The 66,045-nt window shown below is 42.7% G+C and overlaps 1 protein-coding gene across 11 annotated transcripts; it reads left to right on the top strand.

Moving 5' to 3' along the window:
- Window positions 1-23,077: 23,077 nt before the first annotated feature.
- Window positions 23,078-59,393, top strand: Slc35f5 (solute carrier family 35 member F5). 11 transcript variants are annotated; one of them, XM_052736771.1, is made up of 17 exons: window positions 23,078-23,431; window positions 24,456-24,546; window positions 24,675-24,816; window positions 29,828-29,971; window positions 32,940-33,002; window positions 35,625-35,706; window positions 36,976-37,166; window positions 39,086-39,167; window positions 40,387-40,474; window positions 44,011-44,075; window positions 46,878-46,982; window positions 47,508-47,667; window positions 49,724-49,750; window positions 49,849-49,939; window positions 54,016-54,170; window positions 55,214-55,307; window positions 58,257-59,393. In XM_052736771.1, exons 1-16 carry the CDS (start codon window positions 23,392-23,394, stop codon window positions 55,287-55,289), a joined length of 1,602 nt encoding a protein of 533 aa, XP_052592731.1. In that variant the 5' UTR covers window positions 23,078-23,391; the 3' UTR covers window positions 55,290-55,307; window positions 58,257-59,393. The 11 variants fall into 11 exon arrangements, 9 of the variants coding, with proteins under 9 accessions (XP_052592731.1, XP_052592732.1, XP_052592734.1 ...); XM_052736774.1 differs by lacking the exon at window positions 23,078-23,431 and adding an exon at window positions 23,459-23,649; XM_052736769.1 differs by lacking the exon at window positions 23,078-23,431 and adding an exon at window positions 23,698-23,878.
- The last annotated feature ends 6,652 nt before the right edge of the window (window positions 59,394-66,045 follow it).

Below are 66,045 nucleotides of genomic sequence, written 5' to 3' on the forward strand. Positions count from 1 at the left end.
ATGCTTGTATGGTTTGTTTGGAATCACATTTCACGTTTCATAATATTGAGAGATGTTGCTAGCTTGTCATTGACAGCCTTCCTACATAAATTCAATCTCCTCTAGTTGTTCAGCCTCTTGCTATTCCCTGAAAGCCTCTAATTCCACACATTGTTCTTTGGTTCATTACCTAGACTGAGCTGGAACACACCACTCCAATAACAATCTGTTACCACGTTCAAGGCCAAGTTGACTCTGATATTGCTTGGCATGACCCCATGATTTCACAATGCTCCTTCGCTGAGTGTGTGTGTGTGTGTGTGTGTGTGTGTGTGTGTGTGTGTGTGTGTGTTTGTATGGTTGTGTGTGGTTGTGTAGTTGTGTGTGTATATGTATTTGTGTGTGTGTGTGTGTGTGTGTGCGCGCGCGCGCGCGCGCGCGCGCGCGTGCTGTATAGGCATATGAGTGCATATACATGTAGAGGCCAGAAGATACCTTCAGCTGATGTTCAGAACTGCCATCCACATTCTTCTTTAAGATGAGGTCTTTCGCTAACCCTGAAGCTGGTTGATTAGGCTAGAGAGCCCCTAGGGATCCTCCTGACTGGCTCCCTACTGCTGGAATTACAGGCATACTACCACTGCCGGCTTGTTTTCTGAGTTCTGGTGACTGAGTGCAGGTCCTTATGCTAACATGGCAAATATCCTACCTACCGAGACCTCTTCTGAGCCCCTTTATTAGTTTTAATTTCCCTTTTCTCTCAAGCAATATTTGTTGCTCTTATACTAGAGGACAGACACATTTACAAACCTCAGAAAGACACCATGGACAGGGCGGTCTCTGTTCTCAGTGAGCCTTTGTTTGAGTGTGGGGATAATAACAGCCAGCAAACCAACAAATACTTAGTATGTCAGGTTGTTATAAATGACAATATAAGAAAGTGAAACAAAGAGACGGGGGCTGAGCATGATGTAATGGGGAAGGGGAAGGATGCTCTTGGTGTAACTAGACAGAGAAAGCCATCTAAAGTGACAGGAGGAAAGGTATCCAGAGGAAATGTGGGATCATGTAGGAATTTTGAGATAAGGTATTACAGCCGAGGGCACATTAAGGCCTGTGATATTGTTTTAGATGAATTATCCTAAAATTTAGTGTTCAAAATGATGATTATACATGCTTATTATTGCACATTTTTTTGTGGGCTAGTCATTTGAAAGTGACTTGACAGGATGGCACTAGCTCGGGGACTCTCAAGGGCTAACAGCATTTTTGGCTCTGAAAGCTGGAAGTGGTTCACTCACCTGATGATGATCACTGGGAGGAGAGCTGTTTCCCTTCTCTGGGGTTTCTCCATGCAGTGGGTAAGTCTGCTTATGGTGTTGAGATGGTATCTTTATAGCACAGCTGGCTGGCTTCCCAGAAACAAGAAGAAAAGCACAGATGTGACTTCATGACACTTTCAGGACACCCTTACTTCTGCAATTTCCAACTATTACACAAATCAACCCTATTAGTGTGGGTATGAACCATGAGGCAGTGATCACATCTTAGAGACTGGCCACCGTGAGAAGGAAGACTGGTGACAAGTTCAAGAGCTACAAAGGAGGGAATGGAAAAATGGTTTAGTGATTAGGAGTGCATACTGCTCTTCCAGAGGACCTGAGTCTGATTCTCAGCCCCATCATTCAGAGGACCTGAGTCTGATTCTCAGCCCCATCATCCAGAGGACCTGAGTCTGATTCTCAGCCCCAGAGGTCCCATGTGAGTTTCCAGAGCTGACATTGGGTGACTCACAACCACCTGTAACTCCAGGTCTAAGAGATCTGATACCCTTTTTTGGATGCTTGGGGCACCAACACTCATATGCGTACATGCCCACACAAATAGACACACACACACACACACACACACACACACACACACACACACACACACACACACACACACAATTTAGATTAAAATAATTTAAAAAAAGAATTATGAAGGAACCTGATTCTTCACAGGGGAGTTAGTTAGGAGATGCCGAAGAAGACATAGGCTCTTGGGGCTGGCAGGTAGCTCACAGGTAGGGTGGCTGCTCTTCCAGAAGACCTGGGTTTGATTCCTAGTACTAACATGGGGGCTCACAACCGCCTGTAACTCTAGTTTCAGGGGATCTGATGCTCTCTTCTGACCTCCAAGAGCATTGCATGTTTATGGTGCACAGATATATGTGCAGGCGAAACACCTATACACAGAAACAAAACAAAAGAACTCTAATTAGGCCAGAGTAGGAAGTATATGCTGAGTGAGAACAGTCGTTCCCCTAAGGTGGCAGGATTAACTCACTGAATGACTCATTTAATGTGTTCATAGAACATTTTCCTTTCTTTCCTTATCCTCAGGTGACTTTGCTGGTTTCTGCCTCAGAGTGTTGTGACAAGGGCAAAGACAGAAGCCGCATGAGATCAAAGGATCCCCTGGTACAGTGGTACCCATGGAACACATTGTCTTGGGTCATGCATTAAATTCAGGGCTGTCTAATGTGTGGCCTAGGAATTGTAAGTGCACATGGGCATTTATTCTGCAGGACACTTTGACAATGAATTGTCATCTCCACCAGTCCACACTGGAGAAGCACTTAATTGAGCTGTGGAGAAATCCTCACAAACGCACACACAAAACCTCTTGTGTTAAGTTTATGATTTTATGTTGGGCCGTATCCACAGCCATCAGCTGACACAAGCGGCCAGCAGGCCTTGGCTTGGAAAGTCTTGCTTTAGGTTCAGGGAGGATTTAACTATGTATGTTTGTTTGTTTGTAGACAGGGTTTCTCAGTGTAGCCTTGGCTGTCCTGGAACTCATTCTGTAGACCAGGCTGGCCTCAAACTTACAGAGATCCTCTGCCTCCTAAGTGCTAGGATTAAAGGCATGAGCCACCATGCCCCGAAGGACTTAACTATTTTAAAGGGCTTATTTATTTATTTTTTTCATCATAGTGGATGTTGTTACCTGCAACAAGGTCAATCTATCTCCCCCTCACAACTAGCTCCGTTTATTTTTCTGAGAATCCAGCTATCATTTTTTCTAGGTTTGGGGGTTTATTGAAGGTTGACACCTGCCTCATCCAAGATCACAGTCCTGAAGGCAGCTTTCATTTGAACGTGAGAGGTAGGAGACAGAGAAGAATGGAAGCCCAGCAACTTGGGAAAACCCAACAGGCCCAAGCTTCTCCAGAGGCCAGCTGAGCCCTCGGACGCTGCTGTGTTTTGCCGTTCATCCATTCATACACTCCTTCCTGCGTGTGTCTCCTCTCTAGACACTAGGAATTTATGTTATGGTATGTAAGGACTTCACGTTTTTAATTTCTTTTTAATCTTTCAAATTGAAAAGTTATATTAAGCTCATCTATTCTTAAACAGTTTTGGTGTATGTATGCTGATAATCCAAGAACTGGGAAGGTGGAGCCAGGTGGATCCCTGGGGCTCAGTGGCCAGCCAGCCAAATCTTCGAGCCCCAAGTCCTAGTGCACATGTGCCCTCATACACTAAATAAACTTTCAAAAGTGATAGCATATGACAGTTGGGAATGAAGACATAGTTCAGTTGGTAGAGCTTGCCTAGCATGTACAAAGGTCTGGGTTTTATCCCCACTACCATATAAACCCAGTGCAGTGGTAGCTGCTTGTAATCCCAGCACCAGGGAGGTGGAAGCAGGCAGATTGGAAGTTCAAGGTCATCCTTGGCTCTACAGTGAATTTGAGGTCAACTGGGGTTACATAAGGCTGTGTCACAAAGAACAACAACTGAAAAAAAAGTCATAGCATCTGATTATCTAGATAGAGACGGTGGAAAATACTAGAAACTGGTGGCTGGTCTTCCTCCCTCCCTCCTACCCCATATAACCGTGCTAATAATACCTTATCTTGGACCTAGACTGTCTTCAATGCTATCCCAGGGAACACAATGGAATATAATGGGGTATAATCGATGGTCCTAAGAGCCCTGTGTCACAGGCAGGACAGAAGTTACCATCTTTGTTCTGTGGAGGATGAAGCTGAGACACAGAAGAGCATCTTCCTCCAGGTCGCATGGCTGCTAGTTCTCATACATATCTCTTTCCACTTTACTTTCATGTAGGAGCACTGTAGGATGGAGAGTGCTCCCTACAGGGCCTCAGTCATCCTGGGGTGAGTGGGAAGTTGATGTAAACACTACCTGACGACAAAACCAACAGCCTTCTCATCAAGCAGCTCTTCTCTGAACCACTGTGTGTTTGTCAACAAGGGCTGGAATCATCCCACCTATTTGGGATGCTGCCACTGCAGTGTAGCAACAAGTACTAGCATCAGATGCTGTTGCACAGGTTACTGTGTAGATTTAGGATCCTCCAGAAGGCACAGATCCAGCTTGGGGGTTATACACATCCACTCATACAGCTACTGAAGGAGATGTTATCGGCCCGGCCCGGCCTTCATGATTATTTATGAAGAAGGTCACAAGGGTCAGGCTATTTGCAATTGCAGATTATTCAATAATAGACCATGAACATGAAAATAAGTGGCTGGACAGAATATGATAACTAGTGTTAACTGTCAACTTGGACAGAGTCTGGCATTGCCTAGGAGACAGGCCTCTGGATACACTGTGAAGGATTATGTAGAATTAAGATTAGCCTCTGAGAATGTCTGTCAGGGATTATCTTGATCACACTAATTAATGTTGGAAATTCCATCATAATTATGGGTAGGATCATTCCCTGGACTGGGATCCCTGCATAGAAAGCAGAAAGTGGGCTGAACACCAATGTGCATTCACTGCCATCTTCTGATGCAATGTGGCCAGCTGCTTCAAGCTCTTGCCGCCTTGACTTCCCTGCTGTGATGGACTGGACCTAGCAAGTTCTAGCCAAAAGAAACCCTTCCTGTTGTCGGGGTATTTTACCCCAGCAACAGAAAAGAAGTGAGACCACATCGGGCAGTTGTACTAACTGAGAGAAGCTGAGACGCAGCATTCAGTTGGGGTAGCTGAAACACCGTGGATTTTCCATTCAGGTGTCATGCAATTCTTTTTTTCTGTTCACTTACTCATTTTTATTGTGTCTGGACTAGAGACATAAGCGGTGAGTTCATCAGAAAGGAAAACAATAAGTATGGGGTTTTGCCTTCAGGGAAAGCCTTGCTTTTATGGCAAGTTAACGTTTACCTGAATAGTTGATTGCTTCACAGAAAGGACTGGCATATAACAGCATTTAAAACTTTCTAAGTCATGCCTGTCCATATGGGCTATAATCCAGCTAGGCCATAGGTTGAAGCAGGAGGATCACTAGTCCAAGGTCAGCCTGGGCTGCACAATGAGTCCAAGGCTAACCTGGGCTGCACATTGAGTCCAAGGCAAGCCTGGGCTGTACAGTGAGTTCAAGGCCAGCTTTATTGAGGTCTGTGCTGGTTGTTTTTTTGTCAACTTTACACAGACCTAGACATATCTGAGAAGAGGAGATCCTAATTGAGAAAATGCCTCCATCAGATTGACACATAAGCAAGTCTATAGGGCACTTTCTTCATTACTGATTGATGTGGGAAGGCTCAGCTCACTGTGGGTGGTGTGACCCGGGACAACTGGTCCTGGATGGTATAAGAAAGCAGGTGAGCAAGCCATGAGGAACAAGCCAGCAGGCAGCACTCATTCATGGCTTCTGCTTCAGTTCCTGCTCTGGTTTCCTTCGATGTTGCACTGGGAGGGGGAAGTGGACGATGAAATAAACTCTTTCCTCCCCAACTTGCTTTGGTTATGGTGTTTTATCACAGCTATAGAAATCCTAAGACAGGGGTTTGGGGATTTAGCTCAGTGGTAGAGCACTTGCCTAGCAAGCGCAAGGCCCTGGCCTGGGTTCAGTCCTCAGCTGGGGGGGGGGGGTGCTAGAAAGAAAGAAAAAAAGAAATCTTAAGACAGATTCTGTCTCAAAACTTTAAAGATGCCCCCTGCCCCCAAAAGGCTTTGGATATAGTAGTAGAGTATTTGTCTAGCATGAGGGAAGCCCTAAGTTCAGTTCCCACACTAAACAAAACAAAACAACACAAGACTGATTGATTTATTTAAGGTAATTCCTAGTTAAGACTCTCTTCCTAGATGATTCTTGTTTATGTTGACAGTTGAATCTGACCAGCACAGAAACTTAAGCTTTAGTATGTATGTATGTATGTATGTATGTATGTATGTATGTATGTATGTGTGTGTGTATGTATGTATGTATTGGTGGCTTTCTCTTTAAGGAAAATGTCAAAAATATATGAAAGTAGACTGATGTAATGATATCCCAGGTAGCTGTCATCTGGTCCCAGGTATGAGAAATTCTTGGCTGGTCTTGTGTTCTATTTATATCTATTTGTCCCGGTCTCTTTCTTCCACTAAATAGTTTGAAGTCCACACATTGTGTTTTTTGCATTTGTTAAATACTTTAGTTAGTACACACTTCATGCAGATGTCTCTAGCCTTTTGGTGCTTTGATCTGACATTGCTGTCCTCAGAGTTTATGGTTGTGAAAAGTGCAATTGAAAGAAAATAAACAGCTGAGGAGATAGCCCAGTAGGTAAGGTCCTTGCTGCTCAATCATGAGGACCCTAGTTCAAATCTCCAGAACCCACTTACAACCAGACACAGTAGCACATAACTGTAATTTTAGTTTTATATGGTGAAATGGGAGTAAAGGCAGGAAAATTCCCAGAAGTTCATGGACTAGCTAGTCAGGCACACACATTTGCAAATAAGAGAGGACCCTCATGGAAGAGTTGTCCCCCACTTGGGAGAAATGGCCCCACCCCTTCCTTCACCCTGGTGTTGGAGAACTGGCTCTGATGCCATGGATGTAGATCCACCCCTCACCTGAGGTTGGCAGCCCCAGTGGCCCAGACTGACCAGCTTAGCTGCCATTCAGGCCCACATCCAGGGCCTTGGATTGGCCCACCCTAGCATCTACTCCATCTAGGACCTGCTGGGGTGTGTGAAGGAAATGGTCCTGTGAAACAAACCACAGAATCTCCATGACTAGGGCAGCCATGGGATATCTAGAGGAGTTTTGATGAGGGTCCAGTGATGATGATATACCAGAAACCAGAGGCCTTGAACCAGACTAATGACTCATTGCAATGAACATTTGCAAGTAAGGCTAATTGGACTCAAGGGTATACTGTGTAACACACTGCAGTTCCCAAATGCCAGTAATGCAAATCAAGAGGTGTTGGAGAGGAGTGAAGAGAATTTTTTGTTTGTTTTGGTCTTAATATTTTTAATTTTCTTTTAAGGGTGCTGCGAGGGTGAGGGGCAGCTATGGGGGGACTGAGAGATGAATGGAATTGGGGTGTGTGATGGCTATTCTTGGTTGTCAACTTGACTGTGTCTAGATTGAACTCTAATCCAGAAATGGAGGGCACACTTGTGATCTGGATCTTGAGGCAAGAAGACAACGTGCCTTTGATCTGGATCTTTAGGTTGGATGATACATGCCTTTAATCCAGACCTGAGGCAGGAAGGCACACCTTTAATCTAGGCCACACCTTCTGCTGGAAGCCTATATAAGGACAAGGGAAGAAGGAAGGGTTCATTCTTTGCCTGCTTGCCCACGCTTTGTCAGCACATCCAGAAGACCAGCTAGGACACCCAGTCTTGTGGGACTGAGCAGCTACTAGATTCTTGGACTTCCCATTCACAACTAGCCATTGTTGGGCTACAGCCTATAAGTGATTTCAAAAAACTCCCATATCAAACAAGATGGAAGGTGAAAACCAATACCAGGGTCTCTCCTCTAGCCTCCATACTCTTGCACCCCAGTGTTCAGCTGGAACTTCCAGTTCTCCCCTGCATGATCCAGAAAGCCCCATTCCTGTCTCTCCAAGCCCCTTCCACTCAGAGAATCTCCAAACAAAGGGAAGGCACCAAAAAGCCCAGTTCCACCCACCTTCTTGGTAGTTACAGCAGCTTCCTCCCCTGAAGATGCCAGCTGCCCAAGTAAGTGCCCTCCTAAAGCATTCAGCTTTTGACCATACTTGGATCCAAACTCAGCTTGCGACAGGCACGTCATCACCCCTTGCCGACAACGTATATAATCTCCCTATGTTAGTTTGGGCATGCAGCTTCTCTGACCTCGATCTCTAGGACTGGAGAATCTGCCCAGGAGCTGCTTTGCTCAAATAAACCTGTTGTTATACTTTTTCAATTTGGCTTGATCTGGCTTACTATGTATCAGTGGAGAAGTGGGTGGAACTGGGCTTTTTGGTGCCTTCCCTTTGTTTGGAGATTCTCTGAGTGGAAGGGGCTTGGAGAGACAGGAATGGGGCTATTACCCAGAATATACACACATATAATATGCCACAAATATACACATACACACAAAACAAATACAAAAAGTCATTGCCACAGTGGTAGATTAGAGATGGCCCCTTGTTTTTCCCTTCCATCACTGAGGGCTGGAGTCTAATGCTCCTCACTCTGGACCTCAGATGTAAAGACTTGTTTGCGGGGTGGAACATGGCACAAATCTCATTCTGGTCCTTCCAGAATTATGTCTTACAAGGCTTGAAGCTTCCATGTGGGTTTTCAGGCTATGGTCAGAATGTCCCTGCCAGGCCTCTACAGGGAGGCTGCCAGTGAGCTGTAACCTCTGCAGGGAAATCATTGAGGAATCCACACCTTCTCAGGACAGTCACATTGCATTGCTGTGTCAAGTGTGAATGCCTCCATTCATGGGTCCCTCCCTCCCTCTTGTCCCTTCCTTCCTTCCTTCCTTCCTTCCTTCCTTCCTTCCTTCCTTCCTTCCTTCCTTCCCTTCTTGTCTTTTCTAATATTTTTGTTTGTGTGTTTATGCAGGTGGATATCACAGGACAACTTGCAGGAGTCAGTTCTCTCCTTCCATCATGTGGGGGTTCCTGCTATCAAACTCAGGTTGCTAGGCTTGGTAGCAAGTGCCATTCCAACACCCTAGTCTTAATTTTTTAATCACCCCAAATACTTAATTTATATTAATTAGGTAGATATTTATCCTTTAAAAAATAGCCAGCTGATACTTAGAACTTTAAAAAGATAATGCATGAATAAGTTCCATATGATTTGTAACAATGTATGACTTCAGACATATTTAACATTTTAATCTGTTTTCTTTGCTCTTATTTCAGCTATCCCACGTCTTGCTAGGAATCATGTGAAGATGCCCCTAAATCTTTCTGTCATGACAACAGTTATCTTTGATCACTCCCTTTTTCTGGTATAACAGGTTGCCCCGGAGCTGAGTTCAAACATTCAGTATTTACTTAATTTTATAATTAAGAAAGAGCCTAATAGTCAATTTAATTTTTAATGCATCTGAAGAGATATTACTTTTAAACATTGAGAGATTCAATTATTTAGTTACCAGAAAAAAAAATACATATAAAATATGCTTTAGGAGTTGGGGATTTAGCTCAGTGGTAGAGCGCTTGCCTAGCAAGTGCAAGGCCCTGGGTTCGGTCCTCAGCTCTGAAAGAAAAAAGAAAAAAAAAACCATGCTTTAAAAGTATAGATTATAGGATGGCCAAACACCCTAATTGTCGTGCTAGAAACCTCATCCAATGACTGAGGGAACCAGATGCAGAGATCCATGGCCAGGCCCCAGGTGGAGCTCCAGGAGTCCAATTGGCAAGAAAGGGGGGGGGGGGGTTGTATGAGCGAGAATTGTTGAGACCAAAGGTTGGAAAAAGCACAGGGACAAATAGCCAAACGAATGGAAACACATGAACTATGAACCAATAGCTGAGGAGCCCCCAACTGGATCAGACCCTCTGGATAAGTGAGACAGTTGATAAGCTTGATCTGTTTGGGAGGCATCCAGGCAGTGGGACCGGGACCTGTCCTCAGTGCATGTGCTGGCTGTTTGGAACCTGGGGCTTATACAGGGACACTTGGCTCAGCCTGGGAGGAGGGGACTGGACCTGCTTGGACTGAATCTACCAAGTTGAACTCAATCCTCAGGGGAGTCTTTGCCATGGAGGAGATGGGAATGGGGGGTGGGCTGGGGGGAAGGCGGGGGTGGAGGGGTGGGGGTGGGGTGAGGGGGGGTGGGAGGGGGGAGAACAAGGGAATCTGTGGCTGATATATAAAATTAAATTAAATTATAAAATAAAATTTAAAAAAAATTTAATTAATTAAAAAAGACACTAGTGTATGTGAATGTCTAATACAGTGGATACTCGATAAAAATGGTTGTTGTTATTATTACTATTAAAAAAAAGTATAGATTATTAGGGCTTGGGAGATGGCTCCAGTTGATATAGTGCGTATTTTGAAAGCGTGAACACCTGAGTGTGGATCTCTAGCATGCACACAAAGCTGGACATGGTAGCATGTACCTATAAACCCAGTGCTGGAGGCACAGAGACAGACAGATCCTCAGAGCTTGCTGGACAGTCTAGGAAAATTGGTAAGTTTTTGGTTCAGTAAGAGACCATATATCTAAATTAATTAATTAATTATGAGAGTGATTAAAGAGACCTCTGGACTCTTCAGACATACACACCCATATGCATATGCGTGCATGACCTGGTACACAAACACATATACCACATACACATTATAAAATAGAATAATAAAAGTAGATCTATATAAGGGTTATTCTTGATCTAAACTCCAAGAAATGTGTGCTGATTTCGAAGGCACAATAAAGAACACAGGAACAGTTAAAGGGAACAAAAATGCCCTGGGACTTGGTGGGAAGGCCAGCCACCCTGGAATGGGAGGTTCTGGCTGGGAACCCAGGGCTGGCTGAAATCAGCTTCTTGGCAAGCCCCCTCTGAGGCTGTAGAGATTAGATTTCAGAACAGCATCTGCGTCCTTCACCTCGGCTGCCAAAGTCTCGGCTGCTAACCAGCAGCTGGTGTATTTATTTCTGGAAAAAGTCCAGGAGTGTGATTAATGCTGGAAAAGAACTATAAGAGTTTGGCTAAAGGCAAGATTCTGGGAGCAAGAATTTAAATTGACGGCCAGGGTAAGAAAGTAGTAAATGAAGAGACAGGGTTCTATTTACTCACTGAACAAGTATTTATTGAATACCTCTATGTGCCAATGTGAGGTAGGTACTGACTACAGAGAACAATGCTCTTCCTCAAGAACTTGTTAGCAGAGCCAAGGGTGGTGGCACATGTCTGTGATCTCAGCGTTTAAAAGTGGAGTCAGGAGACACAGAAGGTCAAGGTCATCCTTGGCTTCCAACTTTCTATATAACTGGGAATGTAGCTCAGTTGATAGAGTGCCTGCAGAGCATGCACAAAGCCCTGGGTTCAATCCCCAGCACCTCATAAGTGAGATGTGGCAGCACATGCTTGTAATCTCAACACTCGGGAAGTGGAATCGGGGAGATCAGTGGTTCAAGGGTATCCTCAGCTACATAGGGAGTTCAAGGCCATTCACTGTATGAATTCAACTATTTTAGATGTCACACAGAAGTAAAATCATGCAGCGCTTATCAGTCTATATCTAAGTTACCTAGTATTTTCAGCTTCATTTATGTCATGGAGGACAAAATTCTCTGTTAAAGGAATGCTGCTGTTTTTAAAGGCTACTATCCCACTCTGTACATAGATACCCAGTGTCTTTATATATTTGTTGATGGAGAAGTAAGTTGATAACACGTCTTAGCTGTTGTGAATAAAACTTGAATGAGGGCTGGAGAAATGGCTCAGAGGTTAAGAGCACTGACTACTCTTCCAGAGGTCCTGAGTTCAATTCCCGGCAACCACATGGTGGCTCACAACCATCTGTAATAAGGTCTGGTGCCCTCTTCTGGTCATACATGCTGTATACATAATAAACAAGTAAATCTTTAAAAAAAAAAAAAAACTTGAATGAACACAAGAGTGCAAACAAAATGCTTCAATTACCTTTGGAGGTTTCATCAGTAATGAGACTTCTGGATCATACCATAATTATAATTTAAAAATTTTGAGGACCCTAAATTCTATCTTCCAGAATGCTTCACCTATTCACGCTCTCAACAAGGACATACACAAATCTCCTTCTCTCTGTACAGTTCCAAAGTTACCTTCTGTCTTTTTTAAAAGATTCATTTCTAATGACTTATTTTTAAATATTTGTTTACATATTATGTATATGATGAGTGTTTTTCCTGCATGTATGTAAGGGCACCACATGCATACAGTGCCCATGAAGACCAGGAGGTTATCAGATGCCCTAGAACTGGAGCCACAGATGGTTGTGGGCTGTCATGTGGATGCTGGGAGCCAAACCTGGGCCCTCTGGAAGAGCATTAGAGTTCTTCCCTGCTGAGCCATCTCTCCAGTCCCCATTTTGTCTTTTTATACTAGCTGTTTGATTTATACTAGCACTTCATAGTGCTTTCGTACTGTGCTCTTGTTTATTTATTTTTCCAGGGTGGGAAGATACATGCTGTAGTGTATGTGTAGACATCAGAAGACAGCCTCTGGGAGTCAGTAGTTCCCACTTCCCACATTATTCTTGAGACAGGCCTCTTGTTTCTGCCACGGTAAGTACTCCAGGCTAGCTGGCCTGCAAGCTTCCTGGTGATTCTTGTCTCTGTTTCCCATCTTGCAGTTGGAGTGCTGGGATTACAGACACTAGCCATGCTACCTGGCTTTTTACAGGGTTTCTTGTGATTAGACTCAGGTTGTCCGGCTTGTGTGGCAGGTGCTTTCCCTGCTGAGCCGTCGTTCTGACCCTCACCCGCTTTTAATTGCATTTCCCTAATGATTAGTGGTTTTGAGAATTTTTCATATATCTGTTGGGCATTTTATGTGCCTGAAAAAATGTCTATTTATTGTCTTCTAGCTCAGCAAATACCAACCCTGACTTGACAGTAAGTTTTGTTTATATAATTTCCATTGAGGCCAGGCCCAAGGGTACTCCCACGAGATCACCATGCTGCTCAACTGCAGTGGACACTTGATTATGTCTGCTTAACTATTTCTCACCAGCTGGGCACGGAGCTTCCCTGGTAGAACGCTTGCCCACAAGTGCACATCTCTTACTCCCAAGCCTGTAGATTCTCATCACCCACAGATTTAATCTCTAAACCCTGTTGCCTTGTTTCTAGAGCACACTTTGGCCTCCCCAGGGATCACCTGACCAACCTGATTTTCCTTTGCTTCACGGCATACTCACTCTGCTCTGCCGAACCAGTTTGCTGACTCTCTCTGGACACACCTTTCCCTCTTCCTCATACATTTTTTACTGACTTTAAAAAAAAAAAAAAACCTTTCACCTTTCCTAACAGTGTGTCTCCATCGTTAAACTTAAGCCCCAGGCTCATGAGGTTGCTCAGCGGTTGTTGTGGAAAGCCTTTTTCTGGGAAGACACAACATACACACACATGTCTATTCATGCCAGATAGGGAACCAAAAATAGGTCAAATTAATGATTCTATAAAAGTCCAACTTGGTGAAACATGAGTTTGTATTAGGGTTATTTATAGGATACAAGGGAGGTGTTACTTACAGGAACAGAGAACACTCACATGCATTACTAGGAAGCCCATCTCCCCATGCTGACCACTCACAGAAGCTGCAACCCTGGAGCTCTCTGTAGGACTTGCAGGCAGCTCAACAGGTCCCAAGCTCTCCTCTCAGCAGCTCAGCTGGTCAGTCTCCTCCCCAACAATTGTTTACTGCTTCTCTAACCTCGAGGAGGGGCATTTCTGAATCCTCTAAGTTTCATCTTTCCCAGACAGGAGAGGTGTGTTTACTTCCCGAGTCTCATGAACCTCTCTCACACTTCCTGCAGGGAATATTTCAACTGAGAGGAAATTACTATAGAACAATGGTGTAGAACACTTGGCCAGCATGCTTAAGGCTCTGGGTTCAATCACCAGAAACACACACACACACACACACACACACACACACACACACACACAAGTTCATATAGGGGAACATATTTTGCACTACTTAGAGATATCTACTTTATGTACATATGCACTGTGTATGTGTGTATGTGTACATATACACTATACACACATACACACACAAGTTCATATACAGGAACACATCTTGCACTGCTTAAGAGATAACCTACCCTATGGACATATGCACTGTGTATGTACATGTACACTATACACACATATACACATATATACTTACAGCGGCATTTTATTCAGCCATAAAGAATGAAATCACGTCATTTTTAGGGAAGCAGATGAGCCTGGGGATCTTCATTTTAAGTGAAGCGAGTCAGACTCATAAGGACAAGTATCATGCTTTCTCTTATTGTGGAAGTTAGAATAAAATATTGATATGCAAGATGTGCACGTAAGAGGAAGATTGTGTGGGGCAGGAAGAAGACCAGTGGGGAGGGTGGGACAAAAAAGGGTAAAGACTGGTGAATATGAGCAAAGTACAATGATACAGATCTATTTTTAAAACCCCACAGGCTTGTTCCTCCAACTTGTCCAGAAACTTCACAGAATTCAGGGTTATATTGCATACAATTACACTTCAGACTTTAGGTGTCTAAGAACCTCCCAAGTTTATGACATTTGTCTCACTGTATTTACCCATAAAATGCAATATACTTCATGTTTTAAAAGAAATATTGTATAAACAATGCTGGGGGGTGCAGAAATATGAAGTAGAAATTCAGCTGACTATGACAAAGTTATACCTGGAAGAAGCCAAGGGCATTTCCAGAGGATAAAGCCAAGACTCAAGGAAGTCTTGGTGATATTGGCTTTTGAATATTAGTGTCTCCTGTAATGAATTTCTTATGTGCTATTGTAGTTCTTCCATTCACTTCTTTTTCTAAGAACAGTGTGTTTGATCATTCATTGAGTACAATTTCCCCTATACAATTAAAGTATTTGGATAACATCTTCCAACTGTGCTAACAGCAGTCACACAGCCAGACCCCTAATTTCAGACCTAATTTCAGGCCTGTCTGTAATTATCATCATTAACAACATCCGGCCAGGACCTTCTCCCGATGAAAGTATCTTATCTGAGATACTTCCCAGACTGTCTGAAAACAGACTTAAGCATCTAGACTATCTGTTTGAGAAGGCCTGGAGGATATGCTAATTAGCCTAACCTTTCTTCCAAATGCTATCTCTGCTCTAGATCAATTAACTCAGAAGTAAAGGGTTTTTACTTATCAGGTATGTCAAGCAGTGACTCAGGTTGCCTAGCTACCTGCCAAAAAATGGCACAGCCAAGATTAGGCTGAGACAGATACAGCTCCTAAGGAAAATAAGGCAGTTTTATTTTCACCAGTGACTTAGCAAATTATAGGCTCTTAGCATTTTACCTAACCACTTCTAAGAACATAGTTTGAGCACATATATGCCCCTTTCAGATCTATTAACCCAATTTAGCATTTAGTTGATTTCTTTCCCCGTTAGCCACTTCCCTTTTAGGTTGCTATGACAGCTGACAATTACTGCACTTTGTGTGGATCTTATCGTCCCTCCTTTTGACCTGGAGGGAATTCAAGCCTGGTGACCTTGCCTTAGCCAGAGCACTGCCTTTGCATACGTATGTAACTGTAAACCTCAGAGACTAGGAAAGGACTCGATTGGAGAACTAGAAGAACAAGATGGACGATGAGGAAGAACCAGATGGGGCAGAACTAGATGAAGGAACTAAGATAGCACTTAAAGGGAACAGCAGAAAAATGTAGAGAGAATCAGTCAAGAAAGGAGCTAGGCATGAGAGCAGGAAAGAAGCTGTGTAGACAGAGAATTGACTCAGAAAAATAAAGTGAATGGACTAAAGATTTTCGTGTATGTAGATTCATTTCATATTGTCCAAGATTAGATTATCAGCTGGTTGTAGATTTTTCACAGACCCTGGGAAAAGGCTATGGAGGAGCTGGACCCCAATAGTCTTTGTTAAAACAATACATGTGTTTTTTAAAGATCAAGAATCCTAACCCATTTCATCATTTCTCAGAAGCAAATCAAATAAACTGGTACTTCTCTAGCCAGCCATATGCCCAGCATGGTGGTAGGTACTGCAGAAAGTATGATGTCATACAGTCGACACATGAGAGAGTCTGAATGTGCCACAAACCCTAACTGGGGCCCATAGAGACACAAGACTCTGACCTACCTCCTGTGTGAGAAGGCCAGGCAAATACCATGGCAGGCTCCTAATAACTCAGGTAAGTATTGAGTCTCAGTTCCTTCTCTTTGAAACTGGACAGGCAGTGTCTGAGGAAGCCACAAACCAAGGACAATCAGTCTTCAATGCTCCTGATGGCAGGGATAAGGGTGATAGCACATATCAAGCCTGGGCCACTGAGCCAGTCCCCACAGTCAGTGGTTCAAGGTAATAAACAAATAAGGACAAAGCCTGGGACATGTCCAGGCCTGCTCCTAAATTGAAAAACTGTAGTTTCTGGTAGCCCTAACCAATTAGAACACACTAATATGTGTGTTCTATGATTGCCACTTGCATAATCCAGTCATATCTGAGATGACCTAACTGTCCCTAAAACTCCCCTTAGCTGTGCTTAAAAGGAGCCTACAAGCTTCTCTCGGGGGTTGCCATTTTGTCTTTGTGTAGGATGTGTGGCCCCAGCATGCTGGTACCTTTACTCTTGAGATAATAAACGTTGTTGTTGATTGCATATGCGGATGGTGGTCTTTTGTGGGACTTCTCCAGGACCCTAACACTGCCCCAACCAGAACATAAAGTAACAATATCTGTAACAAATCAATGCCAGATGGCCAGGACCCAAAAAATGAACTGCCAGCTTCCTAGACTAGAGAAAGTCAATAACACAGCCCTAGTCAAACTTTTTGTATGCTTACTTTGTTGTTGTTGTTGTTTTGAGCTGTCCTGGAACTCACTCTGTAGACCAGGCTGGCCTCAAATTCACAGAGATCTGCCTGCCTCTGCCTCCCAAGTGCTAGTACTAAAGACGTGCACCACCACCACCCGGCTGTATGCTTACTTTTAATTAACTGGAGTCTAACTTATATTTACTAAGAGTTTCCCAGGTTTAGAGAGAATACCTGTATCTTTTTCCACTCCCACCAAAGCTTTCCTTGCTTTGAGTCACTGCCAAATACAACTGCTGCTGGCTGTCTGACTAGCTGGAGGCAAGCCTAAATACAAGTGGACCCTTTTGCATTCCTGGGAGTCTGGTTCCATTCATACACCAAACTCTGAGGATACTCAAGTCCCACACATATGTATTATTTGCATAAAGTTCACATATATTCCCTTTATCTTCTTTAAATAATTTCTCTATTAATTACAGTACCTAATACAAAGTAAATGCTGTGTAGTTTTTCTGTGTTCATGTGTGCAGGTCATGAATGTACAAGCACTTGTGTTCATGTGTGTGTGTGTGTGTGTGTGTGTGTGTGTGTGTGTGTGTGTGTGTACATGAAGGTTGAATGACAACTTTGGGTATCATTCCCCAGGTGCAATCCTCTTTTATTTTATTTTATACGTATCAGTGTTTTGCCTGTATGAATGTATATGCACCAAGTATGCCCGGTATCTGTAAAAGCCAGAAAATGGTGTTTGAGCCCCTGAAACTGGAGCTATAGACAGTTTTGAATTGCCATGTAGGTACTGGGAATTGAACTATAGGTGCTGGGAACTGAACCCAGGTCCTCTGTGAAAGTAATAGTTTCCACTGAGCCATCTTTCCAGCTCCCCATTTAGTTTTTGAAACAGTCTTTTACTGACTTGGAACATGCCAAATGGGTTATTCTGGTTGACCAGAGAACAACAGAAATCTGCCTATCTCTGCCTCCCCAGCACTAGGATTATAAGTGTGCTACCACCTTTAGCCTTTTCTTTTTTAAATTTGGGTTCTGAGGGATTGAACTTGGGTTCTTGTGCTTGCATGCCAAGTATTTTTGCCCACTAACTTATCTTTCTAGAAATATAAACAGTTTTTATATCACATTGTTTAGGGGAAAATGATGAGGAAAGTCTTCACATGTTCAATACAGTGCAATTTTCCTCACCATTTTCTATCTGTGGCTAGTTAAATCCATGGCATATGACCTATAGATACAAGAATGGTCATTATCTCTGCTTCTTTTCATTTAGGTGTTCACTTATTTCCATACTTGTGACTCATGAATTTAAAAGGAGGGTTCAACTAACAACTTTGAGATCCAATATCTAAGAGCAGAATAATCTGTAATTTCCTAGGCCTTGAACTTAAACTGTAGCCTATGAGGCTGATGTATTAGAGAATCAGGGAGGGACTATGCTGGACACACACGAATTTAACTTTTTATGGCATAAACACTTTGGGGGATTGCATTCACTACACTGCATTTCTGTGGATATTTTGAAAGGTGTCACACTCAATACTTGATGGATCTTAACCAACTATAATAGATTTCACAGGGCCTTTTAGAGGGATTAACTTTGAAGAGTAAAAGGGAAATTAATAAAAAGAGAGAGCCTGTGAAACTAGAAAAAGAGCTACAAGCAGATAGGAATGGAGACAAGAAAGGAATTCTTTATACTGAAATGATCAAGAGGCAGTAAGATGCCCAAGTTCATTTAAGAAACATTGACTACCAGCTTGTTGATTGGTGCTGTTTTGTACACAGTGGAGAACAGAACACAAATCCTTGCTGTTGTGGAAATAATATTTGAAAGCATACCACTGAGATCTGGGGAAGGGAAAGGCAACGACACATGTTCCTTATCTCTCATATAATTAAGAGATGGGGCTGGCCAGGAATGGTGGTATACGCATGGTGGTGCCAGTTACTCTATAGAAGGAAGGTCACTTGAGCCCAGAAGTTTGAGAACAGCCATAAGCACACATCAGAAACGGTAGTGACCTTGCCTAGCATATTCAAGCTGTAAGTTTGATCTCTAACTCTTGGAGAGAAAACAAAAAGACAAACAAACAAACAAACAATCAACAAGGACTTGAAGCTACCAGACCAGACAACTGACAGTTATTTTCCAGAAAGATTTAACCTGAATAAAGAATATAGGTATACACATGGGACAAGAATGAAAGGAATGCCTGAGTTGGTCAGTGTCTTAGTTAGGATTACTATTGCTGTGATAAAACGCCATGATGCTTATCATAGCTCATCATCAAAGGAACCACATTACAGTTCATCATTAAAAGAAGTCAGAACACAAACTCAAGAAGGGTAGGAATCTGGAGGCAGGAGCTGATGCAGAGGTCATGGAGGAGTGCTGTTTAATGGCTTGATCCTCATGGCTTCCTAAAACTGCTTTCTAATAGCACTCAAGACCACCAGTTCAAGGATGCACCACCTACCGTAGGCTGGGCCATCCCACATGAATCGCTAATAAAAACTGCCCTGCAGTCTTGTCTACAGCCCAATCTCATGGAGACATTTTCTCTATTAAGGTTCCCATCTCTAAAGTGACTCGAGCTTGTGTCAAGTTGACATAAAATGAACCACCACAGTCAGGATGGTGCTGCAGCACAAAAGCCATACATAGCAGGGTCTGTGTCCTAGTTAGGGTTCTACTGCTGTTATAGACCACGACCAAAAACGACTTGGGAGGAAAGGGTTTATTTAGTTTACATTCCCAGTTCACAGTCCGTCTCTTAGGGAGGCCAAGACAGGAACTCAAGCAGGGCAAGAACCTGAAGGCAGGAATTGAAGCAGAGGCCATGGGGGAATGCTGCTTATTGGCTTATTCCCCCTTGCTTCCTTAATCTGCTTTCTTATACAACCAAGAACCACATGCTCCAGGGATGGCACCACTTGCAGTGGGCTGTGCCCTCCCACATCAGTCATTAATGAAGAAAATACCCTATGGACCAATCTGATGGAGGCATTTTCCCAATTTCCACTTCCTAGGTGATCCTGGCTTGTGTCAAGTTGACCAAAAAAAAAAAAACATTCTAACCAGGACATGCTGGTTTTATAGAGCAGTCTTGGGGAATTTCTTTCAGACAGCTAAGGGAAAAATATTACTGGAAGAGTTAAATTAGTTTTGAGACTACATGAAAGTAATCTACCTAGAATGATTTTATTCCACCACATAAACACTGCACCACTGCCATTTAGTAGATGCTCTGGGAATACATGGTGTAGTGGTTTGAAAGAAAGTGGCCCACATAGGCTGATAGGGAGTGGCATAATGAGAAATTGTGGCCTTGTTGGAGTAGGTGTGGCCTTGTTGGAAGTGTGTCGCTGGGGGTAGGCTTTGAGGTTTAAGAAGTTCAAGCTAGTTCTCTTCCTGCTGCTGGAGGATCCAGATATAAAACTCTTAGCTCCTTCTCCAGCACCATGTCTACCTGCATGCCACCATGTCCTACTATGATGATAATGGACTAAACCTCTGAAACTGCAAGCCAGCCCCAATTAAATATTTTCCTTTATAAGAGTTGCTATGGTCATGGTGTCTCTTCACAGCAATAGAAACCCTAAGTAAGACACATGGTAATAATGGTAACTTGTATGTTTGTGCTAGCATTTTAAGAAACCCATATTCATAGATGAAGCAACTGAGGCACAGTGTTGGTAATCCTCAAGATTCTATAACAGATTTTCAGAAGCTATGTGCTGGGTATGGTAGTGCATGCCTTTGATCCTAGCATTCAGGAGGCAGAGGCAGGTAGATCTCTAAGTTCAAGATCCATAGTGGCTTCCAGGCCAGCTAGGGCTTTTAAGTGAGATGTTATCTCAAAAAACAAGCAAACAAAAAACCTAGAACCTACTTTTCTTGATTCTCCCATTCTTTTTTTTTTTAATATTATTTTATTTTTTGTTTTTCAAGACAGGGTTTCTCTGTATAGCTTTGTGCCTTTCCTGGAACTCACTCTGTAGCCCAGGCTGGCCTTGAACTCACAGAGGCTTCCATCTTTTTTTTTTTTTTTTTTTAAAGACAGCATCTTACTATGTAGCTCCAGCTGTCCTATAACTCACTATGTAGTCCAGGCTGGTCTCCAATTCAGAGTTCTGTCTCCCTCTGCCTCGTAAGCACTGGGATTAAAGGTATGCAACATCACACCTGGCCTTTACTCTTTGATAGTGAGATTGATTCACCATGCTTTTTTCCTGGACTATATCAGATATGTAGCATAAAAAATTCTGCCAGGTGGTGGTGACACACACCTTTAATCCCAGCCCTCGGGAGGCAGAGGCAGGCAGATCTCTGTGAGTTCAAGGCCAGCCTGGGCTACAGAGTGAGTTCCAGGAAAGGTGCCAAAGCTACACAGAGAAACCCTGTCTGTAAAAAATTCTTAAGCATACTATGATTCCTAAAAAATGTTAATGAGACATAAAAACTAGTGCTGGAGTTATATGATTTATGCCAATAACTAACCCCCCCCATGTAGTAATTTCAAGTGTATGTATATGGCTATAGTTTTTTTTACTCTGAATGATGTTTTGTTTTTTCTTTTCTTTTAAGAACTCCAAGAAGGCAAACATTTCAGGTGTGGGGTTGATGGAGCCAGATTAGGTTCCATCTGTTTCGCTCCCAAAGTCCATTTACATTATTGTTCTTGGAAACAAGATGGATCAGATATTAAATTGGTAAGAACAGACAGTATGCTTGCTCCTTGATCTTAACCAAAAGGCCAAGCAAGGACGGGCTTGTTTGTGTGCAGGAGCGTACATACAGAGGGCAGAGAGCATCTGGTATTCTGCTCTGTCATCCTCAGTCTTACTCCTATGAGAAAGGATCTCTTACTAAACCGATGAGTCTGGCAACCAGCAAGCACTGATCCTCCTATCTCTGTCTCCCCATAGTGCATATGCCCAAGCCCAGCTGTTTACATGGGAGCTAGGGGTCTGAACTCAGGACCTCGTGCTTGCACAGCTGAATTATCCCTTCTGCTCCAGTGACGAGTTTCTCAATGACTGGAAGTGTTGGATGCCAACTGTTTATTAGAATCTGGCCAAATAACAAAATGTTCGTCTTATTTTTAGTCACCAGACTATGTAGACAAAAAGTTTAAAGAGAAGGAATGAACCACATTATGACTACACGAGTAAGAAAATTTTATTTCTTTGCTTCATTTGATAAAAATGCTAACAATGCAATTCTGGTTATGAAAGCCTTAAGTCCCGTGTTTGTTTCCTAAATACAAGTCAGGATGCTGGCCAACTTTTCTTTCTTATGGGAGCTTCAAGATACTTAAAAATAAAAACAAAATCCTATACTTTAGTTAGGCTAGCATCTGTAGAGTTCTTCCTATGTGTCACAGGCTCACCTGATACCATTCTATTAGATAATTTATTTAGTGTAAACACACAGAGAGAGAGAGAGAGAGAGAGAGAGAGAGAGAGAGAGAGAGAGAGAGAGAGAGAGAGAGAGAGAGAGGCATTGACATGATCCTATGCCTTTTTGGATGAAGAAAGTGAGAGCCAGGGAGATGAGTAATTTGGTCCAGACAACTTCTAACTCCAAGAATGAAGATCTAGTTTACGGACAAAACGATCCAGGAATCCAAAGCGTGCCAAGTCACTCGGCCTGTCGTTTCCAGAAAGGGATACTGGAAGCATGCTGCCTGAACTTTGGAGGAAATGCTGCAGCCAACTTTCGTTTCAGGGTGGGGCTCTGGGGATGTCTGGCCGCCTTGCCAGGGCTGGACTCTCCCTTAGACACCTCCGCCCGCTTCCCTCCGCTCTCCTCACATCTCTTTTCCTTCGCGTCACCCTTGTGTCTCCACGCCAGAAGCCTGCACACGCTGCTGGCGTCCACATTAGCGCACCACCAATCTGGAGTAGTGTCCCGGCGGGTCTGAAGTCGCGCCCAGCGTGACGTAACCCGAGCGCCCTCAATCCTGGCGCAGGGGGGCGGGGCCGCAGGAGCTGACCGGGCCGGGGCGGAGCCTGCCGGACGGTCTGGGGGCGGGGCCCTGGGGGCTGACCACCCAGGCCTAGGGCGGGGATTATCATCTTGGGGGCGGGGCTTAGTCAGTTGGCTCGCTGAGTGACGGGGAGGGCGTCACCTAGTTGGTGGACAAGCGGGGGGCCTAGAGCCTCCGGGATGGGGCCCAGAAGGGGTGGGGTGGTGACTGTCTGCCGGAGTGTTCCGGGCAGGTTCACTATCCAGCGCCGGCTGGCTGATCTCTTAGCGTAGCCTAAGCTAATTGGTTGGGGGCGGGTCTACAGGTCGGGGGTGGGGCCTGGCCGGCTGACGGGCCGGGGGCGGGGCCTGCTGGTTGGCCAGCAGTGGGCAGGGCTTGTTTGGCCAGCAATGGGCGTGGCCCGGCTGGCTGGCCGGTCGGGGGCGGGGCCTGGGCCTCGGCCGCAATCCGGGCCTCCAGGCCTGTCGCTGCTAGCGCGGTCCGGTGGCCTGGGTCACTCCCCTCTGTCCCGGCCTGAGTGACAGCCGCTGCCCGGCGCCCAGGGGGGCAGCGCGGCTTCTGAAAGTCGGGCCCGTTGCGCGGCGCGATGCCGGGGTCTGTGCGTGCGGTGTGAGACGGCGGCGCTGGGTGGCGGGCCGGGCCGGGGCCGCTCATGGTGCCGCCACGACTCCATCGAGGGGCAGGAAGGCCAGGTAGGCGGCGGGCGGGCGGGCGGGCGTCCGCGGCCATAGCGGACGGGTCAGAGTCCTCTCGCCCCTCACGAGGCGGCACGCTTGGTTTTCCTCACGTCGTTTCCTCGCCGCGGGGAGGCTTCCCTGTCCCAGCTGTTTTCCGTCGTCCTCTGGGGCCGCGGCCGGGGAGTAGTGACCCGGCGGGTGGGGAGCGGGGACGATCGTCGTCCTCACGTGAGGTGAGTGGAAGCTCGCACATCACTTCCTGTCAGCGAGCCCAATCCACTGGAGATGGGGGATAAGGATACTTTCTGATGCACGCACGCGTGTCTAGACTGCCCGGGGTCGAAGGTCCTGAAGGGAGAATCGGTTTATGAGACTTCGAGGATCTTTTTATGGCACTCTTAAATGTGCCATATGTTGAACGTTGCTTTTTTTACCTGCCTGGTACCCAGGACCTTTTGGAGTGTAATCTTTTTTCTTTTCTTCTTTGGGGCGAGCGGGGTTGGGGGAGAAGAGTGGGCACGGGAGGGCTGACTTCAAACTCGATGTTTGAAGGTGGCCCAGGGTAACCTTGAACTTCTTATCTTTCTGCCTTACAGGCAGGCATGCTCCACCACACCTGGTTTATGCAGTGCTGGGAATGAACCCAGGGCTAAAGCGTGTTAGGCAAGCCCTGTACCAACTGAGCTACACCCACAGTCTGTTTTTTGTTTGTTTTGTTGTTATCTTGTGATACGGTCTCTTGTCCCCCAGGCTGGCCTTGAACTCACTATGTATTATTCTGACTGACCTTGAACTTCTGATTCTCCTGTCCTAGTTCCCAAATGCTTATCGGTATGGGCCACTTTGTCCAGTTTGGGAAGTGGTTGGGATGGAACCCAGGACCTCATGCATGCTAGGCCAGCATTCTACTACTGAGCTACATCTCCAGAGTGTGGCTTATGTTGAACACATTTTGATAGTCTTTGAAGATGAAGACTGAAAAAGATGTGATCTTACACTTGAACTTTTCCTAAGCATAGTTTCTGTGGTGCTGTTTTAGGTGGTCTGAGTCCTTCACCTCCATTTAGACTGAAATCTGCCAGGTTTGTGGGCATTGCGTTTGAGGAGCTCAGAGAAGCCCTGGCAACAAGGTAAATTGTACACTTCATCGTGAGCTTTCACTAGCAAATATCTTGTGTTTCCTTGTACCGAATTTCTGATTTTTCTGTGGTTCTTTTAAAAGAGACTCTAATGAGATCTCTGTTTTCTAAATTAACAGACTGCAAATGGTTTGTGTATTTATCATGAACCGAGTGAATTCCCAGAACAGTGGCTTCTGTCAGCGCAGGCGAATGGCCCTGGGGATAGTGATTCTCCTGCTGGTTGATGTGATATGGGTGGCATCTTCAGAACTCACCTCGGTATGTATTTCTCTACCAATGATGTTGCGCAGGGATAGTATTAATGTTGATGGGTAGTATTTCACTAATGGCATTGCATTAGGATAGCAATTAATGTCAACCTGTAATGTTTCTCCATTAGTGCCTCATGCTTCTAAAATCAGTGTTCTAAGTACGTTGGCTTCTTTGTTTTTCTTTGATTCAATATTAGTGTCATTTCAAGTGGAAACTCAGATGATGCTCTTTGTTGTTTCCCAAAGTTACAAAAGCTTTGTATGTGTGCATGTTTGTGTCTGTGCGTATGCCCATGTGTGTACACATGCTCATGGATGCCAGAAGGGGGCTTCTGAGGTCCTGGAAGTAAAGTTACAGGCAATTGTGAGCCACCCCACATGGGTTCTGGGGATTAAATTCTGAAGGAACAGTAAACTCTTTGAATTATGGAGCCGTTTCTACAGCCCTACCTGCAGTTTTCTTTTCTTTCTTTTTTAAAAATAATTTATTTACTTTTATTTTTATGAGCAGTGATTGGTGTTTTGCCTGCATGTATGTCTGTGTGAGGGCATCAGATCTCCTGAAACTGGAGTCACAGACAGTTGTGAACTGCCATGGGGGTGCTGGGAATTGAACCTGGGTCCTTTGGAAGAGCAGCCACTGCTTTCAACCACTGAGCCATCTCCCCAGTCCCTACCTGCAGTTTTCTTACATTTGTAGGGAGCATTACTCAGAATATATTTTCTTACTACGTGAAGGTACTTTTTTAATCAAAATAGAATCTATTTTTTCATAAATACTATTTTCTAGTAAACATTGAGGGAAAGTCTTTCACCATTTAGTAGAAAGCAGGGATACTTTAGGTGTATAGCTTAGCAGATTGCTTGCCACACATGAATACATTTGAAAAAGAGAGTATTATTGGAAAAGTAAACATGAGTCATCTGATTTTTCATTGTCCAAGTCACTGTTATTCACATGCATACACATTTATGTGTTTGCTGATTCACACATTTTTATGAAATTCCCAGTGTATGATTGGCTGAAGCTAAGTTTTGCTTGATGTCTCCTTGGTAGTATGTGGTTCTTTGAGTTTGCAAGCCAGTTTTACTTTGTATTTGTATACTTCTGTTTGGTTAGTGATCTTTGTAAGACGACAACAAATTTTTTATTTTATTTATTTATTTATTTATTTATTTACTTATTTAGATTACTCTGTGTGTGTGTATGTGTGTGTGTGTGTGTGTGTGTGTGTGTGTGTGTGTGTGTGTGTGTGTGTGTGCGCCATGACACTCATATAAAAATCAGAGGACAGCTTGTGGAAGTCAGTTCTCTCCCTCTACTATGTGGGTCCAGGGGATTAAATTCATGTTGTCAGGCTTGGTGGCAGGTACCATTACCACTGAGCCACCTCACTATCACAGCCTTTATTTTCAGAATTCATCACATAGGACTCACATATTGCAGCCATAAGGAAATATCCAAGAGGAAACTTGAGTTTATACAATGAATTTAAATGTCAGGACAGGCCATTTGATATCCTGGATCTCATACCACAGCTAAGTAAATAGTTGAGGTTATGCCTTGTAAGTAAATAATTTTTTTGCCTTTCTGGGATTAGGCCCTGGTGGAACACCACAGGCCCTTTGTATTTCACTTGAAAACTCCTCTGTAATCTTTTTTTAGATTAACATTCCATAATTTTGCTTCAAAGAAATATCCTTAATAGGAGATAGGGTCCTGAACTTAACTTTTAAACTTTGCAGTATTAAATAAATGGTTTTGTTTATCAGCTAATAAGCTTTAGAACAAGACTGGGCATGGTGGCACAGGCCTTTAAATCATAGCACTCAGGAGGCAGAGGCAGGTAGATCTCTGAGTTTTCAGGACAGCGTGGTCTACAGAGTGAGTTCCAGCCCACAGCAAGACTCTGACTCCCCTCCACCCCTGCCCCACTCATGCCCACCCCCAACAAAAGAAAGGTTTAGAACAAGGAAGCATTAGATTATAATTTAGCAATTCATATCTAAAGGTTAAAAAAATTCCACCAACTTGCTTCTGACAAGTATTTCACAATCTATGCATGTATTGAAGCATTATATTGTACACAGTTAAATACATTTTAAGGTGGGTTTTGTGTGTTCAGTTTTTAGTAGTTTCTTTTGACAAGTTCTCCCTTTGTATCCCAGGCTGCTCTGGAACTCACTATGTAGCCCAGCCAATTTCCTCTTAAGTGCTGGGGACTATCTGTATGTACCACTGTACACAGCTGTAGTTTTCATTTGTCAGTTATACTTCACAAAGCCAGAAAAGAAGTCAGTTTTTAAACAAGTAACATGCTTTAGTGGGAAAAAAATATGTAATTTTGTCATCTTAGAACATATGTAAGAGGTTTAAATCTTCAGCCAGGTAAACATATCAGACTTGGAGACAGCGTTTGCCCATAAGCAGGAGGAGCAGAGATTGGATCCCTAGAACCGATGTAAAGCCCAGGCAGGCGTGGGAGCCTCCTGTCTGTCATCGCAGCGCTCAGGAGACAGGGCTCGGGATCCCAGGACTAACTAGACTAGCTGGAATTGGCAAGCTACAGGTTCAAGGAGAGACCTTTCCTCAATAATAAAGAAGACAGGAATGGAGAAAGATACCTCATGTCAGCTTCAGACATCTGCACACACACCTGTGCACACATGTGCACCCCCGCACACATGCACACCACAGACACACTAGAGACACCGACACAAGAAGAAAGGAGAGACTAAAGTGGAATGACAAATCCTCATGACTCATCACTTTAACAGTGATCAGTCTTTCTAATCTCATCAACCACGTTCCTTCCAATTTCCTGGAATACTTTATGCAAACTCTCACCATATAATTTCTTTCCTACTTATCTCACACTGAAAATCACATTGTTTTTATTTTAAAAATACAATCACTGCTACTAACATGTCTAACAAAATTAACTATAATTCATTAAAATCACCTGATAACCAGTTCATTTTTCTTGATGTAACAAGGTCTTACACACACAACCCAGGTAGGATCTGAACAAGGATCCACTTTGCTTTTTTTGTACCTTTGAGTATACGCCACTCCCCTTTTTCTTCTCTTTTGTGTATTGGAGAAACCAGGTCATTGTCCTGTGAGACACATCACCTCCTTGGCCTTACTGATTGCTTCCTTATCCTGTCAACTAACTCGTTCTTTCACTTTGGATAAAGTGTAGTTAGGCAGAAAGTCTTGATTTAGGTTTGGTTTGCAGGCAAGGATATCTTGGTGGTTATGACATCAGGACAGGAGGCATATAATGTCTGCACAGCTGTTTTGGGGGATGCCAGTTTAAGTAGTATAAAGTTCATCACCTGGCCGGGCGGTGGTGGCGCACACCTTTAATCCCAGCACTCGGGAGGCAGAGCCAGGCGGATCTCTGTGAGTTCGAGGCCAGCCTGGGCTACCAAGTGAGTTCCAGGAAAGGCTCAAAGCTACACAGAGAAACCCTGTCTCGAAAAACCAAAAAAAAAAAAAAAAAAAAAGTTCATCACCTGGTTACTGAGATGGTTCAGTGGGGAGAGGTGCTTGCCACCAAGCCCGACTGCCTTAGTTTGATCCCAGAGACCCCTGTAATAAAAGGGGAGAGCCAGCTCCTACAAGCTGTTAACTGACCACTATACTCTCACCCACACATGCTCACCACCCCACAAAGTTAATAAATAATTAAAAAGTAAAATTTCTCACCAGCCGTTAGGTAATAGTTGAATGTCTTTGTGATGATTGCTCTGGGAGTTTCTTTCTTTAGGATTTGCAAATGGTGATTCGTCAAAGAACCATTCCTTCTGTTTGATATGTAGCTCTAACCATTATAATGACTGTGTTTTAAGGCTTAAACTGCCCTAGCTTTCTTTAGTAGGAGCCCCTCAGATTGGCTCTGGGATTCTTCTCAGATGATCTCAGCTTTATCTCATTTGCTTTCTGGCTCAAGATGCTCCAGGCTCATCTGGTACATGTCTGTCCCCATCCCAGATTTGGCCGTTGTCACTGAGAGCTGTGTGTTCTTCAGTGGGAAATAGTCCAGGCTGCCGTCTGGGTCTTGGAGTTCTTTGTTTTTCCTGACTTGTCATCTTTCTAGGTGCATGCAACTAGGTTTTGTTGCTGTTGTCGTTTCCTAGGAGACAAAATTAAAATATGGTGAGTTTTCACACAATTTAAAAGAAAATTACACATAAAAAATAGCTTCCTAATAACATTAACATTCGTATTTTTGTTATATGCTAATCTGCTTTATTTTCTTCATGCCATTTCTTCTGCATGGTATGACTTTTCTTCAGCCATCCACACACATCTGAAGAATAATCTCTGGAAGCCAGGTGCAGTAGTTGGGCATGGTGGTGTGTACTTGTAATCTCAGTGCTGGGGAGGCCCAGACAGGCAGATTCCTGGGGCTTAATGGCCATTCTAGTCTACTCGGTTACGGCTCACACAACAGATGGCTTTTGGAAGAGGACACCAGTGTTTGTCTTCTGGCCTTCACATGCATGTGCACACACATGCCTACCCCAACAGAGAGAGAGAGAGAGAGAGAGAGAGAGAGAGAGAGAGAGAGAGAGAATATATGAGATAGCCTCTTTGAAAACTTCCATAACCCTACACCAGTTTTCTCCTTTTGGTACTTCCATGGTACCCTGAAGCTCCTGTATGGTACTTAGCAGCACATTTCTTCACACACGTGTCTCCTCAGGAGCAGGGAGTACTGCTTTGTTCTTCTTTAGTCCCTAACACAGGTATTTTTGCATAGTAGGTTTTCAGTAGATGTGTTGAAAAACCTTTTTTTTTTTTTTTTTTGATGGTTGTTGCTTTGACAATGTTACCTCTTGTGTGCAAGACATATACAGTATTCAGAGATGAATTTAAAGTACTGTTTTATCTCTTTGGTCTTCCTACCCATATGGACTTCTAAAGAGATGACAAGATGGAGATGTGCAGGAAGGTTTTAACCCTAACCCTAAGGTTGTTGGTGTAAAATGTTACATTTCCTCTACAGTATGTCTTCACTCAGTACAACAAGCCCTTCTTCAGCACCTTTGCAAAGACATCCATGTTTGTTCTGTACCTTTTGGGCTTCATTATTTGGAAACCTTGGAGGCAACAATGTACAAGAGGATTTCGAGGAAAGCCTGCTGCTTTTGTAAGTTTTTCATTTTGTATGTTAAATGTTATTTTTCCAAGTTTAGTGGTTTATCAGTTTTCTTAAAGTCAGTTTTGTTGTTGGGTTTTTTTAGGTTTTTTTTTTGGCTTTTGGCTTTTGGTTTTTAGAGACAGGGTTTTTCTGTGTAACAGCTCTAGCTGTTCTGGAACTCTGCTTTATAGACCAGTCTGGCTGGCCTCAAACTCACAGAGATCTACCTGCTTCTGCCTCCTGAATGCTAGGATTAAAGGCGTGCACCACCACTGCCTGGCTCTTAAAGTCAGATTTTTAAATTGTTCATTTGAGCATGTAATGGTAGAATATAAAAACAAAAGTCAGGCAGCGGTGGCACTGGCCTTTAATCTCAGCACTCGGGAAGCAGTGGTAGGCAGATCTCTTGAGGCCAGTGTGTGTGTGTGTGTGTGAGAGAGAGAGAGAGAGAGAGAGAGAGAGAGAGAGAGCGCACATATGTGTATAGGTATGTATGCAGAGAGCTTAGAAGAGGGTGTCCGTGTCCACAGACCTGGAGTTAACAAGCATTTATGTGAGGCCTGGCTTTTTAATGGGTGCTTGGATCTGAGCCCTCATCCTTGTGATTCTGGAGCAAGCACTTTTAACCAATGACTCATCTCTTTAGCCCATGTCTGAAAGTTTTAAAGTGTTCTTCCAACTTGGCAGCAGAATGTCTTGTGAGGAATCAGAAGTGTATGTCACTTTCTGTCCCTTTTCTTATGACATCTTTGAGTTGTTAATGATCGTTAAAGTAGCCTTCATCAGCTTCTGTGGAGACGATGAAGAAAGGAAGGCATAACAACAATGTCTAGTGTCTGCTCATTTACAGATTAGATGAGTGTCATGTAAACTAGCTGTAAAGTTAACTGTAGAAACGAGATAATTCAGTTTCATACATTAAGTGAAAATTCTTTATTTCAGGGTGTGTGTCAGGTATTTGATTAATCAAAGGACATTCTTTGCTTTTTCTTTTCCTTTCTTTTTTTTTTTTTTTTTTTTTTTGAGACAAGGTTTCTCTGTGTAGCTTTGGAGCCTGTCCTGGAACTCTCTCTGTAGCCCAGGATGGCCTTGAACTCACAGAGATCCACATGCCTCTCCTCCCAAGTGCTGGTATTAAAGGCATGTACCACCACCGCTGGGCTAGGACATTCTTTCATTGATGTTTTGTAAGCTTTTCATTCATTGATAACTATGGTAGCTTGTGTAGCAACTTATCTTCTGTGTAATAGACACCTTACATTTTTGAGAAGGAAGAGTATAAAACCGTCATTTCTATTCATTCTTTTTTTTTAAATAAGCCCATATTTATTTCTTGTTCCCCTAAAGATGTTCAGCTTTTCAGTCATCAAAGCTTCTTGATTTTATCATTTTCTTTATTTCAAATTTATTTTTTTCTCTAAAAAATTATTTCTCTTTCTCCACCACTTTAATAAATATATGTAACATCAAATTTTAGCCATTTCCTTCCCTTTTTATTATTGCAAAATATGTGTAATATCAAATTTATCTTTTTTTGATGTGCAGTTCAGTTGCACCAGGTGCATTTGCTTTGCTGTGCACTGTCAATCTCTAGGAATTTTTATTCTTCCAAACAGAAACTTTGTGCCCAATAATCAAGAATATCCAGTCTTTCCAACCTCTCAAATGGTCTTTAAATAAAGATTTATTAGAACATAATAAAAAAAAAAAGCATTCCTGATCTCTCCTTCCCTAGTCTCTAGTTACCATGGTCTACTTTTCTGTTTGTTTTTGTTAGTTTGTGTTGTTGGGAGGGTTTGGCTCTTTTGGGGGCCCACCACCCAGCTCCTAAATAAATCATACATGGAAGCTTATTCTTAATTATGAATGCCTGGCCTTAGTTTGGCTTGTTTCTTGCCAGTGTCTTTAATTTAACTTACCCTGTTTACCTTTTGCCCCTGGGCTTTTCCAGTTCTCTTACTCCTGTAAATATTACTTTTTTTTTTTTAAAGATTTATTTATTTATTATGTATACAGTGTTCTGCCTACATATATGCTTGCAGGTCAGAAGAGGGCACCAGATCTCATTATGGATGGTTGTGAGCCACCATGTGGTTGCTGGGAATTGAACTCAGGACCTTTGGAAGAGCAGCTGGTGCTCTTAACCACTAAGCCATCTCTCCAGCCCTGTAAATCTTACTCTTACTCCGTGGCTTGCTGTGTAGCTGGGTGGCCAGCCCCTGGAGTCCTCCTCCTTCTCTGGCTCCTCCTTTTTTCACTCCTCCATCTCTTCTCTCTCCTCCCAGATTCTCCCCCTATATGTTCTCTCTGCCTGCCAGCCCGGCCTGTCCTTTCTCCTGCCTTGCTATTGGCCATTCAGTTCTTTATTAGACCATCAGATGTTTTACACAGGCACAGTAACTCAGCTTCACAGAGTTTAACAAATGCAACATAAACAAAAGTAACACCCCTTAAAATAATATTCTACAGCAAGTTTGTGTGGGTTTAAATAGTACTTTGTTGGTAGCGTCGTGGGGGTTATGAAATGGAATCGTACTTGCACAGTATTAAGTGGCTCCCAGAGTGTGGGCCAGTCCTGATCTCTGTCAGAGACTTTGTCGGGGCAGTCTAGTCTCCTAACAATACCAGAGGGTTGCTGTCTTCTTTCACTAACTTGCTGTCTTTCTCTGCATGTCTGAAATACTGCAATAGTGTAAGGAAAGGGGCTCAGGCTTTAGCCGTAGATGACACACCACGGTTTTAATCCAGGTTCTGCTACTTTGACAAAACAGCCAGCCTCAGTTCCTTCATCAGGAAAGATAAGATGATAAAATTTACTCTGCATGGCTGCACCCTTGGCATTGGCTACTGTTGTTGAGAACAATAGTTCGATGCATAACTTTATTCTGGAGTTTTGTGTGTTCATTCGAGTTATGTGAGTAGTCCTGCATGATGACGTGAGTTTCTGTGAGTTTGATGTCCTGTTCTCTGTCTTCAGTTTGCAGACGCTGAGGGTTACTTTGCTGCTTGCACAACAGATACGAGTATGAGCAGTTCTTTGGTAAGTGCTGCCTTTCTCGTTCAGCCATAACAGGAATAGCGAGACAGCTGTGCTGACAGCCCTGTGAGATGAGCGTACGGCTCAGCATTGTGTGCCCTCTGAGGGAATTGCTTCGGCACTTCCCTTCCATAGGGAGACTGAGGGCCGAGGGGTAAGCAGGCAGGCTGCCCTTGAGGAGAGAGGGATGGGGGAAGCAAGTTACAGAAGGCAAATAATAAAGCACGGGCCAGGCCTGTCTCTCTACCAACTTTCAACTTAATGCTCATTATTATTACCATTTGGAAACAAGTATTGGTGCTCGACACTGAGAATAGGCAAATTTGTTCATCCATTTATTCTACACTGTTTGTTTGTTTTAACATTTCTTTAGGTATTTTGTATGTGTTTGTATGTGTGTGTGTGCCACAGTGTGCATGTGGAGGTCAGAGGACAACTTTTGAGAGTCATTTGTCTTTTCATCATCTGAGTTCCGGGGATCGAACTCAGGTCATCAGGCTTGTATGGCAAGTGCCTTACTTGCTGAACCATCTCACTGGCCCTTCTAAAGCAAGTTTTAAAAATACTGCACTGTTGTTGTTTGTTCATCTGGTTTTTAAACCACACTGTGTGTCAGATGGGTTAGCAGGTACTGTGAAGACTTTAGTAAACTTGAAGAAGAAGTTTGCTCTCTGCTGTCTTAAGCATCAACAAGATGATTTAATACCATTTGCCTTGTTCCATGCACAAGGTGCTGACGAGTCTTCTAATGTTTTTTGCTTTTATCTCTGGACCCATAAGTCAAATTGGTCTAGGCCAAATGTTAAAATAAAAAGTTCTGTGTGGCAAAAAGACCATGTTAATTGTTAGATCTCGTTGTGAATGTATTTTGTTTTCTGAATATGTTGTGCTGCTGTTGTTTTATACCAGGAGATAAAATCAAAGAAAATTTTAGAAATCTGATTTTTAAAAATGAAACAGTTTGCGGCTGGAGAGATGGCTCAGTGATTAAGAGCACCGACTGCTCTTCCAGAGGTCCTGAGTTCAATTCCCAGCAACCACATGGTGGCTCACAACCATCTGTAATGAGATCTGGTGCCCTCTTCTGGCCTGCAGGTGTACATGCAGGTAGAACACTGTATACATAATAAATAAATTTAAAAAAAAGAAACAGTTTAATTGGTGGGAATTACACTTTAAATAAGAATATTTGTAAAAATGTTGTGGCGTTTGGGTCTTGGAGCCAAATTTTATCTCCTACTTAGCTGTTTCTGTACCTCTGCTTTGAAGACAGTTCCTTTAAAATACCTGTTTTCTAAAGTTATTTTGAGGACTAGTGAGAAATACATTTTAGCCATTTTGTATTTGAACCTTATAAATAGTAAGAACTGATCAGTGGTGGCATTTCCCCCCATCTTTTAATCACTTAAACGTTTTCAAGAATTGTTGGTTTGGGGTTCAGGTGGTAGCTCAGTTGCTACAGTCCTTGCCACACAAGCATGAGTACCCGAGCTGAGGCTTCAACACCTAAAAAGCCACGTTTGGTGGAATTTGCAGTCCCCGCACTGAGAGGGCGGAGACAGGAAGATTGATTGCTGGGGCTCAGTGGCCAGCCAGCCAGCCTGACAGTGAGCACCGGGTCCCAGTGAGACAGCTCCTGGGAAATCGCAACTGAGATTGAGCTCTGGCCTCCCCACCTGTAGCCACAGAGACACGTACACCTCATACCCCTACCCATCGCCCACCCCAAAAAGATTTTTGTTGTTGTTGAATCTTATGTATAGTAAAACGAATTCAACAAATGCAGCTATACTATATATTTGGATATTTGTCTCTTGGCTGCCTTCCCCATTGGAGTACATGCTTATGAGGGAAGAAACTTCATTTACTCACCCTTAGTCACAGGATTTGGAACAGTGTCTGTTTAGGAAGAGTGCTCAGAGTGCTTTTGTTCTGTTTTGTTTGTGAGGAGAGACAAGAGTTCATGCTGTTGCATGGGTTGGCTCCACACTGGTGGGCTCAGACCATCCTTCCACCTCAGCTGCCCAGGTAGCAGGGGGTTCGTGTATGTACTTCCTCCAGCACAGCACGCTGTGTGTATATCTGAAGAATGAATGTTTGCTGTTGGCTGAGAGGATTACTTTTATGATCTTGAGGTATTAGTTCCCAGAATGTACCAAAGATACCATTTTACATTTCTGAACTTTACATTTTAATGTATTTATTGTTGTTATTAAGTGAGGGATTGGGGAGGCGTGTGTGTGTGTGTGTGTGTGTATTTGTGCGCGCGCGCGCACACACACACACATGGGGAGGTTAGAAGATCGCTTTGGGGAGCTGGCTCTTTCCTTCCACTGTGGATTTCAGGGATTGAACACAGGCTGTCAGACTTACATGGAAAGCACTTTGGCCTGTTGAGCCATCATCTCATGGCTGACATTTCTACTTTAAAATGATTCTTTGTGTGTGGACTGGTTGTGTTTGCTTTCCCAGTCTTTGGGGAAAGTGGTGCTGACTATGGATGTGCTGGGGAACAGTCGAGTTGTGATGGTTCCTGTGTCTACGTGCCTTGCACTTCAATTCTGCCTGATAGTTTGGCTTTGGATTTTGCTGCTCATGCTTGTTTCTGTTCACATTATGTTCCAGAGTGAACCCCTGTATGTTCCTGTGAAGTTTCATGATCTTCCAAGTGAGAAGCTCGAGAGCACAAACATTGGAACGGAAAAAAGTGAGTCAAGCTTAGGGTTCCATGCTTGAGAGTGAATGGAAATTTAGCTTCTTTTGAGCCACTGTGAGCTCATAGGGTTCATACAGTATGTCTTGACTTCTGTGGAGATTGACATGGCCTTAGTTTTCTGGAAGTTTGATTGGATTATAAATCTGATAGAATAAAGTATCTGTATTAATTCAATAGGAAATAATTTCCAAATATAAGGAAGCTCTATGGTTTTATCATCATAATATATAAAGGAACCTATAAATTAATAATTAGTATATAGATTAATAAATAAATTTTATTTATTTATTTTGCTTTGAGACCGTCTCTCATGTAGCCCAGGCTGGCCTCAACCTTACTATGTGCCAAGGATGACCTTGAATTTCTGATCCTCTTATCCATACATCCTGAGTGCTAGGATTATAGGTACATATTGCCATGTTTGGTTTAGTCAGTGCTAGGGAATGGAACCCAGGAGCCCAGCTAATCAAGTAATCTATCAATGGAGCCACAGTCTCAACTATATATGTATATGTTTTTATTTACTTGTTCATTTAAATGAACAATATTCTCATAAACATGTCCTCAGAGAGCCAAATATAAACATGACTTGAGTTTTGCTAGTTGGGTGAGTTTCTTCCAGAATGTCAGTGATAGTATAAAGCAAAGTGTTTGTCTGTTATTTCCATTGCAAGGCACGAGACTGTAGTGTAGAATGCTTTACTGGGAAGGTAATTCTCAATTAGCTAGCCATGAAGAATAATCAAAATCATGTTTTGCTATAAATGCTAAAATAATAAACATAGTAAAATCCTGAGCCATGTGGTTGTGTATATACACAACTGTAAACCTTTTGTTGGAATTTTAATCATTTTAAACTCTTCAAAAAATTTTAAATTACATTTTTAATTTATTTTGTATGCTTGTTTGGAGATCAGAGTACAACTTGTAGGAGTCAGTTCTTTCTTTCTACCATTTGATTCCCTGGGGATCAAACTCAGGTCCTCAGGCTTGGTGGTAGGTGTTCCCCACTGAACTGTCTTGCCCGTCCTATTTTAAACTCTTTAAAACATTTCATAGATGAATTCTTTTTTTTCCCAGTAGCTCCTTTGACTGAGCAAAGTTGCCCCAGGTAACAATATAACTCTAGTGGTTTTTTTTTCCCTTACTTTGATCATAAATGAATGGAATAGTCTGCATTTATCATTAAATTAAACACTCTGTTTCATTTTTGTAGGATGGGAGGGTGCATTTAATGTTTTACTATGCTTTCCATTTTAGCTCCCAAGAAGTCCCGTGTAAGGTTCAGCAATATCATGGAGATTCGACAGCTCCCATCAAGCCATGCGTTAGAGGCCAAGCTGTCTCGAATGTCTTATCCTACTGTGAAAGATCACGAATCCATACTGAAGACTGTAGGGAAACTTACTGCAACCCAAGTAGCAAAAATCAGCTTTTTTTTTTGCTTTGTGGTAGGTGTTTGTTTTTTAAGGTTTACTATTGTTGTGTATATGGATGCTGCACGGATGGTGGGGAGCGGGAGGGGCTGCCATAGTATGTGTGTGGAGCTCAGAGGACAACCTGAGGAGGTCACTTATGTCCTTCCACATTTGTGCATGTTCTGGGAATTGAGCTCAGGTCATCAGGCTTGCATGGAAATACTTTACGTGCTAAACCATCCTGCCCTGTTTTCTTTCCTATATATTTAAGATGGTGCACATACCAACAATGCATTATTGAAATAGAAGTCTACTAGAGTTCTTTATTTTTTTCTGTTAATGGCTGTCTGGCACACTGGGATGTTAGAATATCAAACTCAGTAAATACTTGTCATACCTCAAAGAATTAGAAGTTAAGGTGGGAGAGACAGTTTAGCTGATAAAATGCTTGCCTTGTGAGCACAAGGAGCTCAGTTCCATTGCAGGACCTTGTAAAACAGTTGCTTGTAATCCCAATGCTAAGGAGGCAGGGACATGGATCTCTGGGGCTCTGGGGCCAGCTAGCTTAGTTTACCCAGTGAGTTCCAGGCCCCAACAAATGAGGGACAGCACCTGAGGAATGACAGCCACAGTTCACCTCTGGCTTCCACATGTGTATTTATACACAAAGACCACCCCACAAAATGAAGACATGAAGCCAGATCCTAGAACACAGCACCTGCATACACGCAAACCCATGCTTACACTCAGTTTTACAAATTGCAGGGGTAGGCATGGCCATCCTTGGTTTCTTTACATGAATGTGGGGTCTAAATCAGGTCCAAATGATTGCACAGTGAATACTCTCATTCACTAAACCATCTTTCTAGGTCCTGTAGGTTTTAATGTCAAATAATTTTCCCAGATTTGTTTGAACTCTATAAACTTAGTAGAGTATGATCAGTGCATGAATAAACAAACGTAAAAGCTGATTTGATATTCAGTCTCTCCTTTACACATACACGGTCTCTGAATGCTGATTTTTCTTTTTAAATTATGTGTCTCTGTGTGTGAATGAGCAGTGTGTGCATGTGCTTGTGGAGCACAGAAGAGAGTGTCAGATCCCCTGCAGCTGGAGTTACAGGAAGTTCTGAGGAGGCATGCATTGTGGGTGACGGGAACCAAACCCAGGTCCTCTGCAAGAGCAGCAAGGGCTTTTAACTACTGAGCCATCTCTCCAGCTCTGAATGCTTTTTTTTTTAAACCAACTTTTGTTAGTTATTTTTTTGTTGGTGGTGCTGGGAATTGAAACCAGGTTCTCTGCATGCTAGACAAGTTCGGTTTTTTTGTTGTTTGTTTGTTTTGTTTTTGTTTTTATTGCAACTTAATTTAAATTAATTGTCTTTTGAGACAAGGTTCCTCTAGCACAGGCTAGTCTTCTTGTGGAAGATCACTTGTGGAACTTGTGATCTTCCCAGCCTTGAGTGCTGGGGCTAAGGTTTGTGTCACTGTCTGGCCTGGTTAGTGTCTTCAGAACTGAGCAGCAAGATCTTAGGTATCATCATTAATGCTTGTTCTTATTTTGGGGCCCATGATTTTTTTTTTTTTTTTTTTTCTAAAGAGCAGCTTTTGAAACCACTTATGGGGACTGGAGAGATGGCTCAGGGTTCAGAGCACATACTGTTCTTGCAGAGGACTAGAGTTTAGTTCCCAGCACCTGTACTGGGTGGCTCACAACCATCTGTGGTTACAGTCCAAGGGATCTGACACCCTCGGCTGGCTTCTGCTGGCACTGTGTGCAACTTCCCATATCTCCACAGATACACACATAAACATTTGATTTTTTTTTTAAACCTTAAAAACAAAAAACAAATGTCATATAGTAATAGTGCTTAGAAGGGGGGCAACTGTAAATTGAACAGACAGATATAAATATTTTTCATGAGGTTTCACTTTCTTTTCTTTTTGTTTAGTGGTTTTTGGCAAATTTGTCATATCAAGAAGCACTTTCAGACACACAGGTTGCCATAGTGAATATTTTGTCTTCAACTTCTGGTAAGAAACGTGTCTTAAAATCTGCATTATGAATGGATGCATGCATATCTAGTGATATTTGTATGAACCTAGACACAATTCTGTCTTCTAAGTTTTTAGTTATGCTGTACATTAGTATATTATAAGTAACTGGGGGGTGGGGGAGTATGTTGTTCTGAGACCCTTACTATTTAGCTCTGAGTATTTTACTCTATAGACCAGGCCAGGCTGGCTTTGAACTTGTGGCAATCCTCCTGCTTGTGTCTGTCTTCCAAGCAGTATTAGAGGCATGCACAACCATGTTTACATGGTTACAGTTGACCGCCTGAACTTTGTGTTATTGGTGATCCCTCGGGTACTTTATAGTTCTTTGTTTGGCTGTCATTTTTGTTCAGTTCACAAACCCAGGCCTGTGCATGCTGGCACTCGCTCCCCCACAAGTACACACTGGGTATTTGTGTGTTTTATCCTTCAATTCATGAACGTTTTCTAGGTCTGTACATACTAGGCACATGCTCTCCTTTGGCCTCCTTTGGGTTTTGTTTGTTTGTTTGTTTTTGTTTCGTTTTGTTATGACAGGGTTTCTCTGTGTAGTCCTGGTTATTCTGGAACTCACTTAGTAGGCCAGCTGGTCTTGAACTCAGAGATCCGCCTGCTCTTACTCCCAAGTGCTGGGATTAAAGGTGTGCACCACTACACCCAGCCCTCTGTGGTTTTATTCTGCAGTGTGTGATGGTTTTCTAGGCCTAGCCTCCCTCTATGGTAGTCTTTCCCTGCATATTTCCTTTTCAGAGATCTTTTTCTAGATCCTTTTGGCTAAATGCCACTGCTTATTTCATATCTAAAATTTGCACTCTAGTAGGTGTTTTATTTTTTTACATTGACTCACCTTCCAAATCTGGAAGATAAATGAAGTATTTTTGAAGCTGTAGAGATAACTTAGAACACAGGCATGACTGGTGAGGTCAGTGTTACTCTGCAGGCTCAACTTAGTACTTACAGTTTAAAAATAAATAGCCCTACCCTTATCTGTACTGTTAGAATAGATGTGACTTGGTTTAGAAGCTCTTCTTAATCTGACCTTTGGACATTTCCACTTAAGTAAATGCAGTATTAATTGTTTGAAAAGAGCAAAACAATTAGCTTAAAAGTTGGATATGTGACTTACTCATGTTGCTCTCAGTATTGGTGGTAGAAGTAAACTTATCAGCTTCTTCTGTCTTTTTCTTTCTCCCTGTAGGACTTTTTACTTTAATCCTTGCAGCTGTATTTCCGAGTAACAGTGGAGACAGATTTACCCTCTCTAAGCTGTTAGCTGTAATTTTAAGGTAAGAATATAACATATGCTAGTTTGTTCTGCTCAGAAATAAGATTTAGATCCGGGAAGATGGCTCAGCAGTTAAGAGAGCTTGCTTGGACATCATGAAGACTGGGAGTCAGATTTAAACACCCATGAAGCAAACTGGCTAGTCCACAAATCCTATAATGCGTTCTCTTGTACTAGGCTTTTTCTTTTGGGTCACCAACTAGCTCTCAAATCATGACACAGAGATTTATTATTAGTTAGGAACGCTCGGCCTATCTTAGGCTCATTTCTGGGTAGTTCTTTTAACTTAAATTAACCTGTTTCTCTTCTTCTACCTTTGCTTTGGGTTATTTATTTATTTATTTATTTATTTTTGTTTGTTTGTTTGTTTTTTACTTTTCTTTCCTTCTGTACATCTTACTTTCACTGCTTCTCGTGTCTGGCTGGTGCTGCCTGGCTTCTTGCCCTGGGTGTGTCTCCCTTTCTCCTCATTCTCTTCTCTCTTCTTCTCTTGAGCCTAGATTTCTCCTATTTATTCTTTCTGCTTGGTAGTCCCACCTACCCTTTCTCTGCCTAGCTATTGGATGTTCAGCTCTTTATTTAGACCAATCAGGTGCCTTAGGCAGGCAAGGTGAAACAAATGCAACACATCTTTACATAATAAACACACATACTTGCATTGTTAAACAAACGCAGCACAAACAAATGTAACACACCTTTACACAGTTAAATATTCCACAGCATAAACAAATGTAAGACATCTTTGCCTAGTTAAAATAATATTTCACAACATTTCTCTGACAGATCCAACATCCTCATCTGGCCTCTCATTGCGCATACACAAGCATGCATATTTTTATACACATGCACTCATACACTTATGTAGACATAAACAAATAATAAAGTCTTTAAAATATGATGTTGAAACAGTTGATGTTATAATATATAAGCAAAAAAAGATGAGGCAAAGGACGGCTTCCCATGGACATGATGCTGTTTAGCCCTGGGTCAAATTAGGGTAACTGGAGGGAAAGGTCCCAGGACAGCTATGGTTCTCATCCACTGGTTCTCATTGACTGAAAAATTACTAAGTATTGAACTAACTTTCACATTTAACAGTAATGTGCCAACGTAATCATCAGTTGTCTATCTCCTTTTCTTGACACAAGTCCTCTTTTTATGTTGGCTTTTATTTGTCCCTTTCTTCTAGAAATCGAATTGGATCTTCTCCAGTTATCTTAGCCTGCAGTGATTTTTCACTTACTTTCTGTTTAATTCATTTGGCAGTTTTATCTGAGGGCACAGCAGCCACATTGTCAATAACTACATTCAGTCTTTCATATGTAACTGTGAGTTTTCTCTGCTGGACTGTAAACCTTTAAAGGCTGAAACTTGACTTCAAATTCTGTGTGTTGCCAAGAGCCTAGCTTTTCCCATAGACATTACTCAAAGGAGATGCTTTAGTTTGACAAAGCAGCTCTTTTTGGAAAACGAGAGAGCAAAGAGGGTAACAGAAGCACTTAATGATGAGACTTTCATAGCAGTAGCTGAGACCAAGTCAGAGTTCTGTTGCTTCCCCTAAGCTCTGATCCAGCAGAGAGGACTAGAACTGTACTGCTTTGTGTCTGGAAAGTATCTGAGGGACTAGCACTTGGCAATTGTAGAAGACTGGTCACTCTTCTTATATTCTGTATTACAGCTTTTAGACACAAGGGAAAGCTGATCAAGAGTGTTTCAGTGACACTCTGACTGACCCAACTGATTTATATTTAGTCTTTATAACTACCAGGGATATATTCTTTTGTATGCTTGACTAATGTTTTAACCAAACATGTTTTTGCATTTTGGAAATATAATACATTTGTGTTGGGGAAGTAAATAAGGTTTTATTAAACTTTACCTGAAATATATATGCTGGTTTTTAACTTTTCTTAGTACCATGTAATAAAGAAAGGTTTGATAAAGAAGGGAATGGATATAAAATGTTGAGTTTGCAAGTGTTGTGACAGAATATTCTTGTAAAAGTAGGTTGAGAATGAGGACTAGGAAACTAACGTCAGCTGCCTGCCAGTTTTTATAAATAAAGTTTTATCGAGACACAATCATTTTCATTCATTTGCTTGTCATCTGTGGCTGCTATGGGGCAGAGTTGTAAGAGAAACCACATGGCCACAAGTCTAAAGTACTTTGTGTGCTCTAAAAAAATCACTATAGTTTAGGATAATTGATTTTAATTTTCTTGTGTAATTTCACTCTTGAGAATACTCCAATAAACACTATTTAATACTTACTTTGTACTGAATTGTCCTTAAACAATGAGATTGAATTTTTGTGATCATGCATAGAATTTGATATAGCTACAGCCTTGAAAGAAATCTGATGAAAGTTCAGAAATCACATTCTGTTGTCTGTGATCCAGTCCCACCTCCATGACTAGTTTTGAGATCTTGCACATTATTTTAAAATCTCTTTGCCCGTTTCCTCTTCTGTAAACTGAGGAGGATCACAGTGGAATTTGTCTCATAGGTCTGTTATGCGGATGGATGAGGTCAAACTTGTAAACTGGTTCCAAGAACGTGTGCTCAGTCTATTTAGGCACCATCATGGCATCATCCTCTGAATGGAAACGAACTGGTTTCTGTTATATTGTGGGAACTCAGTAAACAACAGCTGACTCTAATCCAAACAATGATCATAGCAGGAAACCCGACACCGGCACTAGAGAGTAGGAGGATCCAGTGTAAGGACTATTCTGTTTGCTTCTGATTACATGGTTCCATAAGGGGAAACATATTCTTTTTCTATACTACTTCTCAAATGTGCCAAGTCTCTTTGATCAGTAGGCAAGAGAATTGGACTGTCTTCTAAATTTGCAGCATTTCTGTTTGTTGAAAAAAATATACACAACTAATAAGCTACCCGGAAGTGGAAAGGCCATGTAAGCTCCTTGAAGAGGAACACACGCATCTTGTCCCCTGGAACACATTGCTTTGCTCCTTCTAGGTGCTCAGCAGTGACAGTCAATTGAATCAATGGCCTGACTTCTCCACAGCCTTTGGTCGTCTTTTTATCCATTAAAATCCTGGGGTTAACGGACTCATCAAATGTGGAAGAACAGCCTTGCTGTTTATTTAGGTTTCACTTGCACGAAAAGTGCCATTGCTAGCTTTATGTGGAGTTGGCTTATTTCTCTTTGAAAGAAGGCTCAACAAAGGGATGCCAAGTTATCTTTTCCATAATTAAGACAGTAGCATGTAAGCATGTTGGGCTTTGAGGACAAGCTGCCTGTGACAAGCCCTGTCATGTGGTCTTGGTCAAGTTACTTCACCTCTTCATGAATTCCTTCCCTATAAGCCATGAGTGTGCATTTGTGAGGATTAACTGTCAGTGCAGCACTCTCCTGTACTGTGCTGATGAGCTCATGAGCACTCATCAATAAAATCACCAAATTCTCAGACAGTTTTACCCAAAGCTAAGATGAGCTCTTAGTTTTTATCTAGATGATTAGTCTTTTAGGAGCTTATTATTGCTCATCAGTAATGGGTGTTACTCTCACAGCATTGGAGGCGTGGTGCTGGTGAATCTGTCGGGGTCTGAAAAGTCTGCTGGAAGAGACACAATAGGTAAGAACGTGACTGTGCTCTTCTAGGGCATTCAGGGAAGCTTTGTGCATACTGCTGGGCATGCAGATACGTGTACACACAGCATGTCACTAACAGGCACTTAGTTTTATTACATTTACTTGTGTGTGTGTGTGTGTGTGTGTGTGTGTGTGTGTGTGTGTGTGTGTTCACGTGCATGTGACACGTCTTATGTGTGGAAGTCAGAGGATAATCTGTAAGAATCAAATCTTTCCTTTCACTGTGGTCGCCAGGGATTGAACTCAGGTTCCAGGCTTGGAAACAAACACTTTTCCGACTAAGCCATTGTACTGACCCAATAACAAGGGTCTTTAAAAATTTGTCTTTTAATTGAACTTTCCCTTTGGAAGTGATGCTTAAAAAACAAAAACAAAAACGAAAACAAAAAAAAGAGGCTGTTATATGACCTTCACCCAGATTCTCCCAACATTTTAACTTACATAACTACAAAGCAATTATAGAAATCAGGAATGAATGTTACCTACTAATTTTCTCATTCACTTTTGTATCTTTCATGAGCAGTTACTACTATAGTGAACACTTAATTTTGGTAGTATGGGCTATAGACCCATCCTTAATGTAGCCATCTTTCCCATAATGGCCTGAGATCTTTTATTGATTTGCATTTGGTTGTCTTGTTCCTCTAAAGTCCCTTCAGTAGGAATCCTAATGCAGTCTTCCTTGTCTTCTGTGAGTTTGACACTAAGGAAGGGTACAGCTTATTTATCTTGTACAGTGTTTCTCCATTCTAGTTGGGGTTCATCTAGAATTCTTTCTAGTTAAATTGGTGTTGTACGGATTGGTAGTAATACCACGACAGTAATATTTCCTGATCTGATTGGTGTTGGTGCCTTCTCTGAAGACCCATGACATTGCTTTAACCTTTTGCTAGTGATGTTGGTATTAAAGTAGTGTCTGTCTGGGAGCACCAGGGAGAGGTGACTAGTTGTTGAAGTAGCAGGCATCTTGTGGGGAGATACTGTGAGGGTATAGAAATATCCTGTTGTCTTACTCACTAATTTTCTCATCAGTCTTATTCCTTGTCTTAACAGTTACTATTATAGTAAACATTTAATTTTTATCTACTGCCTGGATTTAGCAAAAACAAAGGCAGAGCCCAACTTAATTTCTCTAGGCGGCAGTGGCAGTGGCGGCGGCGGCGGCGTATGCCTTTAATCCCAGCACTCGGGAGGTAGAGGCAGGAGGATCTGAGTTTGAGGCCAGCCTGGTCTGCAGAACAAGTTCCAGGACAGCCAGGACTACACAGAGAAATCCTGTCTTGAAAAACCAAAACCACAAACAGACAAACAAACAACAACCACAAAAAATCCAAACAAAAAAAACCCATAATATATATTTTGTAAGATTTTGTTGACAGGCTTTAAAATTTTTTGATAATAATAAAAAATAGAGTTAATAAATATTGTTCTTTGACTAGATTAAAGTATTGAGTGGTCACTTGGTGCATTGGTAATTGTTTATGAAGACTTACTTAAGGGTTGTTGAGCACAAGTTAATGAAGACAGGAATTAGTCACACACTGTGAGCTTCATATTATATTGCACATTATCAACCAATTATAAGAAAACATTATGTGCTTGTAGTTTTTAAACAGTTTCTGGTTTAAAATAAGATACAGGAATTACAAAACAAAGCCACTAGAGAATAAATTAATGACTTTTTTTTTTTATCTTTGTGTGGATATATGGTATGTGTAAGTGTACATGTGAGTGTGTTAGTATAGGTGCACATGTGACACCATGCTTGTGTGGAGGTCAGAGGGCAACCTCAAGTGTTGGTCCTTGATTTCCACCTTGTTTGAGAAGGGGTCTTCTGTTATTTGCACTGTGTGCCTGGCTGCTGGCTTGTAAACTTCCTAGGATTCTCTTGTCCCTGCCTCCCATCTCATTGTAGGCGTGCTGGGATTACAGATGCATGCACTTCCATGTCTGACTTGATATGGGTCATGGGAATTCAGACTCATGTCCTCATATTTGTGTGGCAAGTGCTTTGCCCACTGGGCCATCTCCCAACCCATAATACCATATTTAATATTAGTAGACGTTCCATTGTCTAACAGAAGAGAAATCAATGGAAATTTGGCAGAGTAGAAAGGATGCTGGGTGGAAGAGGTGTGGCCTTAGGGATGTGGTGGTAGAGCATCTGGAAATCCACATGGAGGGATGGGAAGAATAAGGTCAGCAATGGCTTAGAGATGGAGAGAAGCCTGTGTCAAAATGGTTCCTGTAGAGCCGTGGTTCTTAACCTGTGGGTTTCTCAACCCTTTGGGAATGACCCTTTCACAGAGGTCACCTCAGATCCTCAGAAAACATAGATATTTACGTTATGATACATAACAGTAGCAAAATTACAGCTATGAAGTAGCAACGAAAATAACTTTATGGTTGGAAGTCACCACAGCATAAGGAACTGTATTAGTGGACACAGCATTAGGAAGGTTGAGAACCACTGATATAGAGAAAAGTAAGTGCATGTTTCAAAATTAAAGACAAAATGTTACTTATCTGACTTTCATTGTGGGTGTTCAGTTAGGTCACTAAGGCAAATGCTTTTGTATAAATTTATTTATCCATTTAGTTCCTTCCTATCCTACAGGAGGAGCTGGATGGAATGAGTTAGTTTTTTTCATTTTTGCATTCTCATTTCTTAATTTAGTATTCAATGTATTATTAGACTCTAATAATATTAAATATATGTAGTAATGTATGTTGAATGAGTTCATGAATGGATAGAAGAGCTTAAATCATTTATTGGTTTTTACAGGTTCCATTTGGTCCCTTGCTGGAGCGATGCTCTATGCTGTCTACATTGTGATGATCAAGAGAAAGGTAGACAGAGAAGATAAATTGGATATTCCAATGTTCTTTGGCAAGTATATGTCTAACCTTTTAGGCTATTTACTTGAAATTATAAATTCATAGGTTATTTTTTGAGAGACTGTGGAGGCCTTTTTCCTCTTCCATATGATTTTTATTTATTTATTTTTATTTTCTTGGAAATATTGTGGATTCCAAGGTCTCTCACTGAACCTTCTGGGCCTCACGGTTCAGCCAGACTAGCTGGCCACTGGGTCCTAGAGAGCCATGTCTGCGTGTCCCCAGAGCTGAGGGTAGAAGTGAGCACACCTGTGTGCTGAGACTGTACTCATGTTGGAGCAGTGAGCACTTGACTGACTGCACCATCTGCCCAGCCAAAGCGCAGTCGCCAGTCGCCAGGTGCTGATGCTGTTTTTTCCTGGAATTGAGCTGTTTGTAGAACTAATCTTCAAACCAGCACAAGTTCCAGTTAAGTAAGCCACTGAAGCCCTTTGTGAGATCTGTTTCTAATAGTGTTATCAAGTCTGGAAAATTGAAATCAGCCGTGATTTTAACCCTGTGTCTCTTCTACACTCAGGTTTTGTAGGTCTGTTTAATCTGCTGCTCTTATGGCCGGGGTTCTTTCTACTTCATTACACTGGCTTTGAGGACTTCGAGTTTCCCAATAAAGTGGTGCTTTTGTGCATCGTTATCAATGGCCTCGTCGGAACAGTTCTTTCCGAGTTCCTCTGGCTGTGGTAGGCGCTGTCACTTCTGCACCCCTTTTGTTGTCAGTTTGTTGCCTTAGGAGTAGTTGGGACATTTCTGTGTCTTCTGAGTTCTGAGGGTCCCTTCTGTGTGCTTCCCTTGCACACAGGTACTTGTAATTCAATATATTTATTCTGATAGAGCAAGGACTGGGATTTTAACTTTTGTGGGTCCATCACAAAGAGGATACATAGAGAGAAACTCAAAAGTGTTTGTTTAATAAATGAGTGACTATAACTATGTGAACTAATACTGTTCTGGTCTCCTTCCTGCTGCTGTGCTAAACACTCTGACCAAAAGTGACTTAGGGGAGGAGAGAGTTTCTTGGCTAACACTTCCAGGTCACAGTCCATCACTGAGGGAAGTCAGGGCAGGCCCGCCCACATTAATCATCAATTAAGACAATCTTAACAGACATGACACAGGCCAACCAATCCCTCAGTTGAGACTTCCTCAGATGATTCTAAGCCAATGGTTCTCCACCTGTGGGTCATGACCCCTTTGGAGGTCCAAACGACCCTTTCACAGGGGTCACATGTCAGATATCCTACATATCAGATATTTACATTACGATCCATAACAGTACCAAGGTTACAGTTAATGACGTAGTAACGAAATAATTTTATGGTTGGGATCACCACAACATGAGGGACTGTATTAAAGGTTTGCAGCATTAGGAAGGTCAGAACCACTGCTCTAGGCTATGTTAAGTTGAGAGCTGAAGCCAACTAGGACAATACAAATTGTTTAAATTTGTAAAAATGCTTTCAAGGAGTTGGTTTACATATATGAAATTATCAATCGGTAAAAGATTTCTTTTAAAGTATAGTGTTGGGGGTTGGGACGATAGCTCAGTTGATAAGGTTCTTGCTGCACAAACATGAGGGTCTGAGCTTGGATATCTAAGCAAGGTGTCGTGCATCTCTAACACTAACATGGGAGCACAGAGATGGGAAGAGCCATGGAACTCACTAGCCAGCCCGTCTAGCTGAATCAGTGACCGAGGTTCAGTGAGAGAACTAGTCTCGAAATAAGGTGAAGAGTAAAACAGACGGTGAATGTTGACCTCTGGCCTATACATGCACACATGTGTACATACACCTGAGTGCATATGCACACACATGAACATGTACAAGTGAACATATAAAGCCTAGTGTTATACAATTGAAAGTAGCCATGGACTAGTGGACATCATATGGTTGTGTGAGATGTAAGAATTCACTGATTCTTAGTGTGACTCCAGGGGTGTTGCTTACGTAGGGAGCTTGGGACTATTTGGTTGTTCACAGGCTTTTTGTTGTTGTTGTTACATTTATATTCAGAGCTTTACAAATGAATGAGTCAGATGTAGAAATCATGAATGGTTAACTTGGGATGCTAGCATACTATAATATGTTAGAATTTTTCTCATTTAATGACAATAAGTTTAAAATAAGTTGGAACACAGTATCCCATATGGAGTGTGTGAGACTTCCATTATAGTCTTATACTGTTTCTATCACATTGAAGTTTTCAGAGAGCTGGGCCTTGTGGCACAGGCTTATCAGTTTCTAAAAGTTTGTGTGTGATTTCAATTTTAATAATTCTGTTTGGGAGCTAGAGAGATGTCTCCGTCTTTAAGAGTACATGCTGGTCTTGCGAAGGACCTAAATTCACTTCTCAGCATCCATGTTAGGAAGCTTACCCCTGCCTAACTCCAGCTTCAGAGGGATCCCACATCCTCTTCTGGTCCCTAAGGACACTGCATTCACATGTACAGACCCACCCTTATTCACGTAATTTAAAAATTAGTTTTTAAAATCTAAAGAAAGGTAATGTGGTTTTGTTAGGTATCATCAAAAAACTAAAAACTCTACTCAGTAATTTTTAAATTAATGAAATATAATCTATATATCCAAAGTTGAATAATATAGGCAAACAGATTTCAAAATAGTATAAAGCACCCAGAACACTGTATAATTCCATGTTTGTATTTCTAAATAGTAGAGGACAAACTTTGGAGTCATTTTAGTAACTATTATTTTTTGTATCTCTGTCCATACTCAGCTTTCACCTCTGCTTGGGATCTCTCAGGCACGTATTATAGGATAGGACATCTTGGTTCAATTTATTCCATGGCATTTTAAAAAATGTTTTTAATATAGAAATTATGTTTCCTTTCTTCTTTTCAGGGGCTGCTTTCTTACCTCATCGTTGATAGGCACACTTGCATTAAGCCTTACAATACCTCTCTCCATCATAGCCGACATGTGCATGCAAAAGGTAAGCCAGGCTCTTCCTGGGACGCCCTAGGAACGTTACTGCAGCAGACACAGGGACAGTTAAGGGTGTGTTTAATAGTACGGGGAGCAGGGATGGATAAGACTTGAGGCTTCTCCCTCTAAAGGGACTCCAGCACATGGAAACATAAGCAGTAGGGCTCAGGAGATGGCTCAGTCAGTAGAGTGACTCTGCAAGTGTGAGGACTGGACCTTGATCCCCAGAATCCATATAAAAACAAAAGCCCGGAGTAGTGTTGTATGCTTGTAATCCCAGGGCTGGGGAGGTGGAGAAAGGAGGAATCCTGGGGTTCACTGTCACTGACCAGCCAGCCTAGCCCACAGGGGAAGTCCTAAGCCAGTAAATGACTTTCTTTCAAAAAACATCACCTAAGGAAGACAGCCATCTTAGGTTTCTATTGCTGTGAAGAGACACCATGACCACGACAACTCTTAGAAAGGAAAACATTTCACTGGGGTTTGAGAGCTTTAGTTTTGTCTTCATGTTGGCATGCAGGCAGGCATAATGATGGAGAAGGAGCTGAGGGTTCTACATCTTGATACTCAGGCAGCAGAAACAGCTGTGTCCCATACTGGCCATAGCTTGATCATATGTGACCTCAAAGCCCACCACCACAGTGACACATTTCCTCCAACAAGGCCACACCTCCTAATAGTACCACTCCCTATGGGCCAACTATTCAAACACATGAGTCTGTGGGGCCATACCCATTCAAACCACCACAACAGCCAAGGTTCTGGTCTCTATAGTCATGGCATATCAAATGTACATACACCCATACCCATATGCACATGCATACACACTAAATAAATAAGTAAATTATATAAATAAATAACATAAAATTCAAAAGAAACAGATCATCTTCATTTTGGTCTTCCAATATTTTCCCATTAGTTTCCAGGTTAAGGGGAGTGGCTTTATTCAGGGCTTGTAGTTTTTGAGTAGCTCTTTGTTCCCGGTGTCTTTGGTACAGGTCCACTGTGTGCAATAGGAGATGGCGCTAGCACACTAGTGTGAGTGACTTGGCCTCTGAGGTCAGCACCAGTGCTTGCTTTAACACTGTGCTAACACTGCTGTCGGTCCAAGTGAACTCCAGGAGAATGCTCAGCTCTGTCACAGTTAGCCAAGGTGTCCCTGACCTCTTATACCATGTCCTGGTCTGGCCATGGGGATTCTGATGATAAATTATGGTGCAGAAGTAACACCCAGAGGCATCTCTGACTGCAGCTTCGAGCAATGAGTTACAAATTTCTTTTCTTTTTTTTTTTTTTTTTTCTTAAGGTAGGGTCTCACTGTATTACCCTGGCTGGTCTGAAACACACTACATTGATCAAGCTGGCCTTGAACTCACAGGGATCCACCTGCCTTAGCCTTCCAAGTGCTGGAATTAAAGGCGTGTGCTACCTCACCCTATGGAAAAAGTTTCTTTAGTGCTTCTAAGGGGGCAGGGGAGAGAGGTGTGCCTTTGCCTAAAGCTTCAGGAGGGAGACAGCCACTCACTCTGCATTTGGAATTTGAATATTTTAAGTCATAAGTAATCATATTGTGCACATGTGTGTTGGCTTAATGCAATTTGAAAATGGAAATATTTGAAAGCTGCAGGTTTCTAGTGTGTTCTAGTAACCTTATTTTTAGTGCTATTTTTATTTAGGTCTTTGTGTACCTTATGGATAAAAGCAAAAAAATCTCAGTGATGTGTATATTTTTTATTTAAAATGGTTCTGTAGGGATAGGAGATGGCTCAGTGGTTAAGAGCACTTACTGCTTGTACAGAGGACTTGGGTTCGGTTCCCATCAGGCAGCTCACAACCACCTGTAACTCTAGCTGCAGGCGATCCAACACCCTCTTCTGGCCTCTGCCAGCACCTGTACACATGTGGCCCACATATACTCAGGCACACACATATACACATAAATAAATCTTTACAAAATAATTCTGTGCTGATATTTGTAGATTATTAGATGTTCTGGTAATCCATCTGGTAATTCCAAAAAATGTTACATTTTATCAATACTTTGATAGCTAACTGTGGGCTTCTCAGTTTCTCTTAATGAGGGCTCATTCCTGGGTGTTCTGTGGGTCACTGAACCTCTGTGTGCATGTACTGTGCAAATCAGGTTGGAGGATTATTTTGTTTTCTCTGTTAATGGTGGTGTTAATGGGCCAGTGTGTGCTTTCCAGCAGAGGGTGTTTTCCCTATGAAAACTCTCCTTTTTCCTTTTCTTTTCTGTGCATGTGTATGTTTGAATGAGTACATGTGTGCACATGTGTGTATGTGCATGCAGAGGACAGCATTGGGTGTTGTTCCTAAGGTGCTGTCCGGCTATTTTTGAGACTGTCTCTTCTTGGGCCCTGGAGCTTTCTGAGTAGACTAACTGGCCAGTGGGCTCAGAGATCCTTGTGGCTTCACCTCCTAAGTGCTAGCATTTCAAGTGCACCACCTTTCCCAAGTTTCATTATTAGGGTTCAGGGATCACCCAGAATATTTATTAGGATTCTGGGGATCAAATTTAATTCTTTATGCTTATGAAGTCAAGCACTTTATTGAGCCATCTCTTTTGTCCTTTATTTTTCTTTGTAATTGTCAGAAGAGGACAAATGTTTTTTCCTCATTTAGCAAACAGGAATGGCTATTTCCTTCGGTAAAACAGATCACCACTGTGTCCCTCATCAGCCTCAGTAGTCGGTGCAGGCTGCTTAGAAAATTGTTTTGGATGCTTTAGTCAGATCTAGACACTAAAGGTAACTTCTTAACACAAAGGATGGACTTTTAAGCTTTATGATATTTCATTATCTTCAGTTTCTTGAGGAACTTGATCGGTGATGGATAAGAGGATCATAAGGGTTGCATCAGAGGGCTCTTTAGTGCTGAAGCCTGGCTTCTTGCCTGCTCCTGTTCACTTGGTCAGAAGTAAATTCTGAACTTTTTTCTCATTTGTACGTGTGCGTGTGCATGGATTTGTGCCATCGTGTATATGTGGCAGTCAGAGAAGGACCCCAGGAGTCGGTTCTCTCTTTCCACTGTATGGGTCCCAAGGATTAACTCATGTCTCCAGGCTTGGCTTCAGATGCCTTTACCTGCTGAGCTATCTCTCTGGACCTGATCCTGAGCATGTTTTCATCCTTTGATAGAGAAATAACCAGTTTTGAGTGTTATAATTTGAATTTGTGGGGCTGGAGGTTAAGAGCACTTGTTGCTCTTCCAGAGGATTTGAGTTCAAATTCCAGCATCCATGTCGGGGAGCTCACAGTCACCTGCAACTCCAGCTGCAGAGAAAGAAATGCCGTGTTCTGTCCCCTGCTGACACCAGCAGAGATATACATACACATGACTAAAATAAGTAAATAAATATTCAAAATTATAAGTAATAGCCAGGTGGTGGTGGCTCATGCCTTTAATCCCAGCACTCGGGAAGCAGAGGCAGGCGGATCTCTGTGAGTTTGAGGCCAGCCTGGTCTATAAATCAAGTTCTAGGACAGCCAGGGCTGTTATACCGAGAAATCCTGTCTAAAAACAAAACAAACAAACAAAGACTAAAATTATAAATAATTAGAATTTATTACAAATTATTCAAAAAGGCTTGCACAAGTTGTCTGTAAGGGTCTTAATTGGTTTTAACACTAATAACTGTGATGCAACCGTTAACACAGCTATAACATAACGGTTATTTTCAAATCTGAAATTTTGAAGGTAGTGTTAGAAATTGAGGAAGAAAAGTACACTTGTGAGCAGGAGTGACCATTACAGAGGAAATGGGCACTATGGTGCTGGAGACAGAAACCCCATGTATGGACATCCCCACCTTGGGCACTGCATCTGCAAATATCAGCAGATTTTCGTTGCTTTTCTTTTGCCCATTCCTTTAGAGCAGTAACTATTGCTACTAGTTACTTAGGCAAGTAGAATTATAAAGTAAAGTCCTAAATCCTTTTATATAATAATACCTCATAACATATTATCAGTGTTTAGTCTGTCTTCTTGGTATTTTAATGTATAGTAAAGGTAAAAATTGCCTTAATGATAATTTTGAGGTTTTATTTGAATCTTTTGTTTTAGGTGCAGTTTTCTTGGTTATTTTTTGCAGGCGCTATCCCTGTGTTCTTTTCATTTTTTATTGTTACTCTCCTATGCCATTATAATAATTGGGATCCTGTGATGGTCGGGGTCAGAAGAATTTTTGCCTTTATATGCAGAAAACATCGAATTCAGAGGTATGTTTTATCCCACAAAGATTGTTTTAAGCTTGTATGTGTGCATTCATTCGTTCATTTGTGTTTGCATGCACCTTCATGTATGTGCACGTGCATGAGGAGAGACCAGAGGTCCATGTCAAATGTTTTCCCTAAGCTCCACCTTAGTTTGTTGAGTGTTTCACTGGTGTTGGCTAGTTTGGGTAGCCTTACCATTTTGACTAGGCTGGCCGGCGTCGAGCCCCAGGGACCCTCCCTCCTGTTTCCACCACTGGGATTACAGATGCTTCTGTCTTGCCTGGCCATCTTACATGGGTTAGGGGTGATTGAATTTGTGTCTCTGTATGCTTGTGAGGCAAGCATTAATAACCAAGCCATCTCCCAGCCCTTGTTTGTGTTTTTGAAATATCGTCTTAGTAACCCTGCCTGGCCCTGAACTCTGATCCTCTCGCCTCAGTCTTCTGAGCACTGGGATCACAGCATAGATTTTTAAAGAATGATGTCTGCAGGTGGGTGTGGCTGTGTTTTCCTGTAATCTCAGCAACTCAAGAGAGAGGGCCTGTAGGATTCTGAGATTGGGGCTAGCTTGGGCTACAGAGGGAGACCCTGTTTCAACAGACAAAACAACAGCGATGGCTAAGTATACTGAGGATCACCACAGTGGCCTGGCTCTAGGGATTTTGACAGGAATTGTTGAAAGAATGGATTACATAATTTGTGTTGTATAAGGAAAAAGAGATGCGTGTGATTTCTTTGGATGATGAGATTATTTCTTCACTGCTAATGTTTAGGAAGCAAATGTTTTGGTTCACAGGTGGTCTGTAATTAATTTAAATATAGAAAACTTTGGCTTGGGTGCGGTTCATAATAGATTGTGTTAGCACTGTCTTACATTTCCTTTTCTAAGTTTCTTTTTAAGAGAGAAAGCTTTTTGTATTGCACTTCAAAACCATGAAGGAAATTGCTGGTTCTGCCACTAACTGTGTCTTGTCCTCCCAGCTTCAGACAGGGTAGCAGGCTATTTCTGAGGTTAAAAGCTCTCTTAACTGTTGCCTTCTCTTTAGAGTTCCAGAAGACAGTGAACAGTGTGAGAGCCTCATTCTTATGCACAGCGTTTCTCAGGAGGATGGAGCTACTTAGCTGTCGTCTGTAGTCCAGGTGTGTATTCGAGCAAACACCATGAAACACAAGTTTTGTGGTGTTCTTAGTCTCTAGAATGTTCAAATGTGGGACTGGTCAGCCTGCCTCCCTCTCTCCCTCTCCCTCCCACTTCCTCCCTCCCTTCCATCTTTCCATTTTGAGACAAGATCTCTTTATGTAGCCCTGGCTGGGCTGGAGCTTGTTATGTGGACCAGACTAACCCAAACTCACAGAGATCCCCTGCCTCTTACTTCCAGAGTATTGGGATTAAAGGTGTGCACCACCACCACATCCTGCCCCTGCAGGAGATTTTCTAGAATGAGTTGCTTGAGGTGGCCCAAAGTGCTCCAACCCTTGGAGTCAAACCAATTGGGTTGCAGATCTCCAGGTTCTTCCACAGCTGGCTGTGTGGCACTTTAGGAGCTTCTTGGCCTCTTGGAGCCTGTTTCCTTGTTTGGGAAGTGGCATTGTGCTAGAGCAGTCTTACAGGTGCTGAGTTCCAAGTGTCACACTAGTGCCTTCCTCTCCTTAGATGGTCAGTGAGTTTTCACTCTCTCTCTCTCTTTCTCTCTCTCACTCTGTGTGTGTGTGTGTGTGTGTGTGTGTGTGTGTGTGTGTGTGTGTGTGTGTCCATGTGCATGCATGTGTTTCTGTATGGCCTCTGGCCAGAAGTTGACATCTGTTCTCTTCCTTTATCATTCTCAACAGTCTCTCACTGAACCTGGAGCTCACTGATTCAGCTAGGCTGGCTGGCCAGCAAATCCCAGGAATCCTCCTGCTCCACCTCCCAGCACTGGATTCCAGGCGTGTGCTGCCAGTGCTGCCTGGCTTTCCTGTGGGTTCTGGGGTCTGAGCTCAGGTCCTCATGTTCGTGCAGCTCACACTTTCCCAGCTGAGTCATCTCAGCCTCTGTTCCATTTTTCTTCATGTAAATCATTTCTTCTAATGATAAACTCTTACTATAAACAAAGAAAAGGGCTGGAGAGATGGCTCAGAGGTTAAGAGCACTGGCTGTTCTTCCAGAGGTCCTGAGTTCAATTCCCAGCAACCATATGGTGGCTCCCAACCATCTGTAATGAGATCTGGCACCCTCTTCTGGCCTGCAGACAGAACACTGTATACATAATAAATAAATCTTAAAAAAAAAAAGGAGAAAATAAAAAATAAAATATTTTAGAATGTATTACATCTCTTCTCCCTCCCCACCGTGTGCAAATGTGTGTGTGAACTTGAGTTTCCTTATAGAAACATGGGTGAGGCGTTATTTTTATAACAGTATGAACAACCTGCTGTAGCACTGAAGAAAACATCTCTCCTTTCCTCAGCAGCCATGAACTTCCCATAGTTCCTTAGGAAGGGGTGGACCAGATGTTAACTGCCCATCACCCCCAGTTGTGGCTGATTCTCTTGGACCTGCCGGTCTCTTCACAGACTATGCTCATGTCTCTGTTGCTTGTCTGTCCAGCTTTAGGCATCTCCAGTTGACAAACATTTTTACTAAGGTAGATGAGGATCTCTGTTCCCACACCACATGCTCGCCTCCTGATTCCATGTCATTCTGTCCTCTCCATCATCTGGTGGGGCATGGTGACACACGATGTAAACCCAGCATTTGGGAAGTCGAAGCAGGAAGCGATCAAGGTCATCCTCCACCACATAGTGAGTTTGAGGCCAGCCTGGGCCACATGAAATCATGTCTCAAAAAATCAACCAACCAACCAAACAAACAAACAGAAAACAGAACAAACAGCAGTTCCCCACTACTTCTGTACAGTTGCTGCATAATTTGGATAGCTCTCCATTCTGTCAGGGAAGCCTGACCGCATAGCTGACATTCTGTTCGGTGTGTCCCGATTCCTGCTATCCGTTACTTCCTTACCCTTTCTTGGTTGTATTCTTCATGGCCACCCAAGAGTTGATTGCTGTTGTTGGTTCTCTTTGTTCATGCAGTTTATTCCTCCTAAGGAAAATGGCTTTTTATTGTCTGCTGTCTTTTAAGTGAGGCTTGTGGAACAGGTGTGCCATCTTTAAATTGAAAATAATAGGGCTGGAGAGATGGCTCGGTGCTAAGAGTGCTTGGGTTCTTGCAGAGGAGCTGAGCTTGGTTCCTAACACACACACCAGGCAGGTCACAACTGCCTCTAACTCCAGCTGAGGGATGCCATGACCTTTCTGGCCTCAGACACTGCATTCATGTGTACACACCCCCAGACAGACACACAAATAGAATAAAATCTGTAGCTTACAAACAACTGTGAAGGTGGTATTTAGGGTGTCTTCATGCCATCGCATTTTTATGGGTTATCTTTCTGTGGAGTGCTCGTCATCCCTCTCAGAGTCACATTCAACACCCCCTTCCCCGCAAACCAGGCTGCGTTTCAGTGGTTGGAAAAGCCAGAGCCAGAGACAGATGAGCTGGTGACGAGTAGAGAAGGTGGGACACCGTCAAGTAGCACAGACTAGAAGAGGCTGAGTGGAGGCTTTGTCACCATAGGGTAACAGTAGACTGTGCCGGGAATAAAACTAATGCTGGCACACCGTACTTACCTAGTGTGGTGTCAGACCTGCTGTTGCCATGGAACTTGTCCTAATTTTTCTAATGTTTATTTACTTAATGCATGTTTGTGTGTGCATACATGTGCACACATACTCATGTGCACTGCCACAGCGTGTACATGGAGGTTAGAGGCTAACTTGAGGGACTTGGATCTCTTTCCACATGTAGGTTCCAAAAATTGAACTCAGGTCATCAGACTCAGTGGCAAGCACCTTTCCCCCTGAGCTATCTTGCTGTCCCTGTCCTGAATTCTTCTCAACTCAAGATCAAGTATCTAGTTACTAAATAGATGTATTGTGTATAATGGGTATTTCAACATTAAGAAAATTTGCTTCTCAGACTCTCTCTGCTACAGAAAGTAAAATGATGTAAATGATAAATAACTGTCTTCTGTATCCTTTTGTTTTTAGCGTAATGGAACATTCTACGGTGGAGAGACAATCTGGCAAGTTCTTTGTAGAAGTGTTTCAGTGCCTAGTCTGAACAATACCAGTTTCAATTCTTTGAAACTCTAAATACATTCTCCTCATGTCTGCTTTCTTCATTTCCAAAATGAAGGATGTTCCATGTAGGTTGTGTGCAGTCCAGTTGCTCTAAAGGACCAACTTGCCTTATGTATCAGTTCAGTTCATGAAATCACTGGAACTAATCAAGGAAGAAAATCTTTCTGGGGACTCTTAAAAATGCCCATTCAGACCGAGTAAGACTCTTTCCAGGAAATCACCTAAGTGAGTAGATGAGCATTCTGACAGGCAGACACTAACTGCATTGTCTTCAGTGGGTGCAGATTATCTTTTTGAGTTTTGTAGATTGTAAGATAACCACACAGAAGAAATGCTAGTTAATGTAACTAGTATGTTTATGCAAAGCTGGCGGTGCTTTAGAGGACAAATGTTTGAGAAGAGATCTGGTCCAAGTGCACTCCCTGTGTGATTCCTTCCTGGTGTTCGGTGCCTTGTATCTTAAAAAATGTGACAAGCCAGCCGGGCGGTGGTGGTGGTGGTGGTGGTGCACGCCTTTAATCCCAGCACTTGGCAGGCAGAGGCAGGTGGATCTCTGTGAGTTTGAGGCCAGCCTGGTCTACACAGTGAGTTCCAGGACAGGTTCCAAAGCTACACAGAGAAACCCTGTCTCGAAAAAAAAAAAAAAAAAAAGGGGAAGAAAAGAAAGAAGAAAAGGTGACAAGCGGTAACAGTTTTAAAGAGGAAGAATTGGAAACTGGAAAATCACATTTCTACGGGCTGTGTGGCTATACATTAGTTGAGAAAGCTCTGTTTAATTTAGAGTTTTAAAGGAATATTCTCTCTTCAATTAAGAAATTTTCATAATGGAATGGTTTAAATTGAAGTGATAAAGAATATTATTAGAATAAAATGTTTGTATATGTATTTGTGTATTAAAGATGTATCAAGTAATTTTGTATTCTTTCCACATATAAATTACTCTAAAACTGGGTGCTGCTTCCTTAAACAATCTTACTTTCCTAAGTAAATGTAAATGGTTAAAATAAAAAAGAAAGGCAAGGAGATACTTTGGTGAAAAGATGATATTTGATTCTTTTGTCTATCACTATTAAATCATGGGGCTGGGAGTTCATCTCAGTTGGTAGAGTGCTTGCTTGGCACATGAAGCCCTGGGTTCCATTCCTAGCCTGCATAAACCAAGTGAAGTGGTGCACACCTGTAATCCCAGCACTCAGGCGGTGGAGGCAGGAGGATCAGGAGCTCAAAATCATGCATGGCTACCTAGTGAATTTAAGGCCAGCCTTGGATAGTGAGACCTATCTCAAAGTACATATAAAATACTCCTAACTGTGACTCCTAAATTGAGGTCTTAAGCATTACTCACAGTATGTGTGCTTTTGGAATTGCTTCTTGTCAGTGAGCTTATATCTGAGGATTCTCTGTATTCTGGGTAGTCAGAATCCAATCCTGTTTCAAGTTAAATAAGAACAAGAACCATTCTCCAAATCACTTAGTGAATCTCATTTTTAAAAATTCCCTTTATAGTGTTCCACTTTATCCTGTTCACATTTGTAAAATTGGTCTGGTGTTAACCTGAATCTAAAATGAAGGTTAGCTGTCCTTCTGCTTAGTCCTGAATCCTCTGTATTATGTTAATTTAAATAGCAGACAGCTGTGTTTTTTCACTTGGGGGCCACTGTTGTTGGTTATTATTATTATTTTTTCACTCTTTTGGCTCTTTTTGGGGCCTGCCACCCAACTCCCAAATAAATCACACATGGAGGTTTATTCTTAATTATAAATGCCTGGCCCTAGCTTGGCTTGATCTTGCCAGCTTTTCTTAAATTATCCCATCTACCTTTTGCCTCTGGGTTTTTTTCCTTTTCTTACTCCATGGCTGGCTGAATGGCTGGGTGGCTGGCCCCTAGCGTCCTCCTCCTTTTGGTCTCTCGCTCTTCTTTCTCTCCCAGATTTCTCCTTCTATTTATTCTCTCTCCTGCCAGCCCATCTATACTTTCTCCTGCCTCAATATTGGCTGTTCAACTCTGTTAGACCATCAGGTGTTTTAGACAGGCAAAGTATCACAGCTTCACAGAGTTAAACTGTAGCTGGAGAATTTTTCTCCAGCTCCCACCGCCAAGTCCTGCCAGTCCCGCCAGTCCCGGAGCCCATTTATAAAATAAACACACAGACTCTTACATTATTTAAACTCCTCAGGCCTATCATTGTCTAGCTCTCACTCTTATATTCAGCCCATTTCTATTAATCTTTACTTTGCCACGTGGCTCGTGGCTTACCAGTACTTTACATCTTCCTTGAATTCTTGTCCCTCCTATACTTCCTGCCTGGTCACTGGCCAATCAGTGCTTTATTTATATGGAGCGATATCCACAGCATTAAACAAATGCAACATAAAAGAATGCAACCCATCTTTGCATCATTAAAATAAATGTTCCACAGCATAAACAAATTAACAATCTTAAAATAATATTCCAAAATAGGCTACAAGTAATTCTTAATGCTAAAACCAATGCTGGTTGGCATGATAAAAGACATACAAAGGATAGGGAGATGTCTCAGTCAGTAAAGTGCTTGCCTTGTCAAGCATGTGGGTCTGGGTGAGATCTCCAGAACTGATGTAAAAATAGCCAGATGTGGTGGTGATGGAGAAGGAGGACCCCTGGGGCTTGCTGGCCCACTTTGTAAGGTCCAAATCAGTGGAAGACCCTGCCTCAAAAAACAAGTTGTGGGGCCAGGGACATGACTCAGCTTGCTGCAGCAGCTTGCTGATCTGACTTGGATGAAGAGCCCATGTAAAACAGCCAGTTGTGATATGGCTCTCTAAACCCTGCACTCCTGTGGTGATGTGGGAGGGGAAGACACAAGAGTTGCCAGAAGCTGGCTGGCCAACCAGTATAAAGTATGCAGTGCATGCAGAAATGGGAGAAAATGTTAACAAGGTGGGAACTACAAGCAACTCCTGAGGGTTGTTCCCTGGTCACCACACACACTTTGGCTTGTGTGTGACTGAACACATGAACACACAATAACATTCTTAAAAATCAAGGTGGGCAGTACCTGAGGAATGGCAATTGATAATGACCTACACACATTCTTCATATATGCACACACACCCTTACTGCAGACACAAACACATGTACGTGCATGCACACACACAATGTGGATTTCTGAGGAACTTTTAGAAATAACTTACTGAAGTATTATGTTGTCTTAAGTTTGGAGAAATAGCTGAGAGTCCTATATCTTGCAGGAAACAGGAAGTCACCTGTCACACTGGGCTGTATCCTGAGCATGGGAAACCTCAGCCCACCCTCACATTGACACACTTCCTCTAACAAAGCCATACCTACTCGAACAAAGCCACACCTAATAGTGCCACTCCCTGTGAGATTATGGGGACCAATTATGTTCAAACCACCACACATGTCAATTACTCAAAAGACTAATTCTGGTTGTTTATTATCCATAGCTAGTTTTCTGGATTTGCTGACAGAGTTTACAAAGATCTCCAGCAATTTCCAGGGTGAAATAATTGAGTTAATGGAAGTAAAACTCAAGTATCAGATAATTTTCTAAATACTGTGGGCAGAACGGGTGGGTTCTGCATGCTCTGCATGCATGTCTCACAGATGACCATTGCCACTTGGGATTCAGGAACTGATGAGTAAGCCTCAGTTAACCTGAGTGACGGATCTGCAGCAGGTCCCTGGAGGAAGCACCATTGAAATTGTGAATGTTGGGGTGAATTACCACCACTTTACTCTCCTACCTGCCATCTGTCCCCTCAAGTTTTATTTTTCTGGGTGATTTATTATTTTTTAAACTAATTTATTCTTTGATCATTTTATACATGTATATGATATTTTCTGGTACCCCCATTCTCCACCCCTTTACCCTCCTACTCCCACAAACACCTTCCCGCCCCACACCTCCACCAAGACCTCATCTCACTGTCATGTTTTGGTTTTGCTTTTGCTTTGTGAGCCATTGTGACACTGTCTACTGATTCACAAGTGACTTACCAGGGGCTCCATCACTAATGATAATGACCTTCTTTCCCCCAGCAGCCCTCCCCTGTTATTATCTCCCCTGGTGGAGTAGGGTCCCAGGAGCCCCTACCCCATCTGAGACAACAGTAGGATCTTCTCAGTAGGGTCTAGGTCCCCAGCCAAAGACTACTAAACAGCTTTATAAGCAAGTGGATTCCCTCTGGTGGACACAGCCTCAAATGCAACTAGAGTAGTTGGTCATGCCATTATTACTCCAGTGGGCATATTGCTTTGCAGGTGTGTTTGTAGCAATTTAGAGTCCACAGTTCAGCAAGCCTGTTGATGGCTTTTCTCTCTCAGAGCTTGCATAGCACGTCTAGTACTATGAAAGGTAGCCAGCAGGGAGGAGACTTTCAGCTCAGTCTCAACAGGATTTCTCCTAAAGCATGTCAAGTTTTCAGCAGTAGGATCTCCACATATCCTTCAGGTGGTAGGCACATTGCCCATGATGAACTCAGCATACATCTCGCTGAACTCTAACATTATTAGACAGTGGCCAAAGCAATGTCCCTGGTTCAGCCTCAGCCCACCCAAGTCACCTAGCAGCCACTTCTACTGGCTCCTGTATTGGTGGCAATACCTCCTTCCATCCAGGGCTCCTATAAAGGCCCCACATTAGGGTAGGCCATTTCCATAGGTTCCAGGTCCTCTGGGACGTCAAGCCAACAGTGTGCGACAGAACCCATACCTTCCTGGGCTTAGTTCTGCTGTGGCCTGCCCAAAAGTTGACAAGAAGTGTTCATGGCTCCAGTCCTGGTGGCCCATAACCTCTGGACTAATATGCATCACCTGCAGTCTCAATGGAGGTCAGGATGTCTGAAGCCCCTGCTCTTTCCTGCTCTAGCTGGAAGCCCATTTTTCTTATTATATGGATATGTATATATCTGTGTGTGGATATATGCACATGAGTGCAGTGCCCTTGGTCAAGAAGAGAATGTTGAATCCCCTGGAGCTGGAGTTATGGGTAGTTGTGAGTCACCCAATGTGGGTGTTGAGAAATGAACTTGGGTTCTCGATAGGAGCAGTATATGCTCTTATACACTGAGCCGTCATCTCTCCAGCCCCTATCTGGGTAATTCTTATATTTAAATGCTGTAGCCATTGGAGACTGAGCAACTGTGTACGCTGCAGCCGCCTCCTTTAGTCCGTCCTCCTCCTCCTCCTCCTCCCCACCCCCTTCAGAGCTTCCTTCCTCTTCTTTGGTCTCCTCCTTCTTACCCCCCTCCTCCATCTCCTTCTTCTTGTTCATTTTGTTGTTTTGAGATGGCCTTACTCCCAGGGTAGCCCCAGAACCACTATCTAGTTAATTCTCTCCTTAGAACTCCTAATCCTTCTGCCTAAACTTCTGAAGTGCTGGAATTACAGATGTATGCCTCTCCTCCGTGATTTGTATTTTAGGGTTTATCTCAAAAAGTAAATTGCTGAAAGTTGGGTACCGTCGTCTGTACCACCTACTAAGGAGACAGAAGTAGGAGGAACCTTTGAACCCTAGAGTTTAGAGCTAATATAACGTAGCAAGACTCTATCTCAAAAATTAATTATAAATAAACAAGTATCCTAGTTTGCTATTATGATGCCGTGATAAAGCATTCTCTTTTTTATTAATTATTTCATTGATTTTACATACCAACCACAGTTTCTCCTCCCGTTCTCTCTCCGCTCCTCCCATCTACCCCACTCCCTATTCACTCCTCCCTCTCCATTCAGAAAGGGGCAGGCCTCCCCTGGGTGTGAACAAAGCATGGCACATCAAGTTGAGGCAGGACCAAGCTCCTCCCCCTGCATCAAGGCTAAGCAAGGTAATCCAGCATGGGGAACAGGTTCCCAAAAGCCGGCTAAGTGCCAGGGACAGGCCCTGATCTCCCTGCTAGGAGCCTTGCAAAGAGACCAAGCTACACAACTCTGACACACATGCAGAGGGCCTAGGTCAATCCCAGGCATGCTCCCTAACTGTAGGTTCAGAGTTGGTGAGCTCCCACGAGCTCAGGTCAGCCGTCCCTGTGGGTTCCCCATCATGACCTTGACCCCCTGACTCCTATAATCCCTCCTCCCTTTGTTCAGCAGGACTCTTGGCCCAGTGCTTGGCTGTGGGTCTCTGCATCTGCTTCCATCAGTTACTGGATGAAGGCTCTCTGATGACAGTTAGGATAGTCATCAATCTGATACAGGAGAAGGCCAGTTCAGGCCTAGATTGATGACGTGAGGGATCTGGTGGGACCGGGTGAGGGAGGCAGGTTGGAGGTGGGATGGAGGTGGAGAGTAATGAAAGAGACATCTTGATGGAGGCGGCATTTCAGGATTAGGGAGAAACCTGGTGTCAGGGAAACTCCCAGGAATCCACAAAGATGACCCTAGCTAAGACTCCTAGTCTGGTTATTACAGTGTCTCAAATTATGGCCCCAATAGAGGCAGTGTATTTAGGTTTTGGGTTTTTTGTTTGTTTGTCTTTTGTTTTCTTTTTTTATGTGTAAATGTGTACACATGTGTACAGCTGCACATGTGTGCAGATGGAAGCCAGAATTCACAGTAGATGTCACAATCTACCTAGTTTTGGCCATTTTTATTTATTCATTTTCTTTCTGTGCATGTGCATGCCACAGGACTCCCGGGGAGGCCAGAGGACCACCTGTGGGAGTGTGTGCTCCCCTGTCACAGATCCCAGACATTATACTCAGGCTGTCGGGCTTGGTGTCAAGGGCCTCCATGGGCTGAGCCGTCGCTCCAGCCTCCACCATATTTTTGGAAACAAAAGTCTCTCACCGAACCTGGAGCTGACAGATTCCGGTTGGCTAAGCGGGCTGGCCAGCAAGCCCCGGAGTTCTCCCAGTCTCTGCCTCCCAGACACTTAGCTTGCAGACATAAACCGCTATGCCCAGCCTTTTGTGGGTGCAGGGGATCTGAACTGGGGTCCTCATGCTTCCATGAGAGACACTTTATTGATTGTGTATTGTCTGGACAAGTTCCTGGTTGATGACCATCAGAACCCCAAGGACAACAAGATGGAAATGAGACAGTGTCAGGAAAGCGTGGATGAATGTGTCTAGCAACTCGGAGGGTCATTCAGTATGTGTTGGGCATCTATGCGTCGCCTTTAAGTAAATTTCAAAGTTTTTATTGAGATGATGGCTTCTGTCAGGCTGGTGTAATTAATTCTTCACATTAAACTGGTTTTTGCCTGGCGACTGATGGATAGGACTCATTGTCTCGGGAGAAGTGAGCTCACAAGGTTAAGTGAGAATGTTCTCAGAGGTGTCCGGCCTTGTCTCAGGAAGAATGCTAATGTCCACTTTGATATCAATCATGGAAGACCAACTTGGGGTTGGGACTTTCTAGAAGCCACTTTTCTCATCAGATCTATAGCACCCATCCTCAGCATGCCTGCAGAATAACTAAAACCTCCCTAACGGATACAGGAGCTAATTAGGAAACAATATTCTCTATAATCTTACTAACAAATGAATTAAATGCCATTGACGCTCTAAGCGTTATTGGTTGCTGTCCTTTTTTCCTTTTGAAATAGGCTTTGTGAGTGGGTAATATTTCCAGAATTTGAAGACATAAGAGGTAAATCTTATCTGACATTTGCGGACTTAACTTATACCATGAACTATTGTACAATGTTGTATGCTGGGTTTTTAATGGTCATGTGCCATATGTGACCTGGT

Source organism: Peromyscus californicus, unplaced genomic scaffold, assembly GCF_007827085.1.
Source record: "Peromyscus californicus insignis strain IS unplaced genomic scaffold, ASM782708v3 Scaffold_14__1_contigs__length_90479793_seg_2, whole genome shotgun sequence".
Taxonomy (NCBI): Eukaryota; Metazoa; Chordata; class Mammalia; order Rodentia; family Cricetidae; genus Peromyscus; species Peromyscus californicus.

Coding starts and splice junctions, on each gene's coding strand:
- Slc35f5 (XM_052736769.1), top strand. CDS start 23,806: ATGGCACTCTTAAATGTGCCATATGTTGAACGTTGCTTTTTTTACCTG. Junction 35,707..36,975: donor AAACATTGGAACGGAAAAAA/GTGAGTCAAGCT, acceptor TTTCCATTTTAG/CTCCCAAGAAGTCCCGTGTA. Junction 39,168..40,386: donor TATTTTGTCTTCAACTTCTG/GTAAGAAACGTG, acceptor TTCTCCCTGTAG/GACTTTTTACTTTAATCCTT.